This window comes from Urocitellus parryii, chromosome 11 (genome assembly GCF_045843805.1).
Source record: "Urocitellus parryii isolate mUroPar1 chromosome 11, mUroPar1.hap1, whole genome shotgun sequence".
Classification (NCBI taxonomy): Eukaryota; Metazoa; Chordata; class Mammalia; order Rodentia; family Sciuridae; genus Urocitellus; species Urocitellus parryii.
This window is the reverse complement of record NC_135541.1, coordinates 102,716,990-102,788,710: the sequence shown is the minus strand read 5'-3', so window position 1 is coordinate 102,788,710 and position 71,721 is coordinate 102,716,990. Positions and strand designations below refer to the sequence as shown.

Below are 71,721 nucleotides of genomic sequence, written 5' to 3'. Positions count from 1 at the left end.
GTTGGTATTGGGTACTTTTTTGTGCTTTCTTGAAAAGGAAGGCTGTACTGGCCAAGCAAGGACAACTGCCACTTCCCTGGGTCAGCCTGGCCCCAGTATCTAGCCACTGTGTATTGGCAGCCCCTGGAGACTTCCTCAAATGCTTTCTTCTGGGTTGGACCAGAGATCCTGATGTATTTTTCTTCAGTTCTCAAAGCTGCGGCCCATTAACATCAAGGCTGGAAAGACCTGGACATTGTAAACAATATTCAAAGAATCTGGTGATTCTTTGTGCTTGTATGTGTGTGTGTGTGTGTGTGTGTGTGTGTGTGTGTGTGTGTGTTTTGAGGAATTACCATAAAATCAGAAATTGTGAAACTGGACTTGGACTTCAGCCTTTGGTCACTTATTTTGCTGAGCCTTGGCTGTGAGTCAGAAGCTGTGCTAGGTGGTGTCAGTGATCCTGCAGGAAACAAGATAGTCACAGTTCCTGTCCTCATGGGGCTTAAAGTCAAGAGCAGGACTTTTTCAGAACATCTGGGTCCCCCAGTACCTTCTCAGAGAGGGCAGTTCCTCCTGTCTCCATGGGCCCCACACTGAGATGTCTTTCTACAGAGTAAGTGGCATGCTTATTCTTCCCGTTCCCAAGATGATGTCGGATCCCAGGGTAGGGAGAGAACAGCAGCCTGTCTCCAGAATTTAGAGGAACTTGCTCACTCCTGAAGCTGCCCTAAGTCTTTAGATGCTTCTGGGATCTGTTTCCCAGACAGATATGCTCTCCCAGGTGGATGGTGAGTGGACTACAGGGTGGAGGTGACAATTTGCGGGTATCAGAGACTGTGTTGCCTGTTTGTGCCTTTCAGTCACAGGCCCTCTATCCTCTACCTGCCACCTGCCCTTATGGGTGGAAATGGTCCTGAAATTGGAAGAGACGTTATTGGCCAGGCTGGTTAGCTACCCTGGTGGGTATTCCCTCAAGATGGCTCCTGGTGGGTAGAAGGGGGGTTTGCTTTGGCTGGAAAAGCACTGAGGCCAGATGGAATGGGGCAGGCAGAAGCTGCAATTTCTCAAAGCTTAGGTGGTTGGGGTCTTGCCCTTTTAATTCCAAAGTTCCGGCCCTGTGGCTGGTTTGTTGAAGCCAGAGGAGAGGGAATGGTGGGCTGCTGGTGGTTGGAGGCTGTTGCTGGGTGGGATCCCGCCTTCCTCACCCTCTCTGGTGTGCAGGGCGGGCCCATTGCATCACCCTTGGAGCCTCTGCTCCTGGCTTTGCAGCCAACTGGGCCCCTGGAGGAGGGACTCTCCCTGTTTTTCAAAAAAACCATTAACCATTTCATTCTCCTAGAACTCCCTACAACAAACGTGGAGTTCCAAGATTGTTCCTCATGCCTCTCGGCCCTGATTTTGAAAACCCTCCTCCTGCTCCGTGGCACCCATGGGGCTCTGCCTGGGCAGCCTTTTAACAGTTGAAGTCTCCACCATTCCCAGTGCGAGCCTGACCTCTCATTCAGGAAAAGAGTTAACCTTCTTCATCCCCACCCTCAGCATTTGTCCCATTCTGCAGTGGTGAGGACAGAGCTCCTTAGCCTCCAGCATGATCTCATGCCACTTTCACACTCCAAACAGAGTCCCAGCAAGGGGTCAACACCATGTTTGAGGCGGAAAGCAAGAGTACAGCTCAAGCCAGAGACCGGAAGCTCAGACCCTGATCTGCCCCTACAGCCCCTGCAACCATTTCCGACAGACCTGCTCAGGCCTTTGCCCTCTTTGTAGAAGCTCAGGGAGAGAATGGGTAGACTGAGGGTCCGAAAGGGCCCAAGGGACCATGTGAGGAGAGATGCAAGAACACAGTGTTTCCCTGTTGCCGGATGAGGAGGCATCATGGGGGCGGGGGCAGGGAGGCTATTCCAGTCAGTGAAACCCAGGCCACATTCCGGCTCAGAACTTTCATCTCCCAGCGCCAGCATTCCCCTCGGCACCCCACCCGTTGCAGGGCCTGAAATAGCCTGGAACTCTATCCAAGCCTAGGCCTAGGTCCCAATTTTAGTTCCACAAACATTTGGCTGCACCATCACACTCAGAATCTGGAGCTGGATCCTGTGGGGAATGTGGAGACAAATGAGGCCCATCCCCTGCCTTCAGGGAGCTTGCAAAATGTATCCTGATAGGTGTTCACAGGCACAAGATGCCTAGGGAAGGGATGGGGGCAGCCTTGCAAAAGAGAGCTGTTTTTCTGAGTCTTGAAGAACGACTAGGACTTCCATGGGCAGAAATGAGGGACACTCATTCTAAATGGAAGGAAAAGCAAGAGCAAATGTGTGAAGGAATGAAGTTTAGGGAATTTTCTGGAACATGGCCAGCAATCTGTTTTGACTGGAGCACATGGGAATATATGGAACTGTTTTCGTGGGTGTGTGAGTTTGTCCTGATTTCCTACAGGCTGAGGACGGCCCAGTGGCAAAGACATGTTGGTTCAGAGCTTTACAGATGTACTGATGGAGGCAAAGACAGTTGAAGAAACTTGCCAACTAGGGCTGTAGCTCAGTGGTAGAGGGCTTGCCTGGCATGTGTGAGGCACTGGGTTCGATTCTCAGCAACACACATAAATAAATTAATTAAATAAAGGTCTATTGACAACTAAAGAAATTTTTCAAAGAGTTGAAGAAACTTGCTCAGAGCTATAAAGTATGTTTGTGACAGAGCAAGGATCAGACTTAGGTTATCTCACCCTTATCTGTCTTGGCCCACTTCAGGTCCCCTAATTCAGGAGGCTTCACCCATGGAGCTGGCTGACCTAACAGACCTTGCTACTCCTTAGGGCTCAAGAAGATGTGAAAGCAGCGAGCACAGGTGAAAACAAAGATTCAATCACTTAAATGTTCTTCATGATGTTGCATTTTTAACAAGTAATGGATAGCTCCATGACATCCAATGGGAAAGAAAGATCCATGTTCTTTATTTCCCCAAATTTATTTAAATCTGGTCCCAAATTCCGTTCACTGTTGGTGAGAAGCCTAATATTATTAGGGCTTCTTCCTTTAATTCATTGGATTTTCCAAAAAATAAAACAAAATAAAATCCCCAACCCAGCAAATAATCTTGCCTTGATCTGATGGAATTGGGACAGCTGGTCCTGATGCAGAGGGCTCCCACATTTAACCGCTGCTCCTTGGGCTACCTGTGGGATGTTGGTCCTCCTTGTCTGTGGGTGCTGCTTCTCCAGGCAAACTGGTGGGCTGCCTACACACCCTGGCCTCTCCCAGAAGCTGGCCTTCTCTTTCCTCATGGCCATCTGTACACCAGGTTTTGCCAACCCTATGGCAGGAGAGGGGAGCGTCCAGTTGGATCTCGACTTCTACATAGGTGAACACTCATGGTGTCCCTCCTTCTCCTCAGGGGCTGGAAGCCACTGCCCACAGGTAAGCTGAATCTTACTTCCCAGCTGGAAAACCACCTCGAAACCTCTTTGACCTCCCAGACTTACAGCCCTGGCCATCCTCTTGGGAGGATGTGGGGAAAATATTTCACATTCTTTTCTGAAGAATCCACAGCCAAGAAAAGCAGATACAACTAGTTTCTCAATCAGGTTATTCTGCCACATTAGATGTTTAATTAATCGCCTTGTTATACTTCCAAAAGCAAAAGATTCAGCCATAAATGACTAAACTTTTGGTACAGCCATAAGAAAGGTACTACTGTGTTGTCAGCCAGAAGAGTATTTAATGGCATGGAATGATAATTTTGCTAGCTGAAAAGAAGCAGCTTTTAAAATAGCGTCATAGCGTGACCGAACTTTTTGGCAAACATAAAACTACTTATTCATACAGAGAAAGAAGAATTGAAAGGTAAACATCAAACACTTATTTTCAAAAATGAGTTTTTTTCTCATTTTTGCTTGTTTTTATTGTCTAAAAATTCTACAATGAATATGTATTATCTTCTTTGAGTAAGTAATTTGAAGAAAATTTTAATTAAAAATTTTTTAATTTAATTCATTCATTGTTAAAAATCTAAACAGCTGGGTGAGATGGTGGAAACTGTAATCCTAGCAATTGGGAGGCTGAGGCAGGACAATTGTGAGTTCAAAACCAGCCTCAGCAAATTAGCGAGGCCCTAAGCAACTTAGCAAGACCCTTTCTCAAAATAAAAAGTTCTAGGGGTGTAGCTCAGTGGGAAAGCCCCCTAGGTTCAATCTCCAGTACCAAAATCTAAAAACTAAAAATAAATGAAACAGGACATGAATAACTTCTCATGTATTCCTCCCACCACTTAGAGAGGGACTTCCTGGTGGAATTTCCTCCCTTTGTCTGCTTTCCTCTGCCCCAGCTGAGGACCTGGGTTGGCCTTTACCTGAATGACCAAAGGCCTCAGAGGGTCAATTTGTGCAGTTGAATCCCAGAGGCCTGAGTTATCTGAGCTGTGGACTTTTCTGAAGAAGACAGCCAACATTTCCAGATCGCTCTGAAATCCACACGGTCGTGAACTGCAGAAAGGTTTTGGACCTGGTTGGTAGGTTTTGTCTGGGGTGTGGCTGCAAAACAGAACAAGAGATTGGGTCCACAGTGTGCAAGAAAATGTAATTTGTTGCATCAGTCACTGAAAATATTTAATCTGGAAAGACCAGTTTTTACAATTGGCAGATAGACCATGAGAATCTGAAGCCAGTTATCACTGAGAATAACATGACTCCTGACTGCATTTGGGATTCAGGAGCAAAACATAAAGTTGTATCAAATTCACTGACCAGCAAATGCTACCAACCCCAAATCCAGAGTGTCTTCTATGAGAAGTTTGAAGAATTCTTGTCATTTTCAAAGTTCAATCCTGAAAATAAAAGGATTTATACATTAATTAGATATCATTATACCCCAAAAAGATATGACAAGAAAACTACAGAGCAATATCTCATAGACACAAAAATGTTCAACAGAATATTTAAAAATAAAATTCCAAAAATGTATTTTAAAATAATAATATACCATGACCAAGTAGTTTTTATCTAGGTAATGCAAAGTCTTGTTTACCATTTGAAAATGAATCAATGTATTTGCCATATTTGCCATTTAAACAACAAAAGAAGCATGAATCCAGCAATTAATGTATAAAATGCCTTTGGCAAAATTTGACATCTGTTTCTGATAAAAAAAAAGAAATAGAAGGCAAAAAGACTGAAAAGAGAGAAATGAAATTGTCCCTATTTACAGATGACATGATATCTGTCCAGAAAAGCTCAAAGAATGTACACACATGAAATACCTAGGACTAATATAAACATTTAGCAAGATTGTAGGATGTAAACTCAACATATGGGAAACCATGTCTCCGTATGCTAACAGTAAAAGTTGAAATGCAAAATTTTAAAAAAGTCAATATCATTTAAAATAGCTAAAAATTTGGGCTGGGGTTGTAATTCTGTGGCAGAGTACTTGCCTAGCATGTACAAGGCACTGGGTTTAATCCCCAGCACCACCAAAAATAAATAAAAAAATAAAAGCTAAAGATTAAATATATGTCCAGGATCTGTATGCTGAAAACTATAAAGCATTGATGAAAGAAATCAAAGAAGCCCTGAATAAATGGAGAGATAATAGCATGTTCAGAATTGGAAGATTCAATAGAATATAGATTTCTTTCCAAGTTTATAAATACATTTAACTTAATTCCAGTCAAAACCATTAGTAGACCTGGACAAGTTAATTCTGAAGTTTAGAGAAAAGAGCTAAGGAGATAGAATAGCTAAAACAATTTTGAAACGGAAGAACAAAGTTGAACAAATCACACTACCTGATTATAAGACTTGCTACAAAGCTACAATCACCCAAAACAGTATGATATTGGCAACAGGAGAAACACATAGATGAAATGGAATAGAGTTTAGAAATAGGCACACACAGATATGGCCAATTAATATTTTATAAAGATGCAGAGACAGCTCACTCAAGAATGAATTGTCCCCAATAAATTGTGTTGGAGCAATTGGATATCCATACGAAGAAAAACAAACCTCCAACAAAACCTTACCCCTCATACAAATATTAACTCAGAATGGATCATGATTTAAGTGTAAAACATAAATCTGAAAAACATTTAGGAGAAATCACAGGAAAAAATATTAACGACCTGCAATTAGGCAAAGAATTCCAAGGCACAACAAGAAAAGCCTGATTCATAATATAAAAATATGACTGTATTGGACTTCATCCAAGCTAAAATACAGCTGCAAAATATACAATTAAGAATGAAAAGACAAATATACAATTAAGAATGAAAAGACAAGCTATAGACTGGGAGAAAATATTTACAAATCATATGCCCAACAAAGGACTTGAGACTATATCAAGAACTCTCAAAACTTGACAGTAAGAAAGCAAACAATCCAATAAAAAATGAGTAAGACTGAGACACTTTACTAAAGAGGATATACAAAATATTCAACTTCTTTAGCTATTAAGAAAACACAAATTAAAAGCCCAATAAGATACCACATCACACACATTAGAATGGCTAGAATTAAAATACTGACAGTACCAAGTGCCGATGAGGATGTGCTCACACAGTGAAACTCACATTGCTGTTGGGAACGCAAAGTTGCACATCCCCTGGAAAAGTTGGAAAACTTCTTAAAAAAATGAAATATAGATTACCCATATGACCTAGCAGTTACACTTCTGTGTAATTACCCTAGAGAAATGAAAATTTATGTTTGCACAAAAATTTCTACAGAAATATTTATAGCAGCTCTATTTGTAATTGCCAAAAATGGAAACAATTCAAATGTTCTCCAGTAAGTAAATGGATAAACAAACTGGTTCATCCACACAATGGATTACCAAGGAACAAACTATTGAGACATAAAACAACTTTGATGTATCCCAAAGGTATTATGCTGAGTGAAAGAAGCCTAGTGTTAAAAATTACATACTGTCTGATTCCAATTCTATGACACACTCCATCATGGGGAACAGATCAGAAAATGGCAAGGGTTAGAAGTAGGGAGAAGGTGTCATTATGAGAATCAGCATGAGGGAATTTGGGGGGTGATGGAATGGTTCTGTGTCCTGATTACGGTGTTGGTTACACAAGTCTCTACATGTATTATAATTTCTAGATCTCTTCATGCATGCGCATGCATACACACACACACACACACACATCAATTCAACTTAGTGTTAACTTTTTTTTTTTTTTTAAAAGATTAGTTTTTAGAGCAGTTTTTGCTTCAAAGAACAGTTGAAGAGGTTAGGAGATTTTTTATGTAATTGGAATTGTGTTGAATTTATAGATCAAGTTGGAAAGAATTTATGAAAATACTGAGTGTTCCTCTCCATGAACATGGAATATCTCTCCATTTATTTAGTTCTTGATTTCTTTCATCAAGGTTGTGTAGTTTTTTCTTCATATAGCTTTTGTACATATTTTGTTAGATTTATATCAAAGTATTTCATTCTTAAAGGTGCGAATGAGGGGATGGGGATGTGGCTCAGGCAGTAGAGCGCTCTTCCACTTCATAGAAGGGCACGAATTTCATCATAGAGACTCCACCCTCCTGAATTCATCTAAACCTAATTACTCCCCAAATGCCCCACCTCCTAATACCATCACATTCAATGTTAGGGCTTTGACATATTAATTTTAGGGGGATACAAACATTCAGTATGCACAGTTATTAATTTTAGATCTTTGTTCATTGTGACTATGTGCATTCAATGTTATAAATTTCTAAGTATTGTTTTCACTGCATTCCATAAATTTTGATAAGATGTATTTTCATTTTCATTTCATTCGGAATGTTTTAAAAATTCTCTTGAGATTTCTTTTCTTTCTTCTTCTTTTTTTTTTTTTTTTTGATCTGAGGGTGTTTCTTAGAAATGTATTGTTCAGACTCCAAGTATTTTGGGATTTTCCAGCCATATTTCTGTTATGAATTCCTGGTTTAATTCCACTGTGGTCTGAGGGCAAATGTATGATTTATATTCTTTTAAAATTTTTAAGGTGTGTTTTCTGGCTCAGAATGTAGAATATCCTATGCTATAGAATATCCATGTGAGCTAGAGCAGAATACATAGTCTGCTGTTGTTGGGTAAGGTAGTCTATAAATGTTAATTTTATCCAGTTGATTGATAGTGCTTTTGGGTTCCACTGTGTCTTTATTGATTTTCTGCCTGTTGAATCTGTCCATTTCTGATACAGGGATGTTGAAGTCTCCCCTATAATGGTGGGTTCATTTGTTTCTTGTTGAAGTTCAGTCCATTTTTGCCTCACATATTTTGATTTTTAGGTGCATTAAGGACTGTTATGTATTCTTGAAGAATTGACCTTTTTGTCATTATGTAATACCCCTATTCATACCCTGATATCTTTCCTTTCTCTGAAGTCCTCTGTTGAAAGTAATATAGCTATTCACATTCTCTCTTTCTCTCTCTCTCTCCCTCTGGTACTGGAGATTGAACTCAAGGGTGTTTAACCACTGAACTACATTCCTAGCCCTTTTTATATTTTATTTAGAGACAGGGTCTCACTAAGTTGCTTAGAGTCTCTCTAAATTGCTGAGGCTGGTTTTGAACTCACATTCTTTCTGCCTAAGCCTCCTGAGCCACTGGGATTAAGGTGTGCACCACTGCACCCAGTTCACATTTTTTTTTTTTTTTTTGGTTGGGAGTGGGAGTGCCAGGGATTAAACTCACGGGCACACATGGCCACTGAGCCACACCCCAGCCCTATTTTGTATTTTATTTAGAGACAAAATCTCACTGAGTTGCTTAGTGCCTCGCTTTTGCTGAGGCTAAGTTTTCGATCCTACTGCCTCAGCCTCCCAAGTTGCTGGGATAACAGGTGTGAGCCACTGCACCGGTTCACACTCTCTTTTGATTAATGCTGGAATAGTATATCTTCATTTATTTACTTTTAATCTATATATGTCTCTACATTTAAAATGAGTTTCTAGTATGCAATATATAAGTGGGTCTTCTTTTGTAATTCACTAGCTGGCTTTTAATTGGTAGGTTCCATCAGTGACATTTAAAGTGATTGTTAATAAGGTTGGACTAATACCTACCGTTGTCACTATATTCTACTCATTACCTTTTTCTTTTTTCCTATTTTTGTCCTCCATTCTTTTCTGCTTTTTTGTAGCTTTAATTGAGTATTAACTATGATTCCATTTTCTTTTCTTTTTTTTGCATACCAATTATAATTAAAAACTTGTTTTACTGTAAAAAAAAAAAACTTTTAAGAGGTTGCCCTACAGTTTGTAATATACATCTACAAATAAACCAAACCAATGTTCAAATGACACTATCAAAACGATAGTACAAATACCTCACTACAAAATATTTCTAATTCCTCCCTCCCATCCTTTGAATCATTGCTGTAATTCACTTCACTTCTACATAAGCACCTACACAAATACACACACAAATACACACACACATACACACACACACACACACACACACACTGGCATACATGATAGGATACATTGTTGCTATTAGTTTGAACCAATGTCACCTGTTAAATAAGAAGAATAAAAATAGAAGTTTTTATTTTACCTTTACTTAAACCTTCTCTTGTGCTCTCCTTTTCTTTATGTAGATACAAGTTTCTGACCTATATCATTTTTCTTTCTGAAGAACTATTTTTAACATTTCTAGTAAGGCAGGAAACAAATTTCCCCAGTTCTTGTCTGTCTGATGAATTCTTTATTTCTCCTTCACTTTATTTTTTTGAGATGGAACCTTTTTATGTTGTCCAGACTGGTCTCAAACCCCTGGGCTCAAGCCATCCTCCTTCCTCAGCCTCCCAACTAGCTGAGACTATAGGTTTGTATCACTACGCTTGTGTGGTTTCTGAGAATTTGAATGTAATTCCTATCTTTGTCCTCTTTAGGTAAGTCTGATTTTCTCTCTGGCTTCTTTCAAGATGTTTTCTTTACCTTTGGTTTTCTCCAGTTCAAATATGATATGCCTAGGTGAAGTTTTTTATTGTTGTTACTTATTTATTTATTGGCATTTATCCTGCTTCATGTTCTCAGACCCAATGTACTGGGTAAAAGAAACTCTGGTGAACAGCCAGGCTCTTGGTAGTGTGGAGGTGGAATGTCGGGGAGGTTGAGCATGCTAAGTCATTCTATAGAATTAGATCCACAGCTTATAGAACTTCTCAATCTACCCTCCACCGCACACACATCCATTTATGTGGGACAGGATGGATGGAGTGGGCTGTAATTTCCCTTTTCCCAGTTGCTTAGGCTCTGATAAAGCTTCATTAGGGTAAACTCTGGGGAAATGTTTTCCCTTGAGGACAGGCCTTGTTAAGAACAGAACACTCTGGTGCTCCTATTTCAAAATGGTTATTTTTCCCCAGAAGCACCAGGTTTTTCTTCTGTAGTCTCTGTGAGAACCTGGTATATATACCTCCTGGTATATATACCTCACAAAAACAACACCACCACCTTGGGCCGGGGTCCCCTGGAGTTTTTACCTAAGACTAACCCACGCATCACAGCAAACCATTGATTACAGGTAAGTTTTTCCCACCTGGTTCCTGGAAAGGTTTCTGTTCTGGTAAGTTGTGATTCTCTGTATCTATTTTTCAAATCTGGGGAGCACCAGTTTTTTCCTATGGCTTCACTCCTCTCATGATTCTAAGAAGAGTTTTTTGATTGTTCAGTTTGTTAAGATTTTTACTTGTTATTAAGATGAAGCGATTTCCAAACTCCTTACACATTTGATGAGAAACTGGAAATCAATTTTATGATGATTTAGAAATGAAAGACCCTTAAAATGTTTCAAATGATAAAGGTCATTATACACATTTTACCATATTTTTTTTTTTTTTGAGCCGCATGCCTATAATCCCAGTGGCTTGGGAGGCTGAGCAGGAGGACCGTCAGTTCAGAGCCAGCCTTAGCAACAGTGAGTGGCTAAGCAAATCGGTGAGACCCTATCTCTAAATAAAATACAAAATAGGACTGGGGATGTGGCTTAGTGGTTGAGTGCCCCTGAGTTCAATCCCTGGTACCCGTCATTACCAAAAAAAATTTATTTTTGTTTTTTGGTAATGCAGATTGAACCCAGGGGTGCTTAACAACTGAGCCATATCCCTAGCCCATTTTTTTAATATATATATATATATATATATATATATATATATATATATATATATATATATATATATATTTTTTTTTTTTTTTTTTTTTTTTTTAATTTGAGACAGAGTCTCATTAAGTTGCTTAGGACCTCACTAAGTTGCTGAGGCTGGCTTTGAACTTGTAATCTTCCTGCCTCAGTCTTCCAGGATTACAGGCATGTGCCATCAAGCCCAGCCACAATAAGAAATTTTTCTAAAAAATGAGCAGTTATAAATGAGGAATAAAGTGTAAGAAATAAGATGATTTTTCCAAATGCTTTCATGCTATCCCCTTTTGCTTATGCCTTCAACACATCAAATTCAACATTTTTGGAATTCTTATAACTTACATTTCCTTCTTGAGTTTTTGAGTTCTTGAGTTTTGGTATAATGCATTTTTCTGTTGGTCTATCATGCTCAAAATCTTGGATCATCTTTGACCAATCAAGTTTTAATCCGTTGCCATATCATGCCTATTATCCATAATTTAGTTGTATATCCATTTTTCTCTTCTCCTTCCTTCCTGGTCCTTCATAAGCCACAGGTCAGGGCTTTTGCAGTTTCCTCCTAACATCTCCCTGCTTTAAGAGTCAGCTTTTGAGTCAGAACAATGTGACATTAAATCCTGGCTCTGAAATAAATAAATTAAAAAATTAAATTAATGTAATTTTTTTTTTTTTTAAATCCTGGCTGGGCCACTTGTGACTGTTTGACCATGGGTATAATATACTTAGCCTTTATGAACCTCAGGCATCATCTATAAAGTTGAGGTGATCACAAAACTCACAGGGTGATTTTGAGGACTGGAAAACACCATGGTCTAGGCATGGTGTCTTACATGCATTATCTATTGTTTTTATTAAGTGAGGCATTGTGTGTGCCCAGAGCTTGGCATGTTGCAAGGGTGCTTAGTAAGCACTCAGTTATTATTGGCTCCTTTATATTGTTATTCATCCTCATTCAATTTATTGGCCAATTTTTCATTTTCCTAATGAGCACTTCTGATTATGTCCATCACTTTCTGAAAATTTTTCTTGACTTTAGTGCCTGTTGAATTAAACTCAGACTCCTTCACCGGCACCCCAAAAACAATCTACTTGATTATTTCCCTTCTTCCATGCAGATTTTGTCTCCTGAGTTTCACTCCTCTCTGTACACCATACATACCCCTGGCTTTCCTTCCTCTTCAGTTTTTTTTTAAACACTTCCCTCTCCCTGGAATGCCCTTCCTCCTCCCATTTTGCTCAGTAAATATTTGCTTGGTAAATAGATGGTGTCCTTTGGAAAAGCTCTAATAGAGAAGCCAGCGCGTATCCATGCCATATGCCCCTCCTGTGGGGGATCACAGGGAAAGTTATGTTTATTTCCAGCAGGACTCTCTGTGGGGGAAGTCATATATACAAACTGAGAGGTTTTAAAGAAGTTCCTCCCATTCCACAATCCCTCAACCCCTCCTGAATTCTGATGCTATATAATACTGAGGCTAAGAGGTGCTGTTGCTGGATTCTGCTGATTAAATTAACTTCTCAATTCAGGACATACTTGTTGAGTACCTATGAAGCTCTCTTTAACTTGCTGGGAACTATGGTGGGTAACAGCACATTTAAGACTGTCTGGCTGTGACATTGGTAAACAGTGCATAGGAATTCAGAATCAGGTTCTAAATTTTGCAGTGGTTAAAAAAAAAAAATCTAACTAGAATGAGCCTGAGTACTTGAGAAGGAATCAAAGAGACTGCAGCCAGATGAAGATTTGCAACAGCCATGCCTGGGATGCATCTCCGTGTACTACACATCTTGAGAATGCTTGGTATGCCAAGCCAAACATCTGATGTGAGCTGGGGAAATGCAAACCAATGAAATTCTTTATTCGTATCATAAACCAGGCCTAAGGAAGTCCCCCCAAAGCAGCTATCTAAATCCTCTGGTAACTTTGTGCTGCTGAAAGGATGGGTGTAGGTGGATATTTTTTTTTTCCCTAAGAACCAGTTCTCTACATCCAATGCAATGCATTTAGTCCAGCACAAGCTTAGTTGTTTAAAATCCTAAGGCATCTGTGTGGGACAATAAACAGAGCGATGACAAACAGGTTTATGTGGCCTTGTAATTTTACCCAGCTTAACTCACTATCTGGATTCTTGAAAGGACTCTAATCTAGGTTTTATTTCCAGAATATTCTCAGCTTATGGGTTATTCAGAAAAACAGAAGAGTTGCTCCTGGAGCAGGCTATGAAATCAGATGGAGTTGGGTTTGAACTCAGTTTAACCACTTACTAGCTCTGTGATCTTGAAATTCAGAGATGTTCTTTGAGGTTCAGTTTCCTTGTTTTGACAATTGGAGTGGCACTACTAATGTTAAGGTTTGTTGTAAAGATTTAATGAAATGATAGGTATTCAGGATTTGATGGCTACTATCACCACGATGGTTACTGGAAGTCCCCATCCCATTCCATTCCAGGCTCAAACCATCTCCTCAAATGCTACCTAAACTCTGAATTTAACAATGCTGTGTCCTTTGTATTCCCTCCACCTCTTAATAACAATGACTGTAAATAATAATAATAGCAATAGTACAGTTGCAGCTTACCTGCCCTTTGGTGGGACTTTCAAAATGTTGTCTCCAATCCTAATCATTTTCAAGTTACAGTGAGGAAAACTGAAGCTCAGGAAGAGAAGTGACTTGTCCAAACTTAAGAGCAGAGTTGGAACTAGAAATCGGGTCTCCTCTCTCTGAAGTACACCCACTTTCTACTTAACCACATTTTTCCCTCTAAGAGAAGTCTCTTTTTCAGGACACAAAGACCAGCAACACTAGCCATCTCTTAATAATTTTCAGACCTTTCCACAGTCTGCCTCTGTAACTACACTTCATGCATGCATTCATTCATTCTGCAAATGTTTACTGGTATATATTAAGTATTAGTGATCTAAAAATGATTAAGATAGTCTATGTCTTAAAAAAGTTCACACTCTCATGGGGAAGACAGACACATAAATGGATAGCTGGGGAAGTCATTGAGCATTCGGACCCCAGAGTTCTGGTGGGGTTGGAGAGTTAAATGGTGGTGTCAGTAGGCTTTCAAGGAAGATTTGAGTGGATTCGTTTTCTTGCTCTTTATTTCATTTACTCCAGAAATGTGTTTTCAGCAACTTCTCTGTTTCAGGCTCTAGGCTAAGCCTCAGGGTTAAATTTAAGCCTGGTCTCCTTCAGTCTCTGCCCCTGAGAAATGTAAAGTCTAGCCAGGAGGAATGGGTCATAATTAGTGAAGTGACATTAAAACTGTGGGCCAAAAGGTTGTGCAAGCTACATGGGTGGTGAGGTGGTTGGGTGGATGGATGTACAACGCATTAAGGAAATGGTTAATTCTGTAGGGCAAAGGTTTTTTGGAAGTCTAGTTTCTTTTAAACATGTTTTTCTTTTTCCTATTCATTCCTATCTTACTGAAAAAAGAATTTTTTTTTGCACTGTAAATACCTTTGAGGATATTCCGCAGACCTTGCCAAGTAAAAAATAGCACATAAAACTACATTATATTTTACAACATTCTCCAGGGAAAGAAGCAGTAATTCAAACCACAATATGTCAAGATGGGGCGGTGTCTCCATAACTAGCAACATCTTGCTGAAATTAGGGAGATGAAATTTTGGACATAGTATTACAAAATGTATTATTAATCTTATTTCCCTATTAACTGCCTGTTACTTGACCACTGTTGCCCTCTATAGATTGGACAATAGTGTAAAACAAAGTCCAGATCTACAATTACATGAGTCTTTAACATAAATAGTTTCTTAGACCTAATAAGTCTCAGATCCAGTAGGTAAAAGCAGGTTTAGTAAGAAGTCTTCAAAAGTAAGTATATTTAAGGATAAAAGTATCCTTTTATATTAGGGACAACTGTATATCCATTAAAAAAAAATCAAGTAGGACTCATATGGTTTGTCTTTATACCAAAATAAAACCCAGACAGATCAGAGATATTTAAACTTTGAAAAATAAATTCTGTAAAAACCACAAGAAAACTTGGGAGGGGTTTTGTTTTTATTTGCATTTTCATAATCTCAGAGGAAGAAATGGATAAAACCATAAAGGAGAGCACTGTTATTCAGTCACACAAAAATAAAATATTTCTGAATGGCAAAAAAAAAAATCACATAAATGATTCAAGTCAAATAAATCAGAGGATGGGAAGAACAAGTATCTAAAACTTAAAAAGTATAGCAAAAAGGATGATTTTATATTATTATAACTTCATATTACTATATCTGTATTTATCATTCCTTCCAGACTTGTTTTTATTTCCTGCCTCTCCAGGACCTCAGTGGCTGACTCCATGTGGCCTGCCCTGACCCACTGTCCTTGTTGCCTTATCCCTAACAACAATGCCTATCTTGTCCTCTACCAGGATGTAGGGCAGGCTAGGGCCACAGCTGCACTGATGACCAGACCTGGAAGTTATGACACTCGCCTCTTTTGAACTCAGATGAAATATCATGCCTCCTCTCCTGAGATCTGGCTTCTCCATCTGCTGTTCAAGGTGATACAATCTGAAAGCTGTCCCTGTAGGACAGCTGTTGACAAGAGACAGTAGATCGAATCTTTTCTTCTCTATTCCCATTAATCATTGCCTCTACCCATCTCAGTTCTTAGGTGGGACCATCATATGGGTCTAGGAACCAAATTAACACAAGGCAGATTAACAGGAGAAAAGCATACATGTTTTATTAATTTTGCATGTACCTGGGGACCCTCCTAAGAGAATGAAGATCCAAAGAAATGGCCAAAGCAGAAAGCTCTTATTCATTTTAGACAAGAAATACATTTGTGAAGAAATTATAGGATGAGGGTTCTGGGGTAGGGGTAATCAATTCTAGGGTGATCATTGAGAGACATGTGGGGGATGTGTAAAATTAGTACGAGATAAAAGTTACTTTAATGAGCTTATTTATTTGGGTCCTTGGCTCCAGTTCCCAGTCTCCAATGATAAATTTTGTTCTCTTGGCTCTCAGGGAAGGCATCTCTCCTAAGGGAATCTTTGCAGTCTACTCAGTTAGGAAAAGGCAGGTGAGTTACTTTTTCTGCCAGTACAGTTTATCCAATGTTTTCCATCTGAAATAATCAATATACCAATTCAGCTTATTTTGGTGTGGATTGTTCTCAATTCCTTTGTCACCATTTCACCCCACCTGACAGTCATCTAATTGAGTGTCCGTCTGTCTGCTCATGAATCTATGGTCAGCTTGATAACAAAACACCTTGTATTTTTCCCCCTCCTTCTGGGCCTTATTTCCATTCACTCTCGCTGCCCAGGAATTGCACTCCCTCAATAAAGCATTAATATGTAAGCTTTGCTTCAAGCTGTTTCCTGAGGAATCTGAGCCAAGACCATAAATAAAGAACTATTATAAAACAATAAGAAAAAGCCAACAGCCCTATAGAAAAGTGGTGGATATGAACAGTTCAAAAGAAACAACCACTAAAACATCTATGAATGTAAATGACATTTTTTTGAGAGGGTACTGGGGATTGAACCTAGGGATACTCTACCACTGAATTGCATCCCCAGTTTTTCTTTTCTTTTTTTTTTTTAATTTTGAGACAGAGTCTCACTAAGTTACTGAGGCTGCCCTTGAGCTTGCTATCCTCCTGCCCCAGCCTTCTGAGTTTACAGGGATTACAGGTGTGTGCCATTCTTAAAAGAGTGAAAAGGAGTTAAATCTCACTCAAAATAAGAAACACAAAATAAAATTATAGTGATCTGTGCTTTTTGAATAGTTTTATAATGTGTTGTGTCAGCAAAGTTGTATAGAAAAATGGACACTTTCATTGCTGGTGGGAATATACATCAGCATAATTTCTATGGAGGGTAATTTAGCAATATCTTAAAAGATAAACAAATGCACATACTCTTTATTCCAGCAATTTTATACCAGTTTGGCTTATTTTGGTGTAGATTGTTCTCAAGTCCCTCACTACCATCCCCTGCCCCTCCCATTCACTTAACTGATTCTCATTGATCTTTGTAAAAAGACAGGAAATAATCAAGTGTTCATCAATTAGAGACTAGCTTAGTTATGGTATGTTGAGAGCCACAGCCAAAGGGGCCCCAGCAAACTTCCAGCTGCCAGCAAACTTCTAGCTGCCGGCTGATAATTGGCTCACAGCGGCCCCAGCAACATCTAGCTGATTGGCTCCTCTGCGGTGATGCTCATTGGGCTGTTTCCCTGCCCTTTCAGACCACGGAGCTGCTCATTGGGGGACTTCTTTGGCTCCGCCCACACAACCCAGCCAATCGGCCTCAAGAGCAGGAGGATTGTGGGAGGTGGAGAGGCTTGTGTTGGTGTGAGAGGCTTGTGGGAAGCCGGTGGTGGCAGTTGGGCTCTGAGGGTTTTTTCCTGAGGAGCTGTTTTGTTTGTCGTTTGTAGTTCTAAAAATAAAGTTAGTTTCTTTTGACAAGTGGCTCCTGAATTGTGCCCAGCCAGACTTCGGCATTTGGTGGCTGGCACGGGGAGCGACTGAGGGTGAGTAAACTGCTCGCCCCAGAGGGCAGGGCGAGAGGATGGGTAGCCATTTTAAGATTATTCTTTTGTTTTGCTTCACTTTTGTTTTAAGTTGCCTGTCCCTGGATATGTGTAAGGTGGAAGAAAAACCGCTCACATCTGAGGAACAGATAGGGAGAAAGGACGGATGGACATTTCAGGAGGCTATTATAATGATTTTGTGTTGTTCCAATTTTGTTTCACTCTGTTTAAGTTTTGTTAGGCGTTATCTTGTTGGGTTGTATTATAGTAGAAATATGGGATCAGAAATTAGTAAAAAACAAACCGAAAGAGTGTTAAGTAAATTGTTAGAGGAAGGAGGCATCTCAGTAAAATCAAGAACAGTCAGGGCATACATTGATACAATACAAAAATGTAGCCCATGGCTTTTTAAGGAGGAGTTGTTAAATATCTCACAATGGAACCATCATGGTGAAGATTTAAAAAGAATAGAAAAGAACAACCCAGGGACTCTGTCAGTTGGCACATTGCCATTATGGACGTTCATATCTTGTTTGCTTAGTCCAAAGCCTTCAGTTCAGACAATGGTAGAGGAAGGAGAAGACATATTGATTCAAGTAAAAGAGAAGGTCTCTCGAGCTAGTCAGAGAAAAAGATTCAAGTAAAGGAGAAGGTCTCTCGAACTAGTCAGACAGAGGAAGGGAGTTTAGAGCAGAAAAAGCCATCAGGGGGAAAGTTACAAAAGGAGACTGCTACTAACACCTTTCTATCACTAGAGAGTGTAAGGGTCCAACCAACAGCACCACCTCTACAGGAGACTGCTACAAACACCTTTCTATCACCAGAGGATGTAAATGTCCAACTAACAAGGCCACCTCCATATGCTGGGAGGCCCCCAACCCCCACAGTTGATAGTTGGGATCCTGAGACAGGATCTCAAGTATTAACATGCCCTGTATTTGAGGTAGGAGGGCAGCGAATTTACCATGGTTTAAATTTCAAAACAGTGAAGCAGCTAAAAGAGGCTGTAACAACCTATGGTCCTCAAGTACCCTTCACTGTAAGCTTGGTCGAATCCATTACCAACTTAAACATGACGCCAGCAGATTGGGCTAATATGTGTAAATCTGTGCTAAATGGAGGACAATACCTGTTATGGAAGGTTGCCAATGAGGAATTTTGCAAGGAGACGGCTAGGTGAAATGCAGCAGCTGGTTATCCTCAGAGAAATCTAGATATGTTGTTATGAAAGGGACCTTATGAGGATCAGCAGCAACAAATTGCATATGATCCTGGTGTATATTTACAAATTGCTGTAGATGCAATTTGTAAATATACAAATAAGTTAAGGCATGGAAGACTTTACAAGGACATGGAGGTTTACAAGGTTAATTATGTAAGATAATACAAGGAGCTAATGAACCTTACGCTGAATTTGTAGATAGGCTTATTCAAACAGCTACCAGAGTTTTTGGGAATACAGAACAAGCAATGCCATTAATAAAACAACTGGCTTATGACCAAGTGAATCGTTGGTGCAGAGATATCATTAGACCATGGAAACATGAAGATTTAAACACATATATTAAATTATGTAGAGACATTAATGAACAAGAGCAAGTTGTGGCAGCTGCAGTACAACAGGCTTTAGATGCCAGGCCAAGAACATGCTACAATTGTGAACAAACAGGACATTTTAAAAGGAATTGCCCCATAGGAGGAGGGTTTAACAAAACTAGGTATCAAAGGAGTAGAATACCGGGTATTTGCCCACGATGCCGTAGAGGGAGACATTGGGCTATTGAATGCCGTTCTCAAACCACCATAGAGGGTACTCCATTATCAAAAAACGAACAAGGACAAGGTGTTTATCCACAATATCATGGACAAAGGCATCGGGCTCCATTGCCAAAAAATGGACAGGGGGCCCCAATGCTCCGGGGCCCCAAACCACAAATATACGGAGCACTGGAGGAACCCAGCAACCCCATCAAGGTAGTGCCCAGGACACATTGTCCATCAGATCCCTCATCAGACAAACCAGAGGGAGCGCAGGGTTGGACATCTGCACCTCCGCCAGATCAGTACTAACTCCAGAGATGGGAGTTCAGATCATTCTCACAGGGGTAAAAGGACCTCTTCCCAAAGGAACAGTAGGCTTATTATTGGGATGAAGCTCTTCTACTCTAAAAGGACTTATGATAAGTCCTGGGGTAATTGATCCCGATTATGAAGGTGAAATAAAAATAAATGGACAGTTATTCAGCTATTTTAAACAAAAGAAGGAGGCTTCTTTTTTAATGTATAATAATAAAATACATAAATATCTGCAATTTATATTAAGTAAAGATATCTCTAGAAACATACACAGGAAACAACAATGGATGCCCCTGGAGTTGGACAGACTTACTTTGTATCTTTTGTGCCATTTGAATTGTGTATCCTGTGGAGGTATTATCTACTTTTTTTACTTTATTGAGTAGTAATTTGTATACAGTTAAACCCCACCCATTTAAAATGTACAATGCAATGAGTTTTGAAAATCATATTCACTATGCAACAACCATCATAATCAAGATACACAACTTTTGCATCATATTCAAAAGATTCCTCATGCTCTTTGCTCTCCATCCCTCTTAGCCTTGCTTCTTAATCTGCTTTCTGTCATGAGAGATTAGTTTTAATTTTATATATAGAATTATACAATTTGCACTCTTTTGTATCTGGCTTCTGCACTTTCCATAATGATTTCAAGATTTATTTGTATTGTTATATGAATCAATATTTCATTCCCCAATAATATTTCCATTTTGCTTATCCAGCCAACTGTTGATGAACTTTGGACTATGTGAATACAGCTGTTATGAACACTTGTGTACAAGTGTTTGAATGGAAATAAGATTTCTTTGGGGTAAATATTTAGGAGTAGCACTGTTAGATTGTATAGTAGGTGTATGTTAACTTTGAAAAAAAAATACCAATTTTTCAAAGTACTATTTTTCATTCTCAACATGAGAATCCCAATTGGTTTATGTCCTTGCCAATTTTTGGTATAGTTGGTCTTTTTAATTTTATAATGAAAATGTAGTAGTGTATTAACTGTTAAAAAAGATATATTTAAAATGAAAAAAATAGATAATTACTTCCAACCTCTTCCCACAAGTCTATAAATAATGCTATGAGAAGTTGAGTGTTGAAAATTTGAGAAGGGAGTTTTATTAGTCAGCTTTCTGTTACTCTAAGAAAATGCCCAAGAAAATAAAAAAAAAGAAAAGGCTTGCTTTGGCTCTCAGTTTTGGAGGCTTAAGTCCATGGTTGGTTGGCCCTGTTGCTTTTGGGCCTGTGGCAAGGCAGTCCATCATGGGGCAAGTGTGTACTGAAACAAACTACTTACTTCGTAACAGTGGAAACGTAAGAGAGCGAAAGCATATCTCCAATGACTTTAAAATTCGCACTAGGTCCTACCCTCAAAGGTTTCTACCACCTTCCAACTGTGCCAAGCTGAGGACCAAGCCTTTACCACACCGGCCTTTGGTGGACATTTCAGATTCAAGCTGTAGCAGGAGAAGTATTACTTTTCAATTGTCATGTAGCAAATTACAACTTAAAACAATCTTGCAACTTAAAACAACATGCATTTATTACCTCATCCTATCTATGGATCGGGATCCAGGCATGACTTTCCTGGGTGCTTGCTCTTTTCAGGGTCTCACGAGGTGACAATCAGAGTTTCCTCCAGGGTTACATTCTTTTATGGACCTCGGGTCCTTCAGCTTCACATGGCTGGTAGCAGAATTAAGTTCCTGTGGTTGTGGGACTGAGGCCCCTGTGGCTGTCATCTGGGGTCTGTTCTCAGCTTCCTGAGGTCACCCATATTTCCTGGCATGTTGCCCTTTCACAGGATGTCATATCATGGCAGTTTACTTCTTCAAGGCCAGCAAGAGAACCTCCCTTTCTTGTCCTCCAAGACAGTCATAACATAACATAACATAACATAACATAACATAACATAACATAACATAACGTGGAGTCTTCTATCAGTTGATCACATGAGTGTCTATCATTGCCATTTTCTATATAGTGTATAAGTCACAGATTCTGCCTGTACTCAAAGGGAACAAGAGGGGTCATCCATGTGTCTGACAGATGAGGTTTACTGTATCAACCCTGGGCAGTGGTTTTCAAATCTGAGTGTGCATTAGAATCACCCATGAAGCCTGTTAATAGTTAAGAGCCCCAGAAATTGTCCCCAGAAATTCCAACTCAGTAAGTCTATGTGGGGCCCAAAGCTGTTTTGTTGGTGAGCAGTTAATTTCTCAGATGCACCTGACGCTGGTCATCCAGAGGCAACATCTACAGAAGCACTGTGGTAGATGTTCCTTCAGGGAAAGGGGTACACTTGGATCTGAGCCTTCCTTTTGCCAGTGACTAAGTGAGATTGACTGACTCCATCTTCCCTTCTTGAAGACCAAAAGAGAAGAGGGCTGGACATTGTTTATCAGCAGAATCCTATAGAAACAAAGACCACCACCAGGGACCAAGAAGTCTAAGGATTAAAAAAAAAAAATCTTAGGAGAAAGTAACCTGCTAGGATTAAACAAAAGACCAAGTCAATGAATCAAAGCAAAACAAACTGGTAATGTGAAACTTATGAAGTTTAAATTATGGCTGTACTATTTACTAGTTGTAAAATATTGTCAAGACGCTTAACCTCTCTGAGCCTCCAAGTCTGCAAAATGAGGCTAATAATACCCACTTCCTGAGTTTGTTACCCCAAGTAAATGAGACAATATAGGCACAAAATATGCTTGGCATGCAAATATCAGTCAAATACCATCTAAAAAACTAGAATATCTAAAGGGTTTTCAGAATGTCAAAATATAACCATAGAGTTTGACTCTTTTCTTTCTTTTTTTAACATAGACCAATTAGAGGAAACAGGAGAGTCAACTCTGATGCCCAAAAGATAAATTAAGGAGCACTGAAAGATCTTAACAGTAAATCACTTATATCACATGTCACAGAGATGAGCTGCCTAAGAAGGAGAAAATAAGTTTAAAAGACTGAATTAAAAAGAAATATAATTATTCATTATCTATAAGAAAAGTAATTAAAGCCATATTTTTAAAGAAACTAAAATGATGGGATTATTCTAGATTCTCTAATGAGTATGTGAAAAACATGGGATCAAATAAAATAGATTTTGCAATCACAAACAGAAGATCTGATAGCATACATTGAGCAATGAATGATTAGTAACTTTCAAGTTTTAAGTTCCATATAATATCATAATAAAGAAAGACATTTAAAAAACCGATAAAAAGTAAAGATAAAAATAAAAATGGAATTCCATTTTTTCCCATGCTCCCCATTGTGGATCAGCATCCACTTATCAGAGAAAACATTTGGCCTTTGGTTTTTTGGGGATTGGCTTACATTGCTTAGCATGATATTCTCCAACTCCATCCATTTACCTGCAAATGCCATAATTTTATTTTCTTTTAATGCTGAGTAATATTCCATTGTGTTTATATACCAGTTTTCTTTATCCATTCATCTATTGAAGGGCATCTAGTTTGCTTCCACAGTTTAGCTATTGTGAATGAGCTGCTATAAACATTGATTGGCTATGTTACTATAGTATGCTGATTTTAAGTCCTTTGAGTATAGACCAAGGAGTGGGATAGCTGGGTCAAATGGTATTCCATTCCAAGTTTTCTAAGGAATCCCCATACTGCTTTCCAGATTGGTTGCACCAATTTGCAGTGCCACCAGCAATGTATAAGTGTGCCTTTTCCCCCACCTCTATTACTTATTTATTGTTGTCTCTATTCTATATATATATATATATATATAATATATATATATATAATATATATATATATTATACATGGATACAATATCTTTATTTTGTTTGTTTATTTTATATACCAATAAAGTAATCCTTATTTGTTTAATCCTTATTTGTTTATTTTTATATACAAATGAGGATCGAACCCAGTGCCTCACATGTGTGAGGCAAGCGCTCTGCCACTGAGCCATAACCCCAGCCCATGTTGTCTGTATTCTTGATAACTGCCATTCTGACTGGCATAAGATAAAATCTTATAGTAGTTTTGATTTGCATTTCTCTGATTACTAGAGATGTTGAACATTTTTTATATATTCATTGATCAATTGTATATCTTCTTCTGAGAAATGTCTGTTCAGCACTCCTTAGCCCATTTTATTGATAGGGTTGTTTGGTTTTTAGGGGTTAAGTTTTTTGAATTTTGCTCAACACTCTACAAGAAGAGCCATCCACAGCTCCATTTTATCAGGCATTTACTCCACCAGGCACAGCATTAAGAACTATGGATACAAACTGGGTGCAGGGTCATGTGCCTGTAATCCCTGCAGCTCAGAAGGCTGAGGCAGGAGGATTGCAAGTTCAAAGTCAGCCTCAGGAACTTAGAAGGCCCTAAGCAACTTAACGATAACATGCCTCAAAATAAAAAATAAAAAGGGCTGGGGATGTGGCTCAGTGGCTAAGCACCTTTGGGATCAACCTCCAGTTACCCACCCCCCCAAAAAAAACCCACAAAAAATGTAATTACATTTAGATTCCTTGGCACTTCATTCACTAGTTAATTTTCATTTTCAAAGGAGAGAAAATGGGGAAAATTAAATCACAAATGAAAAAGAAAACAAGTTTTAAGCCAAGAGTCACACTTTTAATAGTTGTAAAGACAGTCAATGGAGTTTCATGTTTATACCTCATTAGATCTTCATAATTAGATCTAATAAGAGATTTTTATTCTCAAATGAGAAGAGCAATGTAGTTAATCTGAAGCATTGGTGTCTTTCTTACTGGAGATGCACGGGCATCCTCTCCTCAAAGGCTGAACAGAGGGTTCTCTCATGGCTATTCTTCTCAACACCATATTAGAAATGCTGGCAATATTATTTAGGAAGGATGTAAAAATATAAGGATAAAAAAATAGTGCTCCAGTGGACATGATTATATACCTTAATGTTCCAAGAAAAGCATCCTCCAAAGTGTTATAAATAATAAATGAATTCAGCAAAGATGTGAGCCAAAGGAAACCCACATATGACAATAGAAAGATTCCATTCATAACCATGAACCCAAAACTAAATTTGCTTGAGGATTTTCCTTGAGCCACAAGATTTATTCAAAGAAAATTATTAAACCATAACTGGAAAAGTAAAGGAGCCTATAAATAGATGGAGAGGCCAGGTTGTCATTGGAAAACAGAATCCAATAAATGTAACAGTGTTTCAAATTTAATAGATTAAACGAAATATTAATTTAAGGCTGTACAAAATGATTACAGAAGCTGAGTAATTGATATCAATCTTTGGGAATAGAGTAGAAGAAAATAGGACCCTACCATCAAACTTCAAATGTATTTACAAAAACCACATTTTTCAAAACTTTAGGTTTCTAGAAAAAAAAAAGCATAACATATCTACTTGGTATAGCATTTTAAACTTAACAGGACTAACTTCAAATTCTAAACAAGCCTTCCTATAGACTAACTCTATCCCATTAAGTGGCAAAACCACTACTGTGGTTGGAATGGTTAGATTTGGTTCATTCCCCAAAGTCCCACTTGTTGGCTGGCAACTTGGTCTTCAGTGTGGTGCTGTTGAGTTGATGGACCTTTAAGAGGTGGGGCTTAGGTCACTGAGGATACTACCTCGGTAAGGTAGGAAGATCATTGTCCTGTGATCTCTTGGTAGTTTTTAAGAAAGAGGGCAGTTATGAAAAAGCCTGTGGTTGGCCCCAATCAGCTCTCTGGCTTCCTGTTTGTTGATGCAATTGCTTATTCCCACACGAACTTCTGCTGTTGCCACCCACCATGATGTGATGCAGCTGAGAGGACCCTCAACAGAACTGAGCTGATGCAGGCTCCATGCCCTTGAATTTCTAGAACTGTGAGCTAAATAGACCTGTTTATAAAGTCAAGCTGCCTCAGGTATTTCATTACAGTGACAGAGAGCTGACAACAACCCCTCCAATAACTTGGCCAAAATTTATGGAGTCATCCTGAATTTTCTTTGTTTTACTATCCATATCTGAGAGGTCAAAAATAGATCTAAAATCTATCCCTTCTCACAATGTCACCTCCACCACCCTGGCCTAGGACACCATTACCTCTTGCCCATACTACAGTCAGGATACTCCTAATACATCTGCCTTCCTCCACCGTTGCTCTCCTACAGTCTTCTCAGTGCCATAGCCAGAGTGGCTCTGGCAAGCTGTTAAACCAGACCCTGCCTTTCTTTTGTGCAAAACCATTCAAAGTCTTCCTGTCTCCCTCTGAGTAAACACTAGAGTACAATGTTTGACTTGGCCCTAGACGATCTACTCCCTCCCTTCTCTGACTGCTTTTTCTCTTTCATCTCTCACTCTGCTATGGTACAATGGCCTTTCCCTGGTCCTTGGACACTTTAGGTGCCTTCCTGCTCCTGGAACCTGACATTGCTGTGCACTTACTATTATCTCCGCAGGAGCCCTGCTCCCTCAGATATGTACATGCTTGTTCCCTCCCTTCCTTTTTTGCTCAGTGAGGTTCTTCTAAGCTCCAGTTGAAAAGTTCCACTTTTCACTTCCATGTCGGGCTCCTCATCCTCTTTCTTATCTTACGGTTATTCATCTACCTACTACCTATTTTAAATTTATCTTCTCACCATTCCCAAAATGAGGGAGGGATGTTTGTTTTGTTTAGAATTATCCTTGGGACCTAGATGAGAGCCTGGCACATAGTAGGTGCTTAATGAATATTTGTTGAATAAATGAATGAATGAAACAGGACAGTAATTCTTGTAGCACAGCTGCTGCCCTATTTTATAAACTTAATTCATAACAAGGCAGAAGTAACACAGCAATGCAAGAAGATTTCCCTGCTTGCTAATTACCGTCTGAGCAATAGGAAATTGAAAGAAAGTTAATACCTTAGAGTAACACATCACATTATGTTTAATAATACGTTTCCGATAGATTGTAATAAAGAGTATGTTAATATTTTTTAAAATGGAAAATAATAACATGGCCAACTCAGATCTGAAGGGGTCATAAATGTCTAAGAAATGAACAACATTAAGGAGAAGATAGAAAAATATAACAAGATTATTATGAAATTTACAGTCAGTATAAAACAAAGCTGTAGAAATAAAAGACATGCAAAAATATAATTATTAGAAGCTTATTCCAAAATAGAAAAGATTTGATACAATATGTAGTTTGGTCTGGACTCCTATTCTGTAAGTTACCACAGGAGGGGAATACTTTATGCACAAATTAAAAAAGAAAAAAAAAAGAACAAACATTGCACTGAAAATAATAAAGAGAAATATATTAAAACAACTTTAAGGTATCATCTAAAACTATTAATCTAGTCAAAAGCAAATAAAAACAATAAACTTAATGTTTAGTCAAAAGCAAATAAAAACAATAAACTTAATGTTAACAGAACTGTGAGAAAACAGGAACTCTTTTGATGTTTCTGATGATAATAAGTCTTTGTAATTTCTTAAACAAAACAATAAAAAGATATGTATCAAAAGCTATAAGACTGTTCCTATCTTCTGGACTATTTATTCCACTTTAGGACACTTATCTACAAGGAAGTAAATCATCATCCAAAAAATTAAATAAGTAATCAGTCTGTTTTAGAATGGGCAGAAAAATGAGAAATTGGGAATGATCCAAGTGCCAAATAAGAGAGGAATTTCCAAGCAAACTTTCTTTCAATAACATGTTGGAACATTAAAAATGACAATGTGGGGACTTTCTTAACATGGGAGAATGTAAATGTCAACACAGCCAAGCTACCATCGGAGATGTTGGATTGGAAATGTGATCTCTCTGTAACAAAGCCAAGAGGGGCTGCCCCTGGGGATGAGCATTCTAATCTCTGGGACAATGTACTGTCTGGAACTTATTGTACAAGATGAAAAACCACCTTGTACAGGGTCATGCCACTCACGAGACTGAAAGTCTCAGAAACTCCCTGGTGAGGCTTGAAGCTTGAAATAAGGATTAAATTTAGCCTCACAGATTCCCCTGACCTGCAGGAAGAGAAGGGAAGGAGGTGAGTCAGCCATGCTGGTCTGAAAGGATTGGAGGCTGAGTCTAGCCTCAACAGAGACTGGGTATCCCCTGAGGAGGAAGCAATAAACCACCTCAGAGCCCCCCCTCCCCCCATGCTCCTGAAAACTGAAGAATTAAGGAGCTCTGGGCCAGGAAAGTGCCCTCAGGCCACAGAGGTGGCAGGCGTTGGAGATGGATCCAATGTGGAGGGACTCTGTGTGGACCCAGAACCCTTTGCAAATGACGCAGAGTGTCTGAAAGGCTTAATTAAAACACCTGGGAAGACGAAGTGACACATTTATTAATTCAACTCATCCTCCAGGTCAACAGGAAGTGAGATGTTTTGCCCTCCTGCATGCCAGACTACCTGAATTTGAATTCTGACCCTACCACTTATTAGCTGCGTGACCTTGGATAAATCAGTTCGGCTTGCTCAGACTCAGTTTCCCCCTGGGAAATGTGGGATAACCATAGTATCTGCCTTGCAGATTTGTTGTGAGGATGTAACAGAGCAGAAAGCTATGCTGAAACTCTTGCCCACTGTTAGGTCATTATAATTATACTCTCAGGATGTACTGCCTGTGTGACAAGATGCCTGGGAGCACAGTTTGGAGTTGAGAAAGGGCTGGATCTAGTCAGAGCATCAGGAATTTGTTGCCAAGGGTTACTGAGATTTTACTAGGACTCTTACTTTGGGAGGAGGGAGAGGAGACCTTTGAGCCATTCACACTGGAGATGCTGGGCTGCTAGGAGATTGGATGTCCTGAGCTTTCCCCAGTCTCAGATGGGCTGACAGGCTGGTGTCTCTTCTTGCCAGAGGCTGCCTCACAGTCAGCCTTGGGGGCCTTGGCTGGAGGCAGCTTCCCCTTGAATTGCTTCTTCTGAGGCAGGGCTGGTCCCAAATGGAGTCATGGAACCACTGGGCATTAGACCACGGGTGCCTCGCAGAGCCCACCGTGTGGGAGGCAGGTCTAGGAACAAGCCCAAAAATTTAGGAAACGGCTAGTGCTTTTTTCCTTCTTGGTAATAGCTAGCCCATTGGCTGAGGATGGGTGGTGTCAAAAGTTAAGTCCCGATGCTCTTGCATTTTTCCTGGGAACAATTATGAATTTGGCTGTCAAAGTGGTGGGTGGGCAAGTGGAGAAATTGAGTGAAGGGATTGGAGGAACAGGAGAAGTGTCTCCGAGGCATTTTTTTGGAAGCTTTGCTGGGTAATGTACTGTGTAACCTCCTCCTCTATGTCCCTGAGAGAATTTCATTACAGACTAACATTTATTTTAAGGCTGTTTTTTGAATTGAGATTCAGATTTCTTTGGAATGTTGTGCTGAGATGATCCTTAAGGCAGAAGCAATAGGAATCCATTGATTCGGGATTGTTTAATCACATAATTATTTGGTAAGCACTTACTTTATGTGTGGAGCCATGTTTGGAGATGGGAATAGAGAAATAGTGTATGGCCTTGGCCTCATGTTGCTCACAGGGTACTGGAGATACAGGCAAATGTATAAATAAAAGAAACTGTGGGTGCAACCATCACTGAAGTAGACTGAATAATGCTTCCCAAAGATCCTAATCCTGGGAACCTCTGAATGCTATCCTATTTAGGAGGGCCCTAAATGGAATCCCAGGAGTTTTTATAGGAAGGAGGCAGAGGGAAAGTTGACCACAGAAGAGAAGGTGATGTGACAATAGAAGCAGTGACTGGAATAATGTGCTTTGAAGATGGAGGAAGGGACCACACTCCAAAGAATGCAGAAGCTAAAAAGGTGAGAAAACAGATTCTCTCCTCAGAGCCTGTAGGAGGAAGGAGCCCTGTCTACACCTTGGCGTCTGCCCAGTGGAATTGATTTCAGATTTCTTATCTCCAGATTAGTAAAAGAATACATCCAGGTGTTTTGAGCCACTAAGTTTTTGGTGATTCGTTACAGCAGCAACAGGGAACTAATACATGAGTGTTTAGTGAAATAAAGGACATAGAATGGAATGGATACCCTGACAACTGGCAAGATGTCCTATGGATGCCCAGGGCATGCATATATCAGAAGGGAATTCAGAGATGTGATGCCATTAACTCTTTCAATGAAAGTAGATGGGAAGGACTGTCAAGGAAATCTTACCTAGCCCTCTGAGGTGAAGGGCTTGTCCAAGGTCATACACATTCTCTCACTGAAAAAAGCATTCATCAAACATGTGTTCTGAACCAGGTCCTGTGTCAGGTTTGATGGCTATGATAATGATTAACACAATTCCTGTCCTCAGGGAGCTGATGGTAAAGCAGGGGAGATTTGGCAAAAAAGTCCCAGGCTGTCATCCCCTGGTTGTATAAATGCTTTGGATTCAGGTCCTTCCATGTAAATTGCAAAAAATGTACAGATGTTGTGAGGACTAAGTAATAAAACATGTGCAAAATTGCTTAGTTATCTGTAAAGCTGTATCATAGGATTAAAAGGCATTATTATAATGAGGCACATGAAAAATAAGATGAACACCTTAATAACTTCAGGGCATGTGAGAAACAGATAAATGGCATCAAGAGATTCAGGTGGAGTGACAGAAGAGATCAATTTTCAATCAGGGGGATTGGGAAACCTTTCCAGAGTGACAGTTTAGGAAGTTGCAGTGAGACAGGGATTAGACATCTCAAGTGGAGAGAACCTTCGGAAGGGCACAGAGGATGGACATTATAAGCCCTGACACAGTGGCTGGAGATTAGGCTGAATGGTAGATTTGGCCCTGATTGTGAAGGGGTTACCTGCATCCTTTGTGGGTGACCTTGAGTCTCTGGGGTGTGGGGAATGACAGTGGTGTGGAAGTTGACACCTTTGTAGAGCTGAACCCAGCCTTTCCTTAAACCTTCTTAATCTTTGGATTTTTTCCTTGGTTTCTCTGCAGCCTCGATCTGAGGGCGGCTCCCCAGCTCCTTATTAAGGTGCACCAAGGGGAAACCAGGTTGTGGGACTCCAGTCTATGCTCCTTTCTCCAGCTGAAGTTAGGGCTGGACTTCCCTAGTGTCCGTAGGGTTTTGGTTTTGTTTTTCTTTTCTTTTTTTTTTTTTTTGTCATCTTTAAAAAATGCTGCTCAAGTTAAAAAAATTTTTTTTAATGAAAAGATTGCTCATTGTCATACCATGCAAAGGATGAAGAGAATAGTCTCTGAGAGAGATGGTCTATCGTTGTGAGCCAAAAGCCAAATGCTGCTGAAAGTATGTTCTATTTGGACCTCTGCTGATATTGCCAGATCAAATTACATTGTGCTGAAAAGTTGGTGGAGAATGTTTGCTCTGGAACAAAAGGCTCAGTTCAGAGTTTGGTTCCTGGTTAAAAAACAGAGGGAAGTAATTGGTTTGGAAGTTGCATCTGTCTTCTCTTTCAAGTCCACAGAGGTCAACTGAGTACCTTCTTGGTGTTGGCTCTGTGCTGGGTGCAGGGCAGCGCAGTGCACCCAGTGTGGTCTGGTGGGGGTGGGGAGGTGTCAGATAAATTCCTCTACCTCAGTGTTTGAACTGGGAAATAATGAGTTATGACTTTAAGGAAGATTCTGAAGTCCGCTTCAGATCTCTCTTCTGTGTAGTTTTCCCTGATCATTAGCTGGAAAGTCTTTCTCTTTCTCTCCCTCCTTTCCAGTTTCCCTTTTCCTCTAGATAGGGGTATTCATTTATTTCTATATCTCTGAGGATAGTTCAGATTTCAAATATTTTGCCCCACAATCCCCACATTAGAATGTATTAGAAATGCAAATATTTTGACAGCCAAGCAACAACTTCTGAAATACTGTGTTCCCCAAATAATAAAAAGAGCAAACACTTGCCTAGTGCCATTCACCCCTATTTACAGATGAGGAAACTGAAGCCCACTTAGGCAACATCACTTTGGTTAGATCTTTGGCCCAATTTTTGGCTCAGGAATTGTGGTCCTCAAAATTGTCCATCATTTCTCTTCCACTCAGACACATGGTTTCTTTCCTGCCCAGTGGTGTCTAAAAGCTTTATACATGTTTGTCTTTCATTCTCTTGTGGATACAAATGTTGTCCTGGTCACCTGCCTTTGAATGCTTTATAATAGAAGGTCAGTATATGGTTGTGGATTAGTTAATTAGCTCAGAAAAAACAGAAATTTAAAGAATAAAGAAAGATATTTATAGAAATGTTAATGTAATGAGAATATTTAGAATTATGATACTAAGTAAAAAATTGGCATAACACTGTATATACATTATGATAGCAACATGCAGACATATAAACATACTATCAAAGTCTTGCAAGGGTAGACAACAGACAGGTTTTAATCTCTGAATGTTGGGATTAATTTTAATCTTTTTATTTATATCTTTCTGTGTTTTCCTGTATACCTATAATCAGTTTGTGCTAACTTTGTAAACAGAAAAATAAAAGTTTTACAAATAAACCGTCCCCTTAAAGGAAAACAAGATGCCATGGGAGAGACTGGTTGATTGAAGGGTTGCCCTAGTGATTTGTGGTCTCCCTGTGGGTTGGCCTGCGTGAGTGGAATTTGCGTATGTGACATTGTTGCGACAATCAGATGGTGCATAAGCGGGGACATATGTTTAAAATATTGGTATAGTTCAAGTAGTCTTTGGACTTTGGAGGAGACCAATCCCAGAAAAGATGAGAGTATCAGACCTGGAAAGGGACCTCAGAGATCCTAAAGTCTCATCTTTTCTTATAGATCAATATCTGAAGCCTTGTGTGTTCAGGGCATTGATCTATGGTAACCAAGACAGAAAGAAAAAAAAAAGGTGGAAATCTTATTTCTCCTTCTACCCATGTCTAATCTGCAGCCTGGCCTTGCTGTCCTGGTGGAGAGACTCTCCAGCATGCTCCCTGGGGCTGCTGCTGTGGGCTAGCCCTCATGGAGGTACCTGTGATCTCCAGGACAGCAAGACTGAAGATCATGCCCTTCTGAAGACTCATTTTCTTTTGAAGACTCATGCCCTTGGACCAGGCCACTGAGCCACAGGGTCTGCTCTCCTGGTGTTTCTAATGAACTATCTCTATTCCTTCTAGATCCCTGTGACAGGCAGATTGTTTTTTTTGTTTTGTTTTGTTTTGATTTGTGACCAAAATGACCCTTTAGAGACAATGGAACAACCAATGACCAACCAGCAACTGATTAGAAATTTGTTCTATGGTTACACTGCTTGGTATGTTTAAATATTGTCTCACGGTAATATTGTGGTTCTGTGGATAACTTCAGAAAAATCACAACTTTGTATTAAAGAACTAAAAGTTTTGCAAAATATTTTTGCTGACTATAAAAGTAATATAAATGTATTATCAAAAATTGGACAATGTAGAAAGAATAAAGGAAAAAACCTCCCACAATTCTAACAGTTAATTGTCTCTACTAACACAATTGTTTTTTCTTATAATTAGTGGTTCCTACTAATTATTTTTATGTGCATGTATATAGTACTCTGTATGTATTTTTGATTCCTACATTCTCCTTGACGATAGAGACATGTTTTCTCATATCACTCAATATTCTTGAATACTCTGATCAGAAATGACTGTAAAATTCCACTGCAATGATGACCCATCTTCATGTAACTAGTCTCTCAATTTCGGACATTAAAGTTTTTCTCTGGATTTTAAAGATAGAAATACATGAGAGTCTGTAAAATATACATGTTAAGTCTGTAAATCTAATGTCCAATTAGTAGGACACATAGATGACACAAGAACTTGTTAGTGACTCTATGGGGTGGCAGGAGGCAAAATCAGAAACTTGGACATTCTACAGGGCAAATGAGCCGTTTTTCAGCAATAAAGCTGCTGTGGACAAATAAATGCTATGGGTGACAAGAGGTTTAAGAGATGAAAGAAGCCAGGTATGGTGGCACATGCCTGTAATCCCAGCGGCTTGGGAGGCCGAGGCAGGAGGATCATGAGTTCAAAGCCAGCCTCAGCAACTTTTCACTAAGTAACTCAGTGAGACCCTGCCTCTAAATAAAATACAAAATAGGGCTGGGAATGCTGCTCAGTGGTCGAGTGCCCCTGAGTTTAATCCCTGGTATCCACTTCACCCCCTGACCCCCCAAAAAAGGGATGAAAGAGCATCAAAGATACAAGTGCAATATTTGGGTCCATGCCCAAACTCTAAAAAATTCAAGATGATTCATTTGAAAGGGTATATTTAGGACTTTCCCCAAAATAAGGGGAGGGGGGAATCAGGACTAGCTTGTGGGGATGTGGATGAGTTGAGATTGACCATCATTGTTTAACGTGAGTGATGGATACATGGGGGTTCATTTTAGTATATCTTTGTTTTGATATGTTTGATATTTTCCATAATTAAAAGTTAGAAAAAAGGAACAAAAGAAAAGGAAACCACCTTCTCTGGTGGCCAGGTGCTGAGCTGAGCTATAGAGGAAAGAGCCTAAATAAGACAGACCTCCTGTTAGAGCCAGTTCTGACACTTTAGTGGCTGTGTATCTTAGGCTGCTTACCTAACCTGTCTGAGTCTCAGAATTCTTACTTCTAACACTGATATTATAAAGCCTATCTCATGGGGTTGTTGTGGGGAAAATCATGATTGCTATCTGAGAAAACAAGGCACATTGAACATTAGGGATGAACATGGGATGAAGGACAAGGAGTACATTACCTCTCCCCTCCTTAGGAAATTAAGGTCCCCGTTTTTCACTGACTGGTGAAAAGTGAGGCTTTCATAGAAAAAATACTCTGGTGTACCAATTTTAAAAAACTTTTTAAACTTTTTTTTACATGTAGATGAACACAATGCTTTTATTTTTATTTATTTATTTTTATGTGGTGCCGAGGATTGAACTCAGTGCCTCACACGTGCTAGGCAAGCACTCTACCACTGAGCTACAACCCCAGCCCTCTGGTGTACCATTTTAATTCCCTTGCTGCTTCTTTTATTACATATCTTTGAGTTTTTCTAGTGGTTTTCATGGAGAGTATCTTTAGCATCTTAATTTATAACAATCCATTTCAAATTAATACTGAATTAATTTTGATAATACAAAAAAACTTAGCAAAGTGCTAAGCAATTCAGTGAGACCCTGTCTCTAAATAAAATACAAAATAGGGCTGGGAATGTGATTCAGTGGTCAAGGATCAAGGACCCCTAAATTCAATCCCTGGTTAAAAAAAAAAATCTTTTTTTAGTTCTTGTACTTTTCAATTTCATAGTTTTGATTTGGCTCTTTTTATTGGCATCTCTATTTAATGAGATGCTCATATTTTCCTTTAGTTCTTTAGAAAGGTTTTCCTTTAGTCTTTGAACACATTAAATCTCTTGGTCTAGTAAATGCAATGTCTGGGCTTCCTCGGGGACATTTTCTATTGATTGCTTTGGTTCCTGTGTTTGGGGCATACCTTCTTACATCTTTACATGACTTGTGATTTTTATTGTTGTTGAAAAATAGACAGTTAAAATAATATAATGCAGTGACTCAGGAAATCAGGTTTCTACTCCATCCCTATGGTTTTTTTTCTTGTTGCTAGTATTTAAAAATACTCAGAACACAGCACAGGCCTTGAACAGAATTCCTTTTAAATCGGAAGCTCTTCTTTGGGAGAGTAGACAGTCAAAGAGGACTTCCTACGTGTAGGTGTGGAACTCATTTCAGGAAAACCAGCACTGATTCAGCACCCATGGTGCACTCTGGTAATGATAGCTCATTGAGGCTCAGGCAAAGGCAGGGTTCTGCACCTTATCCACAGAGTCTTCCAGCCTCCAGCCTTCAACCTGTCCCTCAGAATGACCACAGCATATTGAGCCTGCGGATGTCACATTCAATTATTCTTGTTCATCTTTGCACATGCATTTCCAGGGGAAGGCCTGGACAACCTCCCTTAGAGATCTGACTGAGTGAGGGCAGCAAATTTCTATCCTTTTTATCCAAAAAGATTATGATCAGGCAAAATAAGAATGATGCGATAGTCCAGCTGCCAGCTGCAGTGGTGAGTGCCCAGATATTTCCTGGACTAGAATTAGCCACGGGCTTCAGTCACACCCAAATAATGGGTAGAAAGAAAAGACACAGGTCGCAAAGGATCCAAGCCAAAGGAACCAAGAGGGAGGGGCTGATGGTTAAGAGAGTTTTCCCAGTTTGGCAGTGGGCACACCAGTCAGCAATGCCCCTCTTCCTTTAATAATGAATTTAGGGTTAATAGGAGGGTTAATAGGAGGGCCAAGAAAGCAAGTGTCTATCAAAGGCACCTTTTGCCACTCCATGTTATACAACCCTTCCGAGGGGTAAAAAATGACAGTGCTAAGTCTGAGTACCCTCCAAGCCCAGCAGGCTTGCCCAAGCTGTCCATTTGTGCAAGACGCACTTATTAAATGCCCACTGGAGTGTGATGTTGTGAAAAGAGTGTGGAATTGGAATACAGGCAGACCTGGGTTCGAATCCAGACTTTACCTCTTACCAGATGCTGTGAACTGGCTGACTTATTAAATTTATCTAAGCCTTAGTGCCTATATCTGTCAAAGAGGATATTAGCACAGAGCTTGCAGGACTGGTAGTAGGATGGAATGAAATTGCATTTTTGTAGAGTACCTCAAACAAGACGGGTAATTAATCAGTTCTTTTCCATTCCATCTTGTTGACAGTCTTGAAAAAAGAGGATGAACTGACAATTTCTCGCTGCTTGTAAACTTTCTATGGCTTCCTCTATCTTTATCCTCCTGAAGGCCTGCACCACCCTACATCCCTGGCTCAGGCCCCGTTATGAGCTCTCATAGCACCTGCATGTTATTATTCTATGACATTCTATGACTAGATACTGATTTGTGTGGTTGCCTGACTACCTGTATCTTCCACTGACTCTTTTTCATTGTTGTTTTGTACAGAGATTGACTCTAGGAGCGCTTTGTCACTGAGCTATATCCCCAGCCCTTTAAAAAATTTTTTTAAAAGATTTGATACAGGGACTCACTAAGTTGCTGAGGCTGGCTTCCAACTTGTATTCCTCCTGCCTCAGCCTTCCTGAGTTGCCGAGATGATAGGTGTGTGCCACCCTGCCCATCTCCACTGACTTTTAATCATCAAGTGTCTATCAATAAATGGGGAAATGAATGATTGAGGAGGAGGCTGCTGCCTTCACAGACCTCACTAGGTGCACACACACCAAAGGACTATGACACAGAGGGGCCTTGGGCAGGACGTGTTGATCAGAGCAGTTAAAATCCAATGTAAGGGGCTGGGGCTGTAGCTCAGTGGCAGAGCACTTGCCTTGCACATGGGAGGCACTGGGTTCGATCCTCAGCACCACATAAAAAAAATTACACAAATAAAATAAATGCATTATGTCCATCTACAACTACACAAAAGTTTTAAAAAAATCCAATGTAGGGCTGTCACCCAGCTCTCCACCAAGAATTCACCTGGCAACCCCCTGTCCCAGCTTCCTCTATCACCTCAACCCCAAACCTCTTCGTTTTGTCTTCAATTAAATAAAAAAAAAAACTGCATTTTTTTTGCAATTGCAGAGTGGTATTCAGTTAACAGAACAACAATTACTTTGTATAAGCTATACCAGAGACAATGAAGATGAAAAACTACCACCCTATATATAATATATAATGCTGTGACAAGAACCTGTTTTAAATCTCCATGCCAGTTAATAACCCCCACACTTTACCAGGCAAGGTTAGTTCATTGCTAATTGAAAATACCACTTGATAGGGCTTTCTAAAGACAATTCATTCGTGTGTTAAATTCACTGCACAGTTTAAAATAGAAATCTTACACATCCCATCATCTCAATTTTGGGGGGGTTGAGGGGGGTTAAATGCTTTATAGGCAAGGAAAAGAATGCACTAGAACTAACTTATTTGTTGTCATCTGATCATCTTCCTCTTCTTCCTCCTTTTTCTTGCCCCTTTTCAGCCGTGATGACTCCCCTCTTTGCTGTGTCCGGCTTTCTCTAAGCTCAGCGGGCAGCAATGTCCTTTTCACATCTTTCCTTCAGCTCAGCAGCCCTCTTTCCATGAGGCTGCTTGTCATCTGCGGCAGTGCTGTGCCACATCCCTGCCAGTTTCTTTGCAGCATCGCCGATAGGTAGGCTGGATGTTCTTGTTCAGAACAGAAGAAGAAAGCCAAAGGGAGGCTTCGTGGGTGCACAGGATTCCTAAGCTTCCTTTTGGTTTCCCCCATAGGAGGGATATAGGTTTCCATTTCTCTTTCATGATGGGCCTTGGCTGCCTTTATCATGTCTTCGAGTGCTCCCTTCTGTTTAGCAGACATGGTCATCCACCTCCTGAGTGCTGCTTAGGAAACTCTGGGAAGCTGACGAGACATCCTGTGCCGCTTCTTGGGCTCCTCCCAGCAAGTCTGCACACAGAATGCACGTGGTGACATTTTGCCCTCTGCCGCCTAGAATCTCTTTGCCATGTTCAGTTGTTTTTCCTCAGGGAGGCACAGAGTCACCCAGTGCCCATCAGGCCCTTGCTTGCCTGGGCATTGTCTCTGTGGAGCTCAAGATACTGCAGTGTCTGTCACCCATCACCGCTCCATGTGTCACCCTGCCATGGAGCTGAGTCAGTGTGGAGCTGACTATAGATGGGGTGATGGGGTCAGACTGTGGGCTTTCCCGTGGTCCTAGACTAGAGACCCAGACACAGCAGCTCTTGCCTCTGCAGGGGGAGACAGCAAGCCTCTGCATTCAGCCATTTTGCCAGGGGGATTTCCAGGCTGGCAGGGCCACCCTGCTCCCTCAGCAGTGCCAGCATCCAGGGCAGCAGAGCCTGGTCATTCCCTCCCTGGTCATTCACTCTGAGAAACTAAAGAGAAAAACCAGGGGACAAAAGTGCTGCTCTGGCAGAGGGGCCCTCTGTGGGGCATGGGAGGGGAACTTCCCAGGGCAGCTTAGGCACTGTTCACCCCCCCCTCCTCAGACAAATCAATTTAGCTCCTTGTTCATGGGTCCCTGGAACACCCACCAAACTCGCCCAGACTCCAGTGCCCCCATCGACCCCTTCCTCACCATGGCCCACAGTCTGCACGAGGTTAACCTCAGGCTTCTTCCTGGTCGCCTCTGATTCATTTTCCTGCCTTTGGCCGGATAGGGGTTTAGAGGTTTGGCTGGGCCCTTCTGCTTATATACTCCAAACCAGAGTTCCTGACCCTGCCTGCTAACCAGCACCCACCGCAACCCAGGGCCTCTCCCCTCCAGCTTTCTACGGGTCCCTCCCTCTAGTCAGAAACCCTTAGCCACATGGTATCGTAATCTTCATTCCCGCCGCAGCACCTAGCTCTGCCATCTTCGTCAGAGAGGGGCCAGGCCCTGGCAGCATCTGGTTCCGCAGTGCTTGCCTGGAGGGAGCTATCTGGCCTGGTGCTGTAGGACCAGCTGACAAAGGTGGCATCAGAGCATACTTTGTTCAGGAACAGTCCTTTGGAGTCCACAAGTTACTTTTTTGTGGTTTGTCACTTTGAACCTCCATGCTGGTATGCCTGGTTTGAACTCTTAAAGTAGTTCTACATTGAGAAACCTGAGGCTCAGGGAGGTTAAATGCTTACCCAAGGTTGTACAAATAGGCAATAAGACAGCCAAGCCAAGGACCCGAGTTCTCTTGTTCCAAATGCAATGTGATGAGTGCTCTGTAAGTACCAGGCTTCCCAAGCAGCCCCTGTAGCAGGTTAAACCCAGGGAAAGGCCTGCTACCAGTCTCTGGCCTTTCTGGGCCTTTTGGGAAGGCAGGCAAGGGACATGGCTTTGTTTTATATTTTTGTTTGTTTACTTATTTTCCCCTAATCCTTGCTGAAAGGCCTTCCATTCACCACAGCACTGTAATTCAAGCAGAGTTATAACCTGTTAAGCCCTGTCTCCATCAGAAGCCAATGAGCCGTCTCTGCTGAAAATACTTCCTCCATCTGCTCATTGAACTGTAGTTACTAGATATTAATTCCATTGAATAATGCCAGTAAGACCCCTGCAGAAGGCCACCAATTAAATCTGGTCACAATTTGCACTGCCATGCCTTTATCCATGTATTCAGTACTAACCATTTGATCCATGTTTATGGCACACCTTCTGTATGCCAGCTACTCTCAGGTACTGGCTTGTGAGGAGAGACATGGCAGTTTCTGGTAGAGTCCACCCATGATTTGGTGGAACGTTGGACAGACCAAATAGATCCCAAGTCTTTGGGAGCATAAGGGAGGAAGCAGCTAAGCTTGGGGGTATCACAGGAGCCTGAGTCAGGCTAGGGAGGCTTCTCAGAGGAGACTTTTTGGAAAAATATTTTTATTTATATTTTTTAGTTATAGATGGACACAATATCTTTGTTTCATTGATTTATTTTTATGTGGTACTGAGGATCAAACCCAGTGCCTCACACATGCTAGGCAAATGCTCTACTGCTGAGCTACAACCGCAGCCCCTTGAGTTGGGTTTTGAGGGACTGAATGTGAGTAAGTTTCTTCAAAATCTTTTCTGAGGAGTTTTGGATGGAAAGGGAAGAGCTAGCTTAAGAAAAATGGTAAGGGACCGGGTGGGGAAGGCAATCACATAGAAAGGGGTGACAGAAACCCTGAATACTTAGTTCCTGGCCATGTTTGATTGGTGCCAATCCTAGTTCTATAACCTAGAACCCCTAAGTCTAGGGACTCAGGAGACTTAGTTATTTGGGCAGCACTCTCCCATCAATCTCTTTCTTTTCTTTATTTGTACCAGGGATTGAACTCAGGGATGATCAACCATTGAGCCACATTCCCAGCCCTTTTAATTTTTTATTTAGAGACAGAGTCTAAGCTGCCTAGGGCCTCGATAAGTTGCTGAGGCTGGCTTTGAACTTGCAAGCCATCTGCCTCAGCCTCCCAAGCCCTTAGGTGTCCCATCAATTTCTGTGATGATAGAAATGTTGCATTTTGTGCTGTCCAACAGGGTAGTCGCATGTGACTGTCAAGCCTTGAAATGTGGCTAGTACAGCTGAGGAACTGAATGCTTACTCATTTCATTTTAATAAATTTAAGCTTAAAGAACCACCATATCTGACAGTATAGCTTTGGCGGCTTCTCACCCTGGGTTACCTTTGAATCACTTGAGATGTCTTTTAAAAATTCTGATGCCTGGTACATGAGGCTCACCCTTGAGATCCTGATTTTGTTGATCTAGGAAGGGGCTTGGGTATTAGGATTTTTGGAAACAACCCAGGGGAGTCTCTGGAAAGCCAAGGTTAAGAACCCGGGAACTACAATTTTGTCTACCATACTCTCAGAGATGGGAAGGCCTCTCATCTCAGTCTTGCCTTGGGTGTGTGTTTGGGCCATACTTGGCCTTCAGTTGCTTGGCCCACCTAGCACACCTTCCTTCTTGGAAAGCCACATCCTTGGCCTCCCCTCTACTTCCTGTAGGAAGATCAGTCCTTTAGAAAGATCTTCACACAGACACAGAAGGCAGGCTTCTAACCCTGCTAGCCGTACCCACTTCCAAAGTCCAGAGACTCAGTCACCTCAGCGGCTGCTAGGACCTGGCCAGTTCCTTCTCCCCTGGACAGCAGGGTTCAATGGTCAAGGAGCCTCCTGCAGGGCCCTGGGGCCCTTGGACAGAGCCCCACCAGCCATTTTCCCAGGCTGGGCTGGAGCAGGGGCCGTGGCCAGGCCTGAGGTTTGGCTGCGTTCTGCCCATTTTCCTATTAAACAGATATGCAGATGAATGTTTGGGACAGCAATCGTACAGGAGGTTTCAGTAACAACACAAACTTGGAGACAGCCCTCCTTCCTCAAGTACCTCGGAAAAAGCTGCTGCCCGCCTACCCCTACTTTTGCCACCCACACCCCAAAAACTTTTCCCATGACTCACACATGGCAGCTTGTGCACTTCTTTTATTATTAAATATATAAGCAGCTTCCTATTTTTTAAATAGATATTTAAATGACCTTATATAAAATAATTCACCACTTCCAAGTATAAAAACGCAATCTCACAGTTCGTGAGCCAATGTCCCCTCTGGGCTTTCTCAGAGGAAAGTAGGGGTTCCTGTGCAGGTAGCCGGGGGAGGGGACACCCAGAGGTGGCTCTGGGGTTCCTCCTGCTCCGGTATAACCAAGCGCCCACAAAGAGCTTCTGCAATGGGTTGGGTTTGTTGTTTTTTTTTTTTTTTGACCTTGAAAAAACTATATGTCTAAGGTGGGGGGGAAGGGAGGAATGCCTTTTTTTGTTTTTTTTTTTCCTTCCATTTTTAAATATGTATTTTCTAGCATGGAATATGGAGTCTGTGACTAAAAGGATGAGCCCCATGAGAAAGTTCTCTGCTGCCCTTCCTTCAGCTGTCAGATGGGTAGCAGGGGCTGCAGACCCTCATTCTCTCTGGCAGGAAGGGAAGGTCATGGGCCTAGCAGCCAGACCAGTGGAGGGCCCAGAGAGTTAGGAAAGGAGGGACACAGCAGCATCAAGGGGCAATAGACAGTCCTGTCACCCACTGCCAAGGTCTCAGAGCCATGGCCAGAGGTTAGCCCAGGAAGCAGAGGTCCTCAGGGTGGAGTCGGAAGTAGATACTTGGGCCTCCTGGTCTCTCTCCAGCCCTGGCTTGCCTGGCTAGAGATGGTGGGGTGAGAGCTGGAGAGTATCGCTGGGGTCAGGAGAAAGAAGGGCCAGAGGGGGATGGGAGCTGGGAGCTATGCAGGTGGGTCTGGAGTACAGCCTAGCCCCCCGTACCTGCTGACAGCAGGGGAAGAAGACTGGGCTGAGAGGTTGGGGTACAGAGAGCTCCCCAACCTCAGGGGTATACCCATGTTTAAAGACCCATTTTCAGTCAGAGCTCTCCCCGGAGCCTCTCTGCCTCTGCCTCCCCTCCCTTTCTCCCTCCCACTAGTCACTTCCCCCTGGGGAATGTCAAAGTGCAAGATGCAGAAACCTGGGCGAACAACACAGTCCAAAGACCAGCTTTGGCTGGTGGCCCAGGCAGTTCTCCCACCCTGCTCCACCCCGGGAAGTTGAAGGCCGGGTCAGGAGAAGGTCAGGGCCTAGGGACTCCCTCAGTCGACAGGTGAGACCAGCTCAGCGCAGGAAGCTGGGGAGAGGATGGAGGGAAAGAGGTCCAGGTGGATGAATGCTCACTTGTGGGGATGGACGGGGTAGGCTGTTCAGCAGGCAGGTTCTGTATTCACAGTGCAATGGCTTCCTTCATGACGGGAGCCTCTGTATGGCCTCCCAGAGAAGTTCTGGCAGGAACTAGAGGGAAGGAGGAGCAGAGGCCAGAGCCCAGTCCCCCTCTTGGCATCATGAGCCAGGTCAGGCAGGTCCTGAGGGCAGGGCTGGCCTCCCCTCGCCACCTGGCAACAGGCAGAGGGCACTCAGGCAAGTAGAGGGTGTAGACCCCCGCCAGCTGTCAGTGCAAACAGCCAGAGGCCTCCTCTTCCCGGCTTCTAGGCTGTACACCTTTCCGGGAAATGAGGCCACGCTGTCCCGCCCTGCAAATCACAGGCTCCTCTCTCTCTGGAGACAGGTCCACACCTGTAGATGTTAGGATCCCTTGGCACTAGATGGGTCCTTTGGGTACAGGGCTCTTCCACTCTTCAGTGGCCACACCGGTCTCCCATATGCCACAGGTGGCTGGGTCCCCGGCCCAGGTGCTGGCTTGGAGAAGAGTAAGAGTAGGGTGTCGCCCCTGAGGGAAAGGGTCCTGAGACAGGCTGGCCAGTCTTCCTCAAGCGCATGGAGCCTCCAGGGCCCACACAATAAATAGCGGCAGTGTGGGGCGTCCTCCAGCCCCTCTCTCAGTCAGTTGAGGGTCTTGAGGGTCAAGGCAGAGGAACCCCAGCTGGGCTGCTCTGTTCCAGTCCTGGCAGGCAGGAGCTCTGGTGGTAGGCAGGCCACATTCCCAGGGGGATGGCTAGGGAGGGTGGTGGTGGACGCTCCACGAGGTCTCCTCCCATGGAGAGATAGTCATGTGCGCCCCGCTGTAGGGGAGAAAAGGGAAGGCTGGTTAGTCGGGTGGGAGTGAGGGGAGGGTCGCTGAGGATGTGGCTGGGGGAGGTGTGACATTCCTGTGGGCAGGACTTCCTCCCATCCCTTCCCTCACCCTCCCAGCCACCCCAGACACCGCAGAGGGACAAGGCAGCTTTCCCTGGCAGCAGCCCAGGCCTCTGGCCAGACTGGCCTCACCTCCTACCTCCTCCTGGGGAACCAGGGACCACAGGGGAGGTACAGAGCCTGGTTGGGGTCTGGGCAAGGATGGGGGAGGGTCATTGCTCAAGCAGAGGGGGCCCTATGGGATCAGGGAGGAGGCTCTTGAGTGTCCTTAGACCCCTTCTCAGGCAAGACTGTCTTTGTGGCCTTGGTTCAATGAACCATGGATGCCCTCTAACTGTAGCAAAGAGCTCTTCTTCTACTTCTACAACATTCATCAGAGAGGGTCCTCACAGATGATACTTATACAAAGGCAACTGAAGAGGAAGAACTTGGGCAGGAAGCATTGACAAGCAATGCCAGGAGGTGTAAACTCCCACCCTGCCCTTGTGCAAGTGAACCCGTGAGCCCCCCAGCCTCCTCCTGCATGGGCCTAGAGACTTGCCTCCTGCATCATCCATGGGAGCCAGGGCCCTGTTCTCTCCCCACCCCCACCCCCATCCTTGTCCCCATGCCCAGCATCCTCAGAACGCTTTGTTCCCAGAGCAGAAATCCCCTGGACTCCATCCAACAGCTTGACTTTGGACCCTGAGTGGTGCCTCCCTCCCTAATGTCCATGGCCCTACTGGCCAAGCCTACGATGGGTAAGGAAGGAAGATGGAACCTACAGCCTCTGGCTCTCAGCCCATTCCCATGCTCTAGAGGAGAGAGAAAGGGGAACTATATTGGACATGAGCCATGCTGGTACAGCCAGGCCACAGGCCCTAGGGTCTATGAGAGAAGAAGGACCAAAAGGGCATGCTTTAGCCCAGGCCTCCATCTCCTAGTTCCCTGGACTAAGATGCTGGTATCTGAGCTTTGGCATCTCTGTGTCCCTTATAGGTGCCTCTGTTTCCCACTTCCATTGCCCTCATGAGAGCAGCAGTTGGTCTGGGCACAGGTACTCAATTTCCCAAAGGCTCTTGGTCCCTGATATGAAGACCACCTTAGGGCTGGACCCACTGGGCCACATGGGTCTCCATGTCCTGAATTCCTTCTCTGAGTGGAATCTTGAGGGGAGGAAGAGGAAGGCTTGGACAGGCCTGAGAGCAGACAGCAGGGAAAGGGGAACAGGAGTACAAAGGAGTCAGGGCAGAGGGCCAAGACCCCAGGGAAATGGGTGACCTATACAAAAAGGAGCCACAAATCCCCCTGGACCTCCATCTTCTGCTTACCAGTCCTGAAGGGCCTGGGTCCTACACTCAGTCCTGACCCATTTATCTATCTCAGCCCACGCTACTAACAAGAGGGACCCCAGGATTCCAGATATGCTGCTACCTCCTGCCCCTTTACAAATGAATTTCCCTGATTTGGGGCATATTCCGGATCTCTGATCTCTGAAGGAGGGGCCCAGACCTGTCATTCTACACATGCCCTAAGGCATTTGCTTGGGTCTGGCAAGGGGTGTGATGGGAGAATTGAGTGGGTCACCCAGCCAACCAGTCAATCAGCAAATCAGTCAGTAACCAGTAAGCTCCCCAATCAATAACCAGCTAGCTAAGGCAGTCACCAGTTGTAGGTTGGTTAGTCAGAGTTATCTAACTAGCTGGTTTGTCAGAATCGATTAGTTAACTGGCTAATTGGTCAGTCAGAGGTGGGTCAGTTAGACAGCTGACCAGGGTAAATTGGTGAGTCAGCCCTGAAGCTGGCCAGTCAACATTTATTGAAATTTTGGCAAATATGATAGGGCCCTCTTTATACTAGAACCTGGCATGGAAAAGGAAATGCAAAAAAAAAAAAAAAAAAAAAGTGGAAGACAGTCCCTGCCCTCAAGGGGCTTACAATCTTCTGAGCAGTGCAGAATGTACATATACATGTAAAATACGATTTTAAAATATATAAAAACAACATCCAAATATGTGCAAATTCATATAGTATTAACCAGGTACAAAAGAGCAGAAGGGATATGAATTAAAGGAGCAACCAGAGGGGTGTGGAGACACCTGGGGAGCGCTCCTGATGGGCTGATGATGGGTGCAGTTTCAGGGGGAAGTAAATCAGGTCACATCTTTACCAACAACATGGGCAAGGACAACAGAAAGCACTCATCAATGTGCAGGGGACACAACTGAGAGCGCTACGCCGATGACAGAATCAGGGTTAAAACACTTTCAGTAGGCTTGGGGGATGGGGAGAAAGCAACAAGGTGGTTTTACCAAGCGTGAGCATAAACTCTTGTGCTTTGACTTAAAAAGTTAAGCTGTCCAAGCATGGGATGGAACAGGTCTGTTGGACACAGGTTCATGTGTTCATGAAAACAGAACTAGGGATTTTTAATAGACCACAAGCTCCACATATGACAACAGTATGATGCGGTTGTTAAAAACTAATGCAATCTTAATCTGCACGAATAGAAGAATACTGTCCAGATCAAGGAAGGTAACAGTCCCACTGTACTCTGAGCTGGTCAGACAACATCTGGAGTACTGTGTCCAGGGCTGGGCGCGACATTTTCAGAGGGACATTGACAAACGAGTGTCCAGGATGGTGAGGGGTCTGAAAACCATATCATATAAGGAATGTTTGAGGGACTTGGCCACACTTAGCATAGAGAATTCTTAAAGGGAACATGGATGGCTAACTTTAAATATCTGAGGGTTCTCTGAGAAGAGGAGGAGGACCAGTGAGGAGGGGACAGAGAGGGCAGTTTTGCCCCACACAAGGAAGGCTTCTCCCTGTGTTCTTTGAAGACACCATGGACTTGCTAGGCATGGAGCTTGTCTAGAACTGGGAGTGTATGACAGAAAGCTGGTTGACTACCTGCTAAGGATGCAGAGAGGGTTGGCCTCTTGGGGGTGGAACACTGGGACAAATGGCCTCTGAGAGCCCTCCCAAGGTTAAGGCTCTATGGTGCCATGATTCTAAAAGCAAGGAGTAGGAATGGCCTTGGCTGGGGAGGAGCTCCAGCTGGGAAGTGGTCAACAAGAGGTGCAGAGGGTGGCGGCTGGAAGGGCTTGGAAGCCAAGCTGAGAAGGTTAGGTGTGAGGTGGCTGACCATGCAGAGCTACCGAAAATTCCCCAGGAGGGCGTAGACCTCATAAAAGCCACATTAGAGGAAGAGGATTTGGGTGGCTTTGGGAGTGAAGATGACTTGAAAGCCTAATGCAGAGGTAGCAGTACCTGGCCTCAGGTGGAGTGGAGGAGATGGAGGGGCAAGGGGAGCCCTGAGGCTGGGAAGGGAGAGGGTTGGCTCCACTTAGTGATGAAGGGAGCAGAACCGAGGACAGGGAGTCAACTGTGTGGGCCTCAGGTGAATCATGGTTTCAGTAGCAGGTAAGGGTACTGAAGAAGGGGGTACTTCTTTTTAAGGGTGGAAAGAGATCAAAATCAGAATCTTACCTTAGAATTCCCTCTATACTGGCAATTCCACCTGTGTGTCCTCATCCTGGGCCAGGGGGCTGCAGGAAGAACAGGGGGCTAGCATAAGACTTCAGCAGGAGCAGAGGAGTGAGGGGACCGGCTAAGTTCACCCCCAATTCCACATATGTGCTCCAACCCTCAAAGATTTAGAAAACCCCAAAGTGCCTGTCTCTCGGAAGAAATCAGGTAAAGGCCCAGATATCTAGGAAGAGAGACCCTTCCTCTCCCATCCTGTGCTGTAGTTTCATTTCCTTAGAGCAAATGGGAGAAGGACACCCCCCTCCCTGCAATCTAGAGTGGAAACAAATCCAAAGCCAGGACCTCCAGTGCCTCCCAGAGCCCCACCCCAACCTCTCACCTGCCCTCTGGCTGCCTCATGGGAAAATCCAATATCTGAAGCTCTCGATGGCTCTGAGGAGAGAAAAGAGGCAGGCTCACTGAGGAGCTGGGGAAGGGGGGAGACAGGGGTACCCTAGACATTAATGGGAGAGTTGTAAGATTCCCCCTGCCAATGCCTCAATGTGGGGTTTATTCAAAGGGTCAGGGGAGATTCCTGAGGCCTCACCACTGCCCAGACCCCCCTCTTCTTCCTCTCCTATGCAGCCTGCCCACTACGGTCCTCACGCCCCAGGCTCTAAAGAGCTCCCATGCACAGTATGGAGCTCCTTCTTCCCCCTCCTGCCTGGTTGTCACCCTGCTGTCAGCCCAAGAATCTTCTCTCCCATTCTCTTCTGCTTTGGTCCCATTGACTTCATGTTTGGAACCTTTCTGAAGTAACCCTCTGTGTCCACTCTGACCCTCTGGCTCCCTCAGGTCCCATCTCTCAGCATCTGAAGAACCCAAGCAGATCTCGGAGTGCCCTCCATTCCTGCACCCACACCCAGCCTCTGCCCTGCCCCTGTGAGATGCCCTCTCTCCTCACCAGGGCCTCCTTACCCTCCGCCTCCACCTGTAGAACAGGAGGCCACCAACAGCCAGCAAGACCAGGATGATGCTGGGCACCAACAGGTGGAAGACAAACTCAGAGGACTGGGGGCCGGGGGATTCCGCGGGCTCTGTCTTATGGCCTGTGTCAGTCAAAGGAACGGAGTTAAAATGGGCCAGGGGCCCAGCTGCCCCCTCACTTGCTTGTCCTCCTTCCAGTTCTGCGGGGCTCCTCCGATCCCTGGTGCTCCTCTTGCTTTCCAGCTCCCCAAGGGGCGGTGCAATGTCCCAGGAGTGGCTTCTGGGAAGCCGTGTCTGAGCAGAGAGGGTGGCGGGGTTGCTTAAACCTTGGGGGTGCTGTGAGGAGATCCAGGGAGAGCTTGGTTCCTGGTGGTCTCTGGGCAGCATGGATGAGCGGTCTGTCTTCTCAGGGGCATGACTCTGGGCTTGGCCAGTGGGTCTCATGGGGTCCACCTTAGGCAAGGGGGTGCCAGTTACATCCATTGGTTGTTGGTCCTCTGTTGACAGAGGGAGTGAAGAAGATGCTGAGAGGAGGTCTCTGGGTCGGGCCATCTCTGCCTGGACACTGCCCCCTCCTGGCCTGGAGGGGGAAAGCTCTGCCCCTTGGGGTCCAGGACCCTCACTAGCCTCTCCAGAGGCCTCTTCTAGGACCCAGTTAGTGGCCAGTGCAGAATCAAGAATGTCCTCCACCCCAGGGATGGGGGCTCCAGCAGAGGGGCGAGGCTGTGGTAAACCCCCAGGGGGCCTGTCCTCAAGGCCTGGGGTCTCTGGTGACTTGAGGCTCTCGCAGGTGCTCCTAGGTGGTCGCTGCTTGGCATGGCCCGGGTCCACTGTGCGAAGGGGCTGCTCACTGGGCAAGAGGGAGCTGCCCTCTGTCCCCTCAGAATCATCCCAGGTCAAGCCAGCCATTGGGGCAATGGAGGGGGTGAGGGGCTGCTGAGGGGAGACAGAGGTCAGGTCACTGCTAGGGGTGGCTTTGGGGTACAGGCAGTTGCAATCAGGCTTGGTCACCACATCTGAAAGAACCACAGAAAAGGGAGAGAGAAAGACAGGGAGGAGAGTCACCAGCCTCTGGCATAGCTCCCCCAGAGGGGTCAGGAGGGGAGATGGGTCTGGGGGGGTGTCCCTCATCTCCTAACTCAGCCCTGGGGCTGAGAAGAGGAGAGGATTAGATGTTCATGACACAGGGCTCAGACAGAGAAGGCACAACATGCAGGGTGGCATAGGCAGAGCAAAGAGCAGGGGATAGACGCCCAGACTGGGGGACAGAGTGAGAAAGGCTGGAGGCCAAGCCGAGGTTCAGCAGCAGCCAGGCCAGGAAATGGAGCAGTGGCCTCCCAGACCAATAAAAGACACTTTGAAGCCCCCAAGACACTAGTTCATGCATACCCAGGAGCCACACAGCCATGGCCACAGGCAGGAACAGACTGGGGCTGGAACATGATCAGCTTGAAGCCTCAGGACTGAAACCACAAAACTGGACTTGGACATTGGCAGGTTGCGAGGCCTCAGCCCTGCCTTGGGGAGCAAGGTTGAGTAGGAGGGCACACGTGGCACAGGACGCAGAGGTGAGGACACGCAGGGTACACAGTTGTACAGCTGAGCCAACAGTGGGACAGTTGGAATGATGTTCAGACTTCAACTCCAGCCTTGTCCCTTGAGGGGACACCCAAGGAATCCTGGGAACTTCTGGAGCCAGGGTATCCTGGTGATTTGCAGCCGGGCTTCTGGAGCAAGAACCCTAATTCCCAAATGCTCTCTCCACAGAAACCCCATAAGTTCAGCTAGTCTGCAGAGCCTAGGGGAAAAGCTTCCATGCCAATAGAGCTTTCCCAAGGGGTCCCCTCTGTTACTCCCTGACCTCACAGCCACCAGCACAGGCCTTCTCAATGCCTCCACATGCAAACATACAGTGGTGTACATGCACACATATGTCAGAAAAGACATGTGTCTAGGACCCCGAGGTACATAAAGCCACATATGTACACAAAAAAGCACATCTACGCACAGAGAAACACAGGCTGCCTCCCAGGGCTCCCTCCAGCCCCACGTCCCACCTTCCACACCCCCTCACGCTTGCTGGTCCATCCAGTGCCTACCTTGGCTGGAGCACTCAGCAAAGCTATTGTTGCAGTTCTTGCTGAAAATATTCCAGTCCTTTTCAAGGAGAATTTTTGTTTCATTAAAGATGTTTTTGATCTTCTCCAGCAACTGGAGGGGAGTCTCATAGAAAGTTCGGACACAAGCCTGGAAGGAGAGCAGAGACTACTAGTCTTGTGTCATTTTCTTGTTTATTAAATTCCCTTGGCCTTTCTCACATCTGTTTTCTTTTCCCTTTTTGTTCTCTCCCTTGGTTCTACTCTAGTTTGCAGCAGAATCAGTCCTGATGTTATGAAACATGTCATTCATTCACAGATCCATCCGATATATGTTTATGTGCCAGGTACATAGTAATTACCTGAGCATCACATAATGAGAAAGAGGGAGGTAGCTAAGCTGGACACGGTGTCCAGTGGGGATGCTGGCACTACACAAATTGCTAAAAGTGCAGTAAGACCCAGGAGGAAGTTCTGAGCAATCTGAAGGTGTCATAAAAGAGAACTAAATGAGAGTTCAAGGAGAACTTTCCCAGGGAACCAACTGAAAGATGAGCAAGAGTTAACCAGGAAAGGAGACCGGGTTGGGAAGAGCTGCCCTGGCAGAAAAAAACAGGCTGTGCAAAGTTTCTGAGGCAGAAAAAAATATGAAATACCAAAACCTGAAAGAAGGCTGGAGTAGCTAACATACTGTCATCTAGGAGGAAAGTGACAAGAGACTCAACTGGAGAGAGTTCAGTGAGGGCCTATAGGGCTTTGTGGACCATGTCAAGAATTTTTAACATTATTCATAAAGCAAAAGAACTGTGAGCAGTTGTTGGGGAGGTGGGTGGTGGGATAAGACCGCTTTTAGAAAAATCATCTCGCCATGTTGTGGAGAATGCAATGGGGTAGCCACGGGAGTTGAGGGTCCTCTGCTTGTGTTGGTATGTTTTTGGAGAGAGGACTGAGGACTCCTCATGCCTGTCTGCTGAGCCCATCTGTCTCTCTGCTCATGGGCCAAGCTCCCGTACCCACTGGAGCTCTGGAAGCTCCACACTCCTGGGCTTCCTCTCACCTCTCCAGCTGCTCCTTACTCTCCTGATCAGGTTCCTGACTTCTAAAAGCTGGAATTCCTCAGGGTCCAGTACTGGGCCCAAAGCTTCTTTCACTCCAGGCCATGCCACACACACCCCTGCCTTCCACCAGTGGCCTACTTGACTCCCAAATACGAAGTACTCCATGAAGTCCATGAGGGTGTCCCTGAATCCCCCTGATCTGTGCACAGTAGGCCTGACATAAATGTTTACAGATCAATTGTGAATGAGAAGACCTGAGCTCAGCTCCATCAGATAGGATGTCACTGTCTCATCACACCTCACCTCAGACTTCATAAAGCAAGAATCTGTAGCCAGAAGACTGGATGCCCAGCCTGTCTGAGCAGAGGGTGTCTGTCCACCGCCCCAGCTCCAAATCCCTCTAGCATACTTTTGCTGGGGGCTGCTCCTCTGGCTCCAGTGGCTCCCTCCCTCCTGGGACCCACCCTCAGTACTCACTGGCTGTCTTATCGGGTAGATGGGTGCCTACCCACATGTGGCAGAGAGCCTTGTCTCAGTGGTGGATGGGGAATGCATATTCCCAGACTCATGCTTGGACTCAGTGAAGCAGACTCTGGGCAGGGGGTGGCTGGGAATCTGCATTTGAAACCAGCTCCCCAAGTGACTCTCAAGAACCTTGATGATGACAAGCCACAGATTCAATGCCTCTTATTAAGGATTTTTTTTTTCCCTCCCTCAACTGCACACTCCCTTTAGCTACATCTCTTTTTCTAAGTACCCCCTCCTCTGCTTGACCTTTAAGTGCTGGAGTTTCTGGGCCTGTTCCTCTTCTCAGAGTGGGCAATGCTATACAGTCCTGTGCCGTCACAGGTGACCTCCAAGCCAAACCTCTTAAGTCTGTGAATCCCTAGTCACATTCAGAACCAGAGCCTTCAGCTGCCGGCTCAGCATCTCCAGTCTGATGTGTCCCAAAATGAATTTAGCTCTTTCCTCAAATTTGCTCCTGCCCACCGATGTCCCCATTTTAACATCCCTGAAAGAGCCAGGTGCCCAAGATGCAGTCTTCCTGACTCTTCCCTTCCCTCAGCTCCTCACATCCCCTACAGGAGCCAAGTCCTGCCTGGCCCATGCCCACCGGAACATCATCACTGGCCTCCATCTTCCCTGCACCACCCTGAGTGAAGCCACCACTGCCTCTGGGCTGGCCTCCTCCTGCTCACCTCCTGGCTTCCATTCGTACTCCCTATAGCCCACCCTCCACACAGCAACCAGAAGGGTCTCGACTTGAGATATCTCAAGTCACTTGCCTATCACAATGGTTCCCCTCGCACTTCAGACAAAAATCCTGCATCTTTGACACCCAGATGGTCTGGTTCCTGCTTTTTCTCCTCCCGCACACTTTAGTGCTCCAAAACCTCCTTGGCCATACTCCTGCTCACTAGGACACTCTTACACCTTGGCTGTGTTAACTGCCCTTTGGGTTCTTGAATGCAGACCTTCCTGTTCACTGTAGGGCTTGTGTTCAACATTCTCTGCTCTGGATTGTTCTTCTGGTCTCATTGCTTTCTAACTCTTATTTTATCTCTGGAGCTGTCATTCATATTTTCTTACTCAGGAGTCTACTTTGTCTCTCCTTCTGCACTCCCATTTAGGGCAGAGTTCCTGAGGCCTGTGGTTCTTGCTCATGGCCCACACTCTCTCACCTCCTTCAGATCTTCCCTAATGTTCTGGCCTAATGTTCTCTAGTGCATTTATTGCTATCCTCTGTACCACATACTTGACTTGTGTATTTTTTTTTTTTGACTGTCTCATCATCCTTACCACCACCACCCCAAATGTTATCTCCATGATGGTGGGGATTTTCGCCTGTTTTGATCACAGCTATTTCCTGGTGTCAAGAACAGCACCTGGTACACAATGGGCATTCAATAGCTATTTGTCAAATGAAAAAAAAAAAACAGTCCTGCTGGTTTGAAATCATATTCACTGTGTCACTGTTTGAACAACTGCCCACAACCCTTGACCGTAAGCTCCACGAGGGTAGGAACCATTAGTTTCTTGCTCCAAGTACATCATCAAGGCCCAACACTGCACCTCTTCCTGATAAGTTCTTACTAAAGGTTTGTGGAATGAATGAATGAATGGGAGAGTGAGTGGGCAATCTCATGAGTCAAGATGGGTGGATGCACTTGGCACATGTGGGCTTGAGTGGTACCTCCACAGCTGCCCTCCACCCCTTCTCAATGCTCCCATCTCCAGGACCCTCCTACCTTATCATTCTCCTCATAATCCTTGGTGAAGCAATTCTTGAGCCTCAAAGGAAGTTCCTGGAGCTTTTCCATGGCATCGGCATTGGGGGTGTGGTCTTTGAAGCGCATAGTGTCTTCCATTATGTCTTGTACCAGGAGAAGTGCCTTCTTTAGGTAGCACACGGGATCTTTCTGAAAAGCAGGAACCAGAAACTTATGTCCTGGCTGATGAGGCCCGGGGAAGCTCTGCTTTGTTTTAGATGCTGCCACACCAAGCAGACGGAGGGCTGCACCCTGTTGTCCCCTACCAGTGATAAGGAGAATGCTGCCCTCAGCTTGTCTTTCTTTTTCTCTTTTTGGATTCCAACATTACTGGGGACTGGGTTAGAGTGAAGGAAACATGGATTCTGATTAGAGAGATCTTTGGATTTCTGGAATATAAGGCCTTAATTAGGAATTCAGAGGGTGGGCTTCAGGGAACCCTCTTCTCTCTCTCTCTCTCTCTCTCTCTCTCTCAGCTTGAGTTCGCAAAAGTCCTTGGTCTTGTGGTCCCTTCAAATCCTCCAGGACATAAGGGGTACTGAAGACTACATCATGGTCCAAAGAATGACCTCAGTGTTTTGTCTCCCATGGATGGTGGTTGCCTTGAAGACAGAAACTCTCTTTTGGCTCTGTATTCTAAGCACCTGGTTCACTAGGCTCCTGATAAATGTGTGTTATGGCTTGAGTGAGGGAGTGAATGAATGAGACACTGAGGCCATTTCTTAGGCCATGAGGTGATCTCCAATTTTAATAAGGGGCACATGGGTCTGGTGTGAAGGAATTCAGAGATGGAAGTAACCTCTAGATAGCCTGTCCTGTGTGTGGCATAGCAGGTGGAGAGTGGCACCTGTAGAGATGTGACAGACATCAGGAAGACCTTGTGCAGAGATTTGAAGATAGGAAGAAACAGGGAAGGGGGTCAGAAATGGGGCTATACGCTCGAAATACCAGGCTGGACAGCCTGATCTTTCAATTGGAGTGATGGGGACCCTGAAAGGTGGGCTGAAGGCAGCAGGTTTAGGTTGCAAAAACTCCCCCTAGTGGTGGGATGGTGAGTGTACTGGAATTAGGGAGGCCACTTAGAAGGCTCCTGAAGTTGTCCTGAAAGTGATTGATGGGTTGTGAGGACAGAAACCAGAGCTGCCAGGAGGCTCAACCAGAAGCACTTGGTGTCGTGTTGGGTGTGGGTAGGAAGATTGGCTGGACTGACTTCCTGAGTGCTGATTGTCTGGTGAATGCGGTGACTTATTTTTCCAAAACATGAGATTTTGAAGTAGTGCATTGGTTTACCTTAGGCTCTAGAGATAACAGGCCTTCAACTCATGCCTCTACCACTTACTGGTCATGCTCCCTTAACCTCTCTATGGACATTAAGCAATATCCATGGACCACATAGTGTTACTGTGAGGACTAACTTGGAAAAGTGCCTGGCCCACAATAAACACTTTTATGTGCCAGCCAAGAAAAGGGAAAAGTAGGGAACCTGAGACCCGGAGCCTGCCCAGCCCTGATGCTGGCACCTTAGAATTCAGCATCCAGGAATTCTCACACCTGTCCAGCTCTAGGATTTCTGATGCCTTCATGCGCCCATATGTACCCCACCCTGGGAGGAACACATAGGCTGGCACATGGGCTTTGCAGATAATCACCACTCACCAACTGTTCCTCGTCTACAAACTCAAAGGAAATGTTGCATGAGGTCTCCATTTGACTGTCAATCTGTAAGAGAGAACAGGCCAGTGGTTGCAACGTATCTATAACTCAGCTGAGCTGACCTTAGAAGGAGGACCTGAGTTTCTCGGTGGATTAGGGTTCAAACTTCATCCACCTCCCCCCTGCTATATCTAGAAAGAGACAGTCAAGGTTAGGGGAAGACCTATGCCTTCCAAATGCCCAGAGGAGGGTTATAGAAGAGCAAACCGTCTCCTCCTACCTCCTACTCTATGAAATCACAGATGCCAATTTGTTATAAGGAAAATCAATCTACAGGATAATACAGGATCCAATCTTCCCTGGAGGTAGTAAGCACCCTGTCATGGAAGAAATTTAAGCAGAGGTTGGTCAAGCTCTGGGGATTCAGAATTTGTAGGGGCTGGGGCTAGAGGCCCTTAAAGTTCCCATTATCCCCAGAGCAGGAGTCTGTGTTCTAAGACTCACAAAATGCTGTGGCCCTTGGTCTACCTTGGACTGCTGTAACAATTTCATGCAGGAGGAGTAGTGCAGGGGCAAAAGAGGCTGGAGGTCCAGCCCATGGCCTTCAAGTTCAGGGAAGGGGAGCTAGTCTCAGCCAGGGGTGCCCCACCCTGCCTGGCTGACCAAAAGGATAGTAAATTCCCTTTTGAGCCAGACAGGAGCATCCTGACTCTGCCTGGATGGACCATGTTTGGGATTGTTGATGATTCTGTTGGTCAGATTAGGATGAGACAAGGGCTCCTTCATGGGCCAGATGAGCAGGCCATTCCAGTGTCAAAGGCAAGAGCCAGAGAAGTGAGGGTGGAGGGCTGGGAGTAAGACAGGAACCTCCCCTTCAAATCTGGGTGGAGCCGTGGTGCCGGGCTGGTGGCATATCTGAGAGTCCAAGAGCTAGAGGCACCATCTGGACTCAGCAAAAAGACTGGGCTATCTTCCCCGAAGAGGCAATCCTTGAGGGAAAACAGGCCTTAAGAGCCCTTTTAGAATCCACAGTGGACATTTCTGGCTAACATTAACTCAGGCAACCAGCCCCGGAAACTCATCCTATTCACCACCTGCAAGGGGGTCAAAGAGGGCGTCAGGGTAGGGGCTCCTGAGATTCTGACCTGGGGAAGGTCAATGAGAGGAGAAGCAGATGAGCCATGGTCTAGAGAGCCCTATTCCCTGCAATTCCTCTCTTTGACCCTGCTCCCTGGCTCCTGCCTCAGTTTCCCCAGTGGGGAGAAAGCATGGCCATACACTCACCAGCTGCTGCAGCAACTGTAGGTGTCCGTTCCCAATCGTGTGTTTACAGTTCACCGAAACCTCCTTGGCAATACTCCTGCTCACTAGGAGACAGACCAGCAGCAGCCAGGGGCCCAGCCATGTCTATGACAGAGAGGGTGTCATTACTCCCCAGCTCTCACTTTCTCCAGCTACCCCCATGCCCTGCTAGAGACAGAAAAACAAAGGTCTCATACCCACAATGCTGTAGTCTCTGCCTCACACCCCTAGATGCAGCATTCCCCAAATCAGGAGTTCCCATCAGCCATGGCACAACCTTGCTCTCCCTGATAACAACCCAGATGTCATCCTCTCCAAGAAATCTTCCCAGATTTAACCCAGGCCAAGCCTAACCACACATCACATCTCTAATGATGATGCAGGTGGTGTGCCCAGCTATCTAAATTCTGACAGCGCAGGAAACTCCTCAAGGGCAGGATTTGCATCTACCCATCATTTTATCCCTGCAACATCAACACAGAGCCAAGCACCTTAAGCTGCCCTCGAGTTCACGTTCATGCACCAACTTCTAGATGACAAGCTAGAGACATTTCCCCCAGGGGCCTATGCCTTCCTCCCAATTGGTTCCATGCAGGTCTGACTTTGCCACAAGAAAAGACCAGGGGACCAAACACAATTTCATTAGCAACTCATCCCACACCTCCTGGAGCCAGGGTGTATATTTCAAAAGGAGCCCAACTGATTAATCAGAGGCAGTAGTGCCAGCTCTGCACCATCCCTGGCTGGCACCTGCCTATCAGACTCCCACCAGGTTCTTCACCAGCCAGCCAGCTCTTATCATGGCAGAGAAGTCTTCTCCTCTCTTTCAGCACCCACCTGCTCCTCACCAGGGTGATGAGACTGGCTCCTGATATTCTGTCTTTGCCCTTCCTTCTTCTCTCTCCATTTTCCTCTTCAATGTCCCCTCATCTTTATCTCTGGAACTAGGGTTCCTCTTCTCTAGCCAGAGGTAGAGGGACCCTTGTGTTTTCTTTCCTTAGCTTGAGATTGCCTCTTAAGAGCTCCTGAGCCTCCTGGCAACTGATGCCCCCAGATTCAGGGAAATGCTGGCAGGGTGGGGTAAGGGCTGGCACTTTCCTGGGCTCTGGGCTTTGCCCCAGTAATCCAGATGATGAGACAAATACTGCAAATAAGTAGCACATTGGAAAAACACAGGGAGGCTATGAAGCAGCCCATACCAACAGGCTGATTTATATTTAAAAGCCCAGCGCCTTGCCAGTTCTTACTAGGGGGGACAGGCAGCTCTGACTGGGCTACCAGGGAAACTGCCCGGAGGAGGGACCTTAGTGAGGCTTTAAAAGATAGGGAGAAGTTGATGACAGGAGAGGGAGGAAGGTCTGAAGGGAAGAGACACGAGGTGGCTCAATGCCATTCAGCACGGGGCCTGTGAGGGTCCTGAGAGGAAGTAGAACAGCCATGGTCTGTGGCAGACTTCAGGCTCTGTGTGGCAGTTGGGGAGATAGCCCTGGGTGAGAACAGTTGCCCAGGCCCTTAGGAACCTCAAGCACAGGACCAGTTAGAGGAATTTGAGCCATGCAGAGGCTGGCTTTGCCCCATGCTGGCTACCGCTGAGGCTCTGAGCCCCTGGTGTAACTGGTATGTAGGAAAGAAAGGGCCTCGGGGGAAGGGAAGGATGTTCGGGAAGACAACCTCACCCCAGGCATTTCAAGACATTGATGTGTAAGGACAGAAAGTTGAAGGCAATTCTTAACCCCCCTGGGCTGTCTGGCTTTGGGTAGTATTTCAGGCATCAGTGTGGGGAAAGGCTGGCTTTGAAGATGGCTGAAGGGGGCCAATCCTAAAGGATCAGGACAGGCACCCAAGGGTTAATGATCTAGCTTGCATCTAGCTGGGCAGGCTCTTCCCGGCTTCCTTCTTCTTCCCACCCACCACCTCAGCCTCTGCCTGTGGGAACAGCCCTCAGAAGGAATCTCTGCTTCAGGCTCAGAGAGATGCAGGACATCTCGCACAGCTGCTCATCAACGACCACCATCCCATTCCATCTTTCCCTTCCACAGTCTCTGGAAAGACCTGGCCTGACTGGGCCATCAAATGACCCTGTCTAAACCTGGCCCCTTTTCTTTCCTCCTGCATTTGCCTCCTCTTTCCTTCACCTTTCACCTCCAGCCCCTTCTCTTTGCCTTATTGCCTATGGCCTAACCCTCTCCCCTTTTCCCTCTCCATCCCATCTTCCAACTCTCAGTTGGGGGCTCCCTCCAATGTGGATCCACTCTTCTCTCTCTTTTCCCACCTACAACCTTCTCCTCTATCCCCCAAGTATTTTTTTTTTTTTTTTGCTCCTTTCCCCCCAGTTTTCTCCTGTGACTCTTTTTCAGAACTGCTTAGAAGCAGACATATTATGCGACCAGTCAGTGTTCACTTGCAATGCAACCCTGCACTTTCTAGGAGTTGCTGCTGCTGCTGCCACTGTTGGAGCAGGGTGTCCCCTATGCAGTCCTAAGCGGCCCATCCCCAGCTCTACAACCTCAAACCTTCCTTCCACTTTCCTAAACTAACACAAATCCCAGGATCTCCTCAACTCCTTGAACCTGACTCTTCAAGAAAAAGAGATTCAGGGCTAACCCGAAGCATCCCTGGCTAACCCCAAAACAGTCACCGGAGTCGCCAACAGCTCCTCTGTGGGGTGGAACAAATAGTAACTTGCCCATTTCCTTCCCTCTGCCAGCAAGTTACTCAGGCACAGGCGCTGTCATTCTAAAGTTGGGTGACCCCTCAACTTTCCCCATCCGGAAGCACCCACTCCTCCAAAAGGGCCTGGAAGCACGTGCATGGTTGAGGGAAGATGCCCACTGGGGGCCGCATCACTCAGTGCACAGCCGGCTGCTGTGCTTGGAGTGAAGCAAGGCGTCCTGGCTGACACCGGGCCTCCACCCTCGGCTGCAAATCTCTATCTCCTACCGTGGGTAGCTCAGTGTTCCCTTCCGTGCAATGGGATGTGCACCCTTCCCTTTCCCAGGAAAGTGCTGCAGCCCCGGGAGCAGCAGTGGGGCTGCCAACGGCCTCAGCCCAAGAGCGCAGGGAACCCCTAGGCAGTCGGTGCGCAAAGGCGGTTAAGAAACCGGAGCCCGCGGCCGCTGCAGGAGAGCCCGGGCAGCTGGCGCGCCCCGGCCGCGGGCTCCAAGGGGCTGCGTCGGGCCGCCGGCCCCTGAGCCTCCGCCCCAGCCCTGCGGGGTCCCGCGCTGGCTGCCTCTTACCGTGGGAGGGCAGCGCCCGGCGGCGCCCCGCGCGGTCATACGGGCAGCTGGGTCCCGGCCGGGCGCGTCGGCCGCCCTCAGTCGGTCGCTCGCTCGCTGATGCAGAGTCGGCGCCCCGGCCGAAGGCCGCGCCGCAGTCCTGGGGTGTAGAGAGCGCAGCGGCGGCGCCGAGAGGACCCAGGCAAACTTTCACTTTCCGCCCGCCGAGCTTTGCTGGCCAGCCCTCGGCACAGCCTTTTAAGCGGGCGGGCTCGTGGGGCATGTGGTTTATGGGAAATCACCCTGGCCAGGCGCCAGACGCGCGCACACACACACACACACACACACACACACACACACACACACGCACTGACACACACACACAGACACACACACACTCACACACTCAGACTTCGCAGGCCCATTGAGCCGCCTCCCCTCCCCCATCCGCCGGCCGGTCGTCCCCGCTCGCTCGCTGGTCTCCCCAGTCGCGCTGTTTTCTGTGCTCCACTCTGCAGCCTTCGGAAAGAAGCGCGGGTTCCACTGCCCTCCCCACCCCGCCCTTCCCCGAGCCCTCTCTAGACACAGCCTTTCCTTCCTTGCTCTCCAGGCCTCGGATCGGGGCAATTACCTTCTTTCTAATACTAGTCCCGAGGGACTTTCCCTCTGGGCCAGAAAATCCCCAAATCTGAGCAGGAAATGGGCCGAGAGCAGGGATCGGCACTGGGAAGAGAAGACAAACCCTCTGAGAAGACAAACCCCTTGCAGTATGCCCCTCAAGGAGCCTGAGCCCCCTTCACTATGCAGCCAATAAGCCCGCTGAGCTCCCTCACCCCACCCCCGCCCGGTTCTAGGGTCTGGAGACCAGCTACCTGGCCAGGAGAGGAGGGGCCGTGTCCTGTGACAGCTAACTGGGAGGTTCTGCCCTCTGTGCCAAGAGACACTTGAGGCACTTGGCCGCGGATGGTGTCAATGCTGACTGGGACCTGTGCTCCTTCCTGACCATCAACCCCAGCTCAGATGGGAAAGGCTCTGCACCCGGCACCTTGTGGAAATGCATCTACTGAGTTGATTAACCACATTTTGTCTTTACAGGAGAATGAATCTAAATGAATCACTGGGATGAGCCAAGCCTATTAATTATAATGACAACATCAGGAAAATTTTCTTTCTTCAATTCATTATGATCCAATGTATTTCAATCCCTCTGTGAGGCTGCCCACTCCATCCTCTGGGAAATACATGATGCCTGGCCTGGTTTTGAAGAGGCATCTTTCTCAGTTGCCTTACACATCCCTTGCTTCAGCCTCAAGCTATAAGCTTGCACCCACATCCTTTGCTCAGATGGTCCCCTCTTCTCCAAAGGCTTCTTTCCTGGGTTGTCCTTTCGGCAAACTCATCCTTTAAGATAAAAATCACATCTTGTCCTATTCCAACAAAGCCTTCTGTGACTCCCCAGGTAAATCAATAGTTTCTTTTTCCTGTGTTCTCACTGGAATTGGCTTATTCCTCATGGTGGTTGTGAGAAGTTGTTTATTATCCACACATTCCCTACATTGTTTTAAAAAGGGTTAAGATGATACTGATGGCTATATTCTGCTCCCACCTGAACTGAAATTTCCTTTGGTGGCACCCATGCTTACCTCTGAATCAACAGTGCTAGCACATAGAGGTACTCAATTAATGGTGGTTGAATTGAATAAGAGGACTAATTCATTTATTTGATAAATGTGCACTAAGTACTTACTATAGGCCAAGCCCTGGGCTGGACCCTGAGTAAACAATTGGTGACCATGCCAAGTGGACGCTGAGTTCACAGGCTTGTGAGCCATCAGAGGCTAAGGCGCATGGAGAAGTGAGTGGGTGCTCAGAGCCTTCAGAGAGGAAGACAGAGGCAGAAGCCCAGCCAGAGGAAGGAGGGTGAGGGTTTACTTCCCTCCTGGGGAATGTTCTTTCAAGTAGTCCTGTACAATGATGCTTAAGATAACATGTTGACACCACAGTTTTTAAGACTGATAAGAGGTTAGCGGAAGTCGTGTGAGAAAGATAAGCTTGCAGACTGGAGAAGTGAGGCAAATTTACTTGCATCCTCCTTCAGCAACCCAGCCTTGCTCCAGGCTCACTGAGATTGAAGTTGGAAACCAGCTCTGTTTCTGGAAGAGAAGCCAGCCACCCTCTGTGACAATGCTTGCATGGGATTCTCATTCCCCCTCTACTGAAGTCTCTTACATACCCAAGTTTGAACCTGACCCCACCACTTACAAGTTACCAGTCATTTGCTGTGTCACATTGGACAAACCTCTGTCAGCTTCAGTGTCTATAAAGTGGAGATGCTGATTCCTCTTTCTCACCAAGGTGTTACAGAAATTGAATAAGATCTCTGTGAAGTATTTAGGACAGAGCTAGTGTCTACTCATATGGGTCTCCAGCAATGACAACAGTAGTGTGGTGGACTTGGGAGTCCCAATGCCAGAGTTTACTCCCAGCTCTGCCACTCATTTGCTGTTTGACTTTGGACAAATCTCTTAATCCTTCTGAGCCTTTCTTTCCTCATTTGTCCAATAGCAATGATAAGATCTGCCCCCAGAGTGGCTGGGTTGTGAGGTCAAATAGACTGACATATGGGAGTCTAGTCTCAGGAACCGCACAAGATAGGCACTTAGTTATCAGCTTTCTCTGGAAGCGTAGGCTGTGGCACTGTGGGAAGCTCTGCCCATGTGAAGTTGCAGAGGGATGAGCCAGCCCCTTGATAATTGTGCTTTGCTGATGTCTCATCTCTGTTACCTTAAAAAAAAAAAGAGATTTGTGAATCTGCTTCACCCCAGACAGCCTTACCTCCAGACACTCTTACCTCCAGACACAGGGAAAGGCAGGCTGGAAGAGCAGCAGAAGTAGCTTCCCTGAGCAGTGTTTCCTCTGCACTGGGGCTGATTCTCTTGCCCTCCACCTGTGCCTGGCCGGCGGGGGACCCCATGCAGGCAAATCCTACCTGTATCTCAGGGTCAAACCTTCAGGATGCTATTGGTTTGCATGTGTCTCCATGCAAGTCCTTTTGAGCCCATCTATGCGCAGGGCATGATGGAACCACAGGACCCAAAAACTTTGCCTTCAATGAGGAAATGGAGACCCAGACAGACTAAGCTTCCAGAGTCACAGGTAAATTAGCAGAGTGTAGAGTGAAGACCTTAGGAGTGAGGCCTGGAATGATAGGACTCTGGGCTCTGCATGCTTCCCTGTCCTCCCTGCCGACTACTGGCAGAGTCATGTCCGGATCCAGGTCCTGGGGGAGGCAGAGAGGAATTTGGCACCATCCGAGATTTAGGGTTTCCATGGTCAGCTCTCAGCTGACCCTGGGGGAGTCGGAGGGAGTATGGGAGAGAGACTCTGCTTGCCAGAGGAATGAATCAAGGGAAGAAGAAGAGGCTGAAAAGAGAGAAATGGAGATGGATGGCAGGAAGTGGGAGAAAAGCCTCATTTGCTTGTTGTCAAAATGCCATTTCCTTGAAATTATTTGACAGGCAATTTCCTCTTGAGGTCTTTTCTAGAGAACTGACTTCTATCACACAGAGCACTGTCTCTCTCTTCCTTTCTCCCTTTTCCTTCTTCATTTCCTTCGGCCCCATAAGAAGAGTTCTAGAAGAGGCAGCAGCAGCCTTGGAACTCCTGGCAAGGTGCCACGGAGAGGGCCAGAGGACCACAGACCCCTAACTAACAAGGCAGGTTAGGATGAGGGAGTCAGATCCAGGATCCAGACTGTGCCATCTCCCAAACTGCCCTGTGCAAGCGTTTGCCACTGCAGGTTGCCTTCTGGTGATATCTTCTTCTTTTCATAAGGTGAAGTTAGCTGGAAGGTTGGTAAAGCAGCTATAATGGAGGCATCCTTGGGCTGAGTTTATCCATCAATTCCATGAGAACGGTAGCTCCTAACCTACTGCCTCTAAGGGGTACTATAAAGACTTTATGAACTACCAAAGGCAATAATTGGTACTTTGGAAAACTACCCACATTTGTTGAGCTCACTCCTCTCCCTGACTGGAGGAAAATTAGCTGTCCCCTTTGTCCCCATTGCTACAGAAACACCTGCTGGCTTCAGGACCCTCGTTGCAGGAATCTTGCCCTGTAGACACTTCTGGGAGGCCTGTCTGCCTCAACAGCCCAGTTGCTTTTGCCTGGTCCAGCTTCCTGCCCCTGTCTGTCAGGGCTCTGGTTCCCTACCCTGGGCAAGGCTGGCTCTCTTAGGTTTTTTTCATGAATTTCTCAGAGATGAAAAATATTAGAAGTTCAGAAACAATATCTACAGTGAAGTTTGGCTTTCTTGAATACCCTCCCTGCCCTCTGAAATCACAAAACCTCAACTGAGGATCCATCTAGAATGAAAGTTTCTACTCTTCTTTGGAAAAAAAAAAAAAGAGAATCACAAAGAGGATGTTGTGTCTGATGATGTCTAAACATTGCACCAAGCTACTTCCTACCCTGGGCCATGTGTGAACTCGGAGCAAATAAAGCAGAGAATTACCTGGAAACAGGAAGTGAGCATGTCATCTGTTAATGCAATAAACATTTCTGAGGACCAGATGCATGCTTGGCCACTCTCAGTTGAATTATGGGCTCTCCTTGCTCCCAGACTCCCAGGGACAGACACATCAAGGGACAATTTAACAAGAGGCAGGGGCTGTGATGGTGGAAAAAATGGACCAGAGTGGCTTCGCTTCCAGAATCATCTAAAGGCACCCAGAAACCTCAAGTGGGGAAGAGACTGGGAATTGGGCCATTTTAGGTCAAGATGTGGAGACAGAGCCCTCTGTTCCACCCCCATGTGATTCAAAGCTGTTCCTTGCCTTGGTTCTCTGGGATGGTTTGCTCAGCACCAACTGGGAGGCCCAAGAGGAGGCTTCTTCATGTGAACCCAGGCCCGGTGGGATTGGGGGAGCAGAGCAGGAGTGAGTGGGGAGAGGATATCTTCCCCACAAAAAAGAAGGAGAGGCAGGGTGGGGGGGGGGTTGCATATCTCTGTGGCTTCCCTAAGCCCCAGGCCAGGGTTCCTGCCATCCCTGCATTCTCCAGCCTGCTGACAAATCTCCTTTCTGTTGGCTGTTGGCTGGTTCTGGGCATTTCTCCCCAGGATGTAGGAGCCATCACAACCCTCCCGGATGGAACAAAGGTGGCAAGTGAGAACATTAGCTCTGCAGCCAAACTGATGGGGTTGAAATCCCAGCTCTGCCTCCTGCGAGCTCCATGACCCTGGAGGTACTTTCCCTTTCTGTGCCTTTGTTTCCTCATCTATAAAATAAAGATCACCATGACACCTTCTTGATAAGGTTGAGTTGAAGAGCAGTTATTCTGTATAAAGTGTGCATGGCATTGCCTGCAATATGGTGAAGGAGTAGAGCTGTCACTACTCATGGGCTGATGAGGCCGAGAGAGAGCTGCATCTGTTGACCAGGCAGTGCAGCCCAGGATCTATTAGAGGAGAACTCAGAGTGGCCATGCTAACGCCTTAGGTATGCCCTAGCCAGGGAACATTTGGGATAAGGGTGGCATATGATCAAGGCTGGGTCTACTCCGAAAAACCCCTTTTGGATCCTATGGCAGGGGAGAGGCCTGCTCCCTTCTTGGTCCAGAACCTTCAGGGTAGCTAACAAGAGCAGAAATGTAATGTTCTTTGGAGGCCTCCCTGCTTTTCCTAACCACAGAACCCACAACCACCAATCAGTTCATTCATTGCAAAAACCTTCTGATTATTGGAGTGCAAGTACAGCTTTCAACCCTCTTCCTGTGCTGGCTCCCAATGCTGGGCTGCTGGCCCCTAGGGCAGCCAGCCATTCATGCTGGAGCAAACTGGTCTTGTCTCCTCTCAGGACAGAAGTCTGGGGCAGAGTCCAGGTATGAGGCTTTTTAGGGCTTTTAGGTGAGAAATGTGTTCCTGGAACTAAGTTCCTTCTATGACATATCAGTACCCAGCCTTGTGCTAGAAGGAGCTGATGGGCCCAAACTAAATGACCCAATCTGCCCCCTAGGGTAGCCACAGGGAGTCTGGGAGCAGGGAGAGCCCATAATTCAACTGAGAGTGGCCAAGCATGCATCTGGTCCTCAGAAATGTTTATTGCATATATTTGGCTTCAGTTCAAATCTTAGGTATATCATTTACTTATAGGGATATTTGGCAAGTTCCTTGAACCCTTTAGGCCTTAGTTTCTTCACCTGTAAAATGAGGATTATCATAATTTGAATCTCATGTGATTAGTGATAGGCTAAAATTAGAAATTTACTGGAAATACAGACTAGCTGACAGCTTGATATTAGACCGTAAACTTTAGAACTGTAATAGAATAAATTTTTCTTATTTTATTTTATTTTACTTTGCAATGCCTGGGATTTAACCCAGGACTATACACATGTTAGGCAAGTGCTATACCACTAAACCACATCCTTAACCCCTAAATTTGCATTTTTAAAAAATTTTTAGTTGTAGATGGACACAATACTTTTATTTATTTTTTATTTATTTCCATATGGTGCTGAAGATCTCACGCGTGGCAGGCAAGTGCTCTACCACTGAGCCACAACCCCATCCCAAATTTGCATTTTTTTATGTCACTTAATTGATGGTAGTTTGTTAAAGGAACAATGGGATACTAATGTAGTATTGCATTTTGCTTGCTATGATCAATAAAATATACTTTTAAGTTTCGCAAAATTTTTTAAAAGCAAGAAAAGAAATGTACTGGGAAGTACCCTTTAATCTTTGAAGATACATGTCAATGTCTATCATTAGCAAAAGACTTTCGATTTGAAATCAGAGCAGCTACATTCAGATTCCAGATGAGGCCTGGAGAAATTCAGGGAATTCTTTTGATCTTCAGTTTCCTCATCTGTTAAGTAGTGATCATGTTCACCTGTCTCAGAGCCTGGTTAAAAAAAAAAAAAAGTCAAGACAGTGCATAACCAGGGCCCTGTTGCAGACTGGGTGCCTAGTCACTTTGAGCTAGCTTCTCACTGCAATCAGAGTAATGGTATGTTCAAGGGAATTTGTCACAGAGACCAGACGAGACTCACATGTGCCTTGTGTTCCACTCAGCTGTAACTTCCCGTGCTGTAATGACTCAATAAATATTTGCTGGTTGATCCTGGACTCCAATGCCAATTTCCTTGGAATGCTGGGAATTTCTGCGATCCCCAGCCCTGCCTGGCCCTGGGCTTTCTCTACAGAGATGGAACCCCACCCCCCTTTTTTTTCACCCCAGTTTTAGGTCAGATATGTACTTCCCTTAAAGCTCATAAAGTGTTATTTCATTACATTGTATTTTCACTTTTGCAAGAAAGGAGTCATGCCAAAGCTATTTTATTGTGGAAAAGCAAAAAAATGTTGTTTTTAGAACACAACAATAGAAATCATATTCCAGTTCTTCCTTGAATTTAAAAATAAAATCATGGGTCACATGCCTAATTTTGAAAGCTGACTTTAAAAAATGGTGTCTTCCCTAAGCTGAATTTTGGGAAGTCCTAGACTGTGGGCTCCTTGTCATCTTGAACACTCTGTGTCCAAGAGCTTCACCCCTTTTGCAAGTGGGAGCCAAGACTTGAGAGGAAAGCTGGACATGAGTTTCTGGAATCACTAGCAGTCTGGATATATTACTTACCTCATTCATTCAATGAAGTTAATATTTATTAGACACCTACCCATTACAAGGCCTTAGGCACTAAGGGCTAAAATCATGGACCGAGACCCATTCTAACCCGCAGTTAGGTCACAGTCTCCTGGAGGAGGCAGGCTTGTAACACACTGTTCTCACACCACCTGACTGTGCTGGCTGGGAGTTAGAAGCTGGTGCTTGGGCAGGAAGAGAGCCAGGAAGGCTTCCTGGAGGAAGAGACTCTAGAGCTGCATGGAGAAAAACATGCACCTGCTGCAGAAGCGGGGAAGGAGCATTCTAGAGAGAGGCAGCAGCATGCATGGAAGTCTGAAGAGATAGTGACTGTGTGGTGGGCTCTGGGTGGTTTATTCTGGAGTGATTGGAGCTGGGAAGGAAGACTAGAGGAAGTGGGAGAGAGGTCAGATCAGCCCCATTCATCAGGTACCCGAAGGTCACCCATGTGACATTTGACTTGACCTTGAGAACCACTGAGGAAGTTGGGAGTTGGATGACAAGAACAGATCCATCCATTCAGAGAATGTCTTCTGAGCTTAGGGCACTGTTAGATCCTGTGGGGCACCTGAAGAGGCATGTGAGGCACTGCATGGACTCTTGTCCTCAGGAAACGCAGCATCTCCTTAGGAAGATGCACATTTATCAGCTAAAGGGAAGACACCTACAGAGGACGAGGCTAAACAGGTGGAGAGGCAGAGGCTGCTGGAGGGTCCTAGGGACAGGTGAGGGTAAGACTGAAGATACAAGGAGAGCATTTCTGGGGTTAGGAGAAGGGACATCTTGCTTGTGAGCAGAAACAAATTTGGTAGAAGGAAAGGGGCTTAGGAAACCAAGGGCAGTTAAGAGTTCAAGTGCTCAGTGTGTGTGTATGGGAGGAGTGGTGGTGAGGGGGAGAGGAGGTGGGGCTGGGAGGCATTCACTGCCTTGTTTGACAGACACGACAGATGATTATTGAGCACTGCTCAGGGATCTTGGTCCCTTTCTCCTGGCCTGCTGTCCCTCCCCCACCCCATGTCTTTTCTTGGAATGTCTCAGATGTCCCTCCTCCCCAGGAAGCCCCCATTGCTCTCATTGGGAATGCTTCCTCCCTCCTCTGGCCCCTTGGCTCTCTGGGTCCCCCTTTTTGGTGAACATGTCTTATTCTTCCTCCTCCTAAACCATGAGACAGCTTTTATCTCCCACAGAACTCATATATACTTAGTACTCAGTAAAAGTTTGTTGAATGGATGAATGAGGGAATAAACAGATTTCAAGAACCCAGGCCATTCCCAAATGCTGGACATGACCTTTTCCCTTCCTGTTTCTAAGTGGAACTCCTGCTGTCTGTCTGTCCCACTGTGGCCCGTCAGAGGCTGGCTGCTGGGTCACATGCTTGTCACAGGCTCTCTCCCTCTGCAATTGGGTGAGGTCATGGATTCTGGCAGATACCAAAGCTGAGGGTCAGAACTCATTGTCATTGAGCCCAGGTGTGAGCAGATTCCAGGATATTGGTCAGTCTCCCCAAAGGCTCTGGAGACCTGTGTGTGTACCCGGATGCTGGGGCAACTGTCAATCTTTCTCCCTCTCGAGTCTCCCCTTTCTCTGCTCTAGGATTCCTCTGCAGACTAACCCTGTGGGTGGGCACTGCCAGCCCTGTAGCCTTGCATAGTGTTGCTGACAGCTCCATGCCCACAGTCAGTGTTGGCACCCTTGTCTGATGCCAGGGCCTTTCTCAGCTTGGTTCTGTCTGTCTGTGACATTCTTGTCTTCCATCTTGCATCCCTAGGCCCCCACTTAATTTTTTTTTTAAAGAGAGAAAGAGAGAGAATTTTTTAATATTTATTTTTTAGTTTTCGGTAGACACAACATCTTTATTTATTTTTTTTTATGTGGTGCTGAGGATCGAACCCAGCACCCCGCGCATGCCAGGTGAGTGTGCTACCGCTTAAGCCATATCCCCAGCCCCCCACTTAAATTTTATGTATATATAATTTAATTATAAATATATAATGACATGTAAATTAATGTAAAAATATATATTATATATTTATATATTATTTAGTTGTAGAGGGACACAATACCTTTATTTTATTTATTTATTTTTACATGGTGCTGAGAATCAAACCCAGGGCTGGAGAGGGTTAGACAAGTTAGAGTTGGTTAACGCACCCTATAGTTGGTGCTACAGGAGAGGAAGCCCAAGTCTTTGGGAGCCCCACAGAGGAGGGGGTCATGGATAGCACCCAGGGGAGGTGCTGGATGGGCAGAGGAAAGAAGAGGAGAGGAGAGGAGAGGAGAAGAGAAGGGGTAGGGTGTAGGGCGTCTCGGGCAGAGGGAAAGCAGCAAGGGCAAAGGGGCAGTGGGAAGAGGGACTCAGTGTGACTAGTGGGAGGCAGAGGGTTAGAGGGAAAGGAGGTGGCAAGGTGACAGAGTTGGCCATGAAGCTGTCACCTTGCCTTCATCCCACCCCGTGGAAATAAAGCTTCCCCAAGCCCTCTTGGCAGCCACCTCTTCCTGAAAGTGTTCTATTTCCCCAACCCTTGTGGCCCCGTCCTCCTTAGAGCCCTTGTGTCATTTATACACCTCTCACGGCCCCTTTCACAGTCCATCTCATGTTAGGCCTATGTCTATACCTCCATCTCCACCAGCCTGGGAATGCCTCTATTGCAGGGGCGTGACATTTTAATACCCTGCACAAATATTTGGTGAGGACCTACTCTGGGTCAGGTTTCAGACACGGGTTCCGCAGAGCCTGAGATGGATAAATTCAACTGAAATATCTAAGCCCCCACCTAGATCACCCTGTCCCTCCATCAGGATCCCCAGACACTCCTCAGGGGGGTTGCACCAGAGGGGCAAGGGATCTGACCACAAGGAAGACAGTGGTCTATATGGTGCCACTGACTGTGTGACTTTTAGCAAACTAGTGTGACTACTCTGATGGAGTTAGCAGTAACCCCTTGTCATGAGCACATGTGACAACACACGTGGAAGTGCTCAGTAAGCCTTAAAGTGGCTTCCTAAGGCCAGAGCTGGGGTGCAGTATTTTCTCATCCCTTCCAGATGGCACTGCACCTCACCTTCTAGGATGTGCCCTGTCAGACCGGGTCTCCCTACCTGGATGGCTGCCCAGCTCGGCTCAGCTTAAATCCCCCTCCAGCTTGTCCTATTCTCCCCCAACCCTTTTTTTGCATTTCTTGTCAGCAAAGAGAAACTTCCAATACTTCTAGGAGGCCTCCTGTGTATGACTGTGACTTCCAAGACTACAATTTATCCTGTGATTCTAGAGGATCTAATTCCTGGTTTCTTTAACCTCTGAGATGAACTGCATCCACATTCCAACATCAGAAGAATGAGAAGTACTCTACTCAAACATGTTCAGACGGTACAGCCCCTAGAAGCCAGGGCATTTTTTTTTGGTAGAACTACAAAAACAAATTAAAAGAAAATAGTATGTCCAACCTCACATTTGCCTTACCAGTACTAAATCAGAGACCACTGGATACTTGATTCTCATGCAGATAGGACATAGCAGGGGTCAAAGCTTTAAAAAAAAATGTTGGGACCTCCATGTCCTCAGTGGAAAATATTTAACAATCTTCAGATTAAAGGGGGGTGGAGATGTCTTTACTTATGTTTAAGGGCAGGATTCCTGCTCCAGCAAACAATTTGAGAGTTCTGAGTCTCGGAGTCAGACCAAGATTCAAAAACAATTTGTCCAAGCCAGGAATGGTGACACACATCAGTAATCCCAGCGACTCAGGAGGTGAGGCAAGAGGATAGTAAATTCAAGTCCGGCCTGGGTAACTTAGCTAGAACTTGTCTCAAAATAAAATATAGAAAGGCCTGGGGAAGTAACTCAATGGTAGTGTGCCCATGTTCAATCCCCAGTGCTGTGTGGAGGAGAGGGAAACAATGACTTAGAGATCTAAGGGCGGGCTGCTAATATAACTCAGTTGGAAGAGTGCCTCGCATGCACAAGGCCCTGGGTTCAATCCCCAGAATCACACACACACACTCACAAAAAAGAGTCCTAAGGGCTTTGGGGAACTCCCAGCTACCCTAAGTTTTTTTTTTTTTTCATTTCCCCATCCTTCCTTACATGTTACTCCCATGATGCCTATGATTCCCCCACTCTTCATTCCTAGTAAAGTCATAGACAGGGTAGTTCACTAAGCACATGGGTCTGGAGCAAGACCAATTGGGTTCAAATTTAGCCTCTGCACTTATCAGCTGTGTAATTCGGATAAGCTCTGTGCCTCCGTCCATAACAGCACTGACCCCCATGGCACTGGTGAGGATTAAGTGAGTTAACTCAGAAGCCAACAGACCTTTTCGGTAAAGTTCCAGACAGTAAACATTTTTAGTTTACTGGCCATGCGTTCCTTG

At 44.9% G+C, this 71,721-nt stretch overlaps 1 protein-coding gene across 3 annotated transcripts; it reads right to left on the bottom strand.

Moving 5' to 3' along the window:
* Positions 1–41,565: 41,565 nt before the first annotated feature.
* On the bottom strand, positions 41,566–60,085 carry Csf1 (colony stimulating factor 1). Of its 3 annotated transcripts, none has more exons than XM_026402833.2 (9): positions 59,726–60,085; positions 56,472–56,594; positions 55,191–55,253; positions 53,514–53,684; positions 50,210–50,357; positions 48,102–49,126; positions 47,524–47,576; positions 47,145–47,203; positions 41,566–43,597 (listed from the first exon to the last, which is right to left on the bottom strand). In XM_026402833.2, the coding sequence occupies exons 1-8, from the start codon at positions 59,762–59,764 to the stop codon at positions 47,158–47,160; spliced, it is 1,668 nt and encodes a 555-aa protein (XP_026258618.2). In that variant the 5' UTR covers positions 59,765–60,085; the 3' UTR covers positions 41,566–43,597; positions 47,145–47,157. The 3 variants fall into 3 exon arrangements, with proteins under 3 accessions (XP_026258618.2, XP_026258620.2, XP_026258619.2); XM_026402835.2 differs by having other exon boundaries at positions 48,102–48,607; XM_026402834.2 differs by lacking the exon at positions 41,566–43,597 and adding an exon at positions 45,604–46,301.
* Positions 60,086–71,721: the final 11,636 nt, after the last annotated feature.

What these genes read in the sequence shown, in the direction of transcription:
- Csf1 (XM_026402833.2), bottom strand. Translation starts at nt 59,764, where the DNA reads ATGACCGCGCGGGGCGCCGCCGGGCGCTGCCCTCCCACG. An exon ending in TGCTGAGTGCTCCAGCCAAG is followed by an intron (nt 49,127 to 50,209) that starts GTAGGCACTGGA and finishes TGGTTCTTTCAG; the next exon opens with ATGTGGTGACCAAGCCTGAT. An exon ending in TCTACAGGTGGAGGCGGAGG is followed by an intron (nt 47,577 to 48,101) that starts GTAAGGAGGCCC and finishes TTCTCTCCTCAG; the next exon opens with AGCCATCGAGAGCTTCAGAT.